The sequence below is a fragment of the Panicum virgatum genome, chromosome 6K (genome assembly GCF_016808335.1).
Source record: "Panicum virgatum strain AP13 chromosome 6K, P.virgatum_v5, whole genome shotgun sequence".
Classification (NCBI taxonomy): Eukaryota; Viridiplantae; Streptophyta; class Magnoliopsida; order Poales; family Poaceae; genus Panicum; species Panicum virgatum.
Window position 1 is genome coordinate 35,648,319 of NC_053141.1, and position 63,788 is coordinate 35,712,106.

At 49.2% G+C, this 63,788-nt stretch overlaps 5 protein-coding genes, 2 long non-coding RNA genes and 2 pseudogenes across 8 annotated transcripts in view; 6 read left to right on the forward strand and 3 right to left on the reverse strand.

Annotated features, from left to right (window-relative positions):
• The window catches only part of LOC120712360 (nucleobase-ascorbate transporter 6-like), a 4,455-nt gene extending 4,024 nt beyond the window's left edge, over nt 1-431 (forward strand). Inside the window, exons 14-15 of one of the 2 annotated variants that reach the window (XR_005690859.1) lie at nt 1-106; nt 171-431. The exon at nt 1-106 is cut by the window's left edge and continues 191 nt beyond it. Coding sequence is in view for 1 of the 2 variants with exons in the window: in XM_039998122.1 (XP_039854056.1) it covers nt 1-28 (28 nt within the window). In the remaining variant the exon portion in view is untranslated. The other variant, XM_039998122.1, reaches the window with a different exon arrangement.
• An 8,847-nt stretch (nt 432-9,278) lies between these two features.
• Nucleotides 9,279-10,609, forward strand: LOC120712361. Its single transcript, XM_039998124.1, has 3 exons — nt 9,279-9,777; nt 9,902-10,041; nt 10,121-10,609. Exons 1-3 carry the CDS (start codon nt 9,498-9,500, stop codon nt 10,229-10,231), a joined length of 531 nt encoding a protein of 176 aa, XP_039854058.1. The 5' UTR covers nt 9,279-9,497; the 3' UTR covers nt 10,232-10,609.
• Nucleotides 10,610-19,760: 9,151 nt separating this feature from the next.
• LOC120712363 lies at nt 19,761-21,075 on the forward strand. Its single transcript, XM_039998125.1, has 2 exons — nt 19,761-19,908; nt 20,109-21,075. The coding sequence occupies exon 2, from the start codon at nt 20,122-20,124 to the stop codon at nt 20,749-20,751; it is 630 nt and encodes a 209-aa protein (XP_039854059.1). The 5' UTR covers nt 19,761-19,908; nt 20,109-20,121; the 3' UTR covers nt 20,752-21,075.
• Nucleotides 21,076-25,447: 4,372 nt separating this feature from the next.
• LOC120639189 (probable flavin-containing monooxygenase 1) lies at nt 25,448-27,793 on the reverse strand. The gene is made up of 4 exons (XM_039915195.1): nt 27,341-27,793; nt 27,016-27,250; nt 26,520-26,698; nt 25,448-26,321 (listed from the first exon to the last, which is right to left on the reverse strand). The coding sequence occupies exons 1-4, from the start codon at nt 27,791-27,793 to the stop codon at nt 25,593-25,595; spliced, it is 1,596 nt and encodes a 531-aa protein (XP_039771129.1). The 3' UTR covers nt 25,448-25,592.
• An 11,717-nt stretch (nt 27,794-39,510) lies between these two features.
• Nucleotides 39,511-40,853, reverse strand: LOC120712364 (annotated as a pseudogene).
• Nucleotides 40,854-47,280: 6,427 nt separating this feature from the next.
• Nucleotides 47,281-47,914, forward strand: LOC120712366. Its single transcript, XR_005690861.1, has 2 exons — nt 47,281-47,386; nt 47,547-47,914. It is a non-coding gene; the product is annotated as an uncharacterized LOC120712366 (long non-coding RNA).
• LOC120712365 lies at nt 47,363-49,619 on the reverse strand. Its single transcript, XR_005690860.1, has 2 exons — nt 49,076-49,619; nt 47,363-47,748 (listed from the first exon to the last, which is right to left on the reverse strand). It is a non-coding gene; the product is annotated as an uncharacterized LOC120712365 (long non-coding RNA).
• A 210-nt stretch (nt 49,620-49,829) lies between these two features.
• On the forward strand, nt 49,830-51,820 carry LOC120639190 (annotated as a pseudogene).
• Nucleotides 51,821-55,535: 3,715 nt separating this feature from the next.
• LOC120639191 (xyloglucan galactosyltransferase XLT2-like) lies at nt 55,536-57,543 on the forward strand. The gene has a single exon (XM_039915196.1). The coding sequence runs from the start codon at nt 55,613-55,615 to the stop codon at nt 57,299-57,301; it is 1,689 nt and encodes a 562-aa protein (XP_039771130.1). The 5' UTR covers nt 55,536-55,612; the 3' UTR covers nt 57,302-57,543.
• Nucleotides 57,544-63,788: the final 6,245 nt, after the last annotated feature.

Below are 63,788 nucleotides of genomic sequence, written 5' to 3' on the forward strand. Positions count from 1 at the left end.
CCTCAACAAGTTCTTCCCGTCCGTGTGATCCTGATCCTGCTACTTGGGTGGCGGATAGAGGTTCATCGTTGTTCCTCACCGTAGCTCTCGGACCGGACCGGAGAAGAAACCATCAGCAAGTCTGGCGCGGCGCAGATGGTGCTGGGCTGGAACTGGACTGATGGCAGTGTACATTCAGGGATGAACTGCTGGATGTTCCATGGGAGCTTTTGGGTTTTGGCATGTCTCAGTGTTTGGTTGGTTCGAACGATAGATGTGCTGATAGTTGAGCCGTGATCTGTAGTAAGTGTAGTAATCAGTATAACCCTTTTAGTACTCTAGTAACTGTACCCTCCTTGCATTGGTCACGAGAGCACGACATTTTGGAAGAGATTCTGTGCAACTTTTGAACCTTTTTGCTAACTCCAAGGTAAATTTGCTTCGTGCATCCCTTTAATATTGATCTGGTGGCTCAGATCGAAGTTTGTATGATTTGCTCGAAGGGATTAGTTTGCACTTGATATGTTTTTAATTTTGAATCTTAAGGTGACTTGTTGTGGGGACGGAGCGAGTATATTGTAAAAGAAATTTGTAGCGGTCTGTTATCCGGACACATTTTAACTCTAAATCTCTTGGGCTGGCCCACATCATCGTGTGAATAGAACCAACGGGCCCAACGAGCCCCGCACCGCGCTCGCGGGCCCAGTTCCCACACAGGCCGCAGCGATCGGTGGCTGGCCCAGCAAGTTCCCTACCTGACAAACGTGCACAACATTGAGCACGCTGTTTTGACCGCAGTAATAACGGACTAACGGTAATAATATATTTTGTTTTTGACGGTAAAAAACATGGTACTTTGGTTGACTAGTCATTCTATCTTTTTTTGTGAAATTGACTAATCATTCTTGATTTAGTTAAGTATGCAAGGTTTGTGTTCTTCCTTCCACAGGGCCGGCTTAAAACTCGACCGAACGACCTAATCCGGACGCGAGATCAAGAAAAGTCTAACGAAAACAAAACCAAACGAAGTGACATAAAAACTACCCTGTGTCTGTGCCATCCACTCATGCTACACTGGTTCTTTTCTTTCTTTTTATTTTTATTGAGGGGAGGAAGGTGTAGGCTTTCGGTTCGGCTGCTCGGTCGGTCGTTGGGAAACAAACATTTGGAGGGGGCGGCATGTTGCGCGGACACGATCACACGAGTTGTTTGTTACGGGGCGGACAGATCAGCTTCGACACGTACGGATTCTAAGTTTCCAACCATCATGCGACCATTAAACAAGCAATGTGGCCCTCAAGAACAAACAATGTTTTGCAGAAAACAGATCAGATTTGATATAGGTTTAGGCACCTTCGGGGCAGCTCCAGGGACACGTGGACGCGCGGGGACAGGGGAACAGTGCAGGCGTGCCCTGACAGGGGTCCCCTCCCCCCTCCCTCTCCGTTCCGTTACAATAAGCCACACGAGTCCTACAAGCACAGTAAGCACGTTCCGTTTCCAGCGCGGCACATGAGTTCGATAAACAGACGCAGACGCGGACAAACACTCGTCATCGGGCATCCTACCAAAAGAGAAGGGGTTTCATAAAAAAAAAAAAAGAGAGAGAGAAGGGGTTGCAGCAGGCAAGCAGGTGCGGAGAAGGGTCGCCGACAAAGTGGCAGCTCTGTGGAAAACCCAGGTAAACTAATCGGATTCGTCAATGGGATAAGGTACGAGTTGGCCGGCCCGAGACCCTTGCTTGGTCGCAACACTTGCAGCTCGTGCTCGCCGGATCCCGGCCGCCCCTCCGGCCCCAACCCGCTGCCATGCCGGCCTGCCCCCCCTCCCGGCGGGGCACGCCACGAGGCCGTGGACGCCCGGCCGGGCTCCGTGTCCTCGCATGGGAGTTCGTGGGACAGGCAGGGGGGCCGACCAAGCACGACGAAGATTCTCCCGGCTGCTGGCTGCTGCGCCGTCTTCAGAGCTCGGAGCAGTTCAGGGTTCAGAGCATTTCTAATCGGCGGATCGGATCGACCAGTCAGCACGCCCGGTTTGTTTATCGCCGTATGGGGGCTCGATGCCGGTGTGCAGTAAACTGAAACATCCCTGCAGAGCATGGACATGGACTGTCTGCGAGCCATGGCCAAACCTGCTGCTGTGTGAATGGATGGTGCCCTTGCCGGCCGGTGAGCGTCAGGGGCGATGCCGTCTCTTGTCTGCTGCTCGTGTCATGCGTCCGTAATGGCATCCATGCTATGCTAGGCTTGTTCAGATCGAGTTCCTGCCATCATGTTCATCGCATTGCTGCCTGTTGTTTAGATCCTGGCTTTTTTTTACTCGACCTCTGTGCAGTAGTTGGGGGTTTTCATCTTCAGAAACAGATCCAGAACTACCAAAGTTGTTTGCTGTACCTTTTTTTTTTTTGCAGAATCCAAAACTATCAGAACGCGTGGAGCTTTCACCTCCAAAGTTTGTGAAAGGACTAATCTAGTAGGATCAGCTCAATGATCTAGCAACTAGCGTGGCCATTTCGCGGTCGATTGGAGCCCTGTCATCACTATCACGAAAATCGTGACAAGAAATCCAGTTTGCTTTCACTAAAGGAGACCAACAAATCGCGATAAGCCCCAATCATTCCCAACCTCTTTTTAACAAACACAATTCGTATCCTAGCTATCGCGTTAGGGTCTGATTGATTGTCCTCACCTTTCTGATCAATCGACGTCGCTTTAGGAGTTAGGACTCGTTATCGTCTAGAGCCAACGCATGGCTCCCCGTTAATCTCTCGGATGTCTATCTGCTGCCCTACAATGAGTGAGAATCCTGCAACTGGAAACCCTGTCGTCAACTGCAAATGTTCCTGAGGTTCGCGTCAAGTACATGGTCACGAGGAGGAGACGTTGACAGGCCCAAGGGATTGATGGCCACCACGCAAAATTCTTCTCCAACTCCATCTTGCATCCCTTCCCAAGTGTTCAAGTAGACATGCCCAAGCAATTGGGACTCTGACAGTGAATGAAAGAATGCGCGCGACAGCGGCAATGGCACACCAAGTTGTGTGTTGGGGGCTATTGGCTAATTGTGAAGAGGAAATGGCATCACACTACTAACCACAAGGCAACTGCTAGTTTGATTAGTGCTAATACTAGAATATATGATTCGCTTTCTTTTTCCATGCCACGTGTGGTGAGACAATTGCTAGTGTGTAGTCAATTTTAGATTTATTAGAGAACATATTTATATTTGGTTATGACTTCAAATCTTTAAAAGAAGCTTTTAGTAGCACAAAAGAAAGAGATAAATGTGACCCACCCAACCTGATGTTGGCGGCAGTGGCCTCTTGGCCTTTGCCAAGAACTAGACAAGTCATTTTGAATGGCTGTCCGGTCCGATAAAAAATAAATCTGAAATTTCTCGATGATATTGAGCGTAGTTTCTTCGGCATTGAACTAGCTAGTACGACTGCCAAATTCATTTTCCCATGCAAATTAAGGTTTCCCCTTCCTAGGATTTTTTTTAGGAAAGAACATACATTTCCGATATCTTGCATAAGCATTTTAAGCACTTAAACACACCTTCAAGATTTGCTAATCACCACCACAGTCACAGTTGATGGGGATTTTTTTGCCCTAATGAATTAAAAAAAACCGCGAGGAAAATGCTCAATGTGTTGAAGAATTAATGGCTTACAGTCCAACAGTTAAAAAGTGGCTAAAATGACCAACAATGAATTCAGAAGCAGTACTATCTTCATATAATCCCCGGATTAAACTAACCTTATGCGTCTCGATGCAGACGACCACCGTCAAAAGAGTGACGTACGGCCCCTCCCACGTGAAAACGCGAGCACAATTAACACGTAACGATGCAGATCCTCTGCACCACTACTTTCCACTCCACACTTCACTCCAGCCTGCAGTAACTAAACTAGATTAAAAACAGTGATCACAGAGAGGTTATCGGACAGCACGCCACCATCATAAACTAAAGCACGGTAGCCTCAGTGTGGCAGGGGCAGCAGAGAGCGAGTGATCCTGCTGCGTTGCATCGGTCACTGCAATGCGAAGACCGGGCGGCGATGCCCTGCCGCTGCCCGGATATTTGATCCGATCCGATCCGACCCGGCTGCGTGGGAACCCATGCACGGCAACGAGAACGCGGACGAGGCCTCCTCGACTCCCAAAGGGCATTACTGACACTGATGGAGGCGGCGACTTGATCCCCAGGGACACGCCTTGACAGAGATACACTAGTCTATTCGAGCTCATTTTGGTAGTGGCGTGGTGTCCGGTGCACGCGATCGTCGTTGCAAACCGCCGCTAATTTTTTTAAGTTTAATTTTTTCGAGAGACTTTGCAATAAGATTCGCGCACTAGTTTTTTTTTATAGCTGGTTACTTGGTTAGGCAATTAACCGTGTTGGACTAGCTAGCTAGTTAATTGGATATTTGCTATTTAGCTAGCCGTACGCTGACATGGATAACATATATAGTGTGCGGGTTGAACGAGTAGCCCCGTGCAAAATTATTTTTAATTTTTATATTATTCATTTGGGAATGGAGTGATAACATGATCCTCTTTTGCGGCAACGTTCCTGATGGCTTCTTCTCCGATGCTTCGGTTCCACGAGAATTTCTGTCGGTGTGAAGGGAATTTGTCCGACGAGCACCATGAAAAGTGTACGTGTATATATACGCAGCTATTGGATGCCGTTACTTCACGTGCTCCATGACAATGCCCTAAAAAGTTGATTTTGAAATTATCGAAGAGGATTAACATTGGAGGAAGCTTCATCACGTGAAAACGCATAGAAGCTAGATGGAATCGTATATATATGTGTCATCATGTAGAAAAAGATCACCAATTGCAAGTGCAAAGGCATCGGGAGGCAGATATTCACGCTCTTGATGAATAACGAGGGAATATATGTTTTTTAAAAAAAGAAAGACCCTTTATTCCATTAATTTTAGGAGTTTCTTAAGTGTGCAGCGTGCTCATTATTTGTTCTCTGCTCACTTGCTGTACTGATTCGTAAGAAGCCACGTGTTCCACGTCGTCACGTTTCTAACTGTACTAGCTACTAGTTTTGGGCGTGCCACTGCAACAAGGCTTATGTGTTAAAAAGATGATGTATATACGATTGAGCTAGTGATGCGATCAACTCCCTCGATGGCTATGCAATTGAAAACCCATGTGGTAGTGCTGGTGGTATAGTGCACGCCCAAAAGTGCACTTGTTGACCGCCCAACCTCACTTGAAAACACCAAAGAAACCTGCATGTCCTTTCTTTTGGACCAGCGCACAACCCACCCTTGCTGATAGACCACTATCCCCTCCACTCAAAAATGATGTACATCATTTGGCCTCTGCATTTTGAATATATTTATTTATTCAATTCCAATAAATTCTTGAATCCTGAAGTTATAAATGTATCATTTATGAGTAATCTTTTCAGCTATGCACTAAATATTTCGAAAACTATTGAGAGTCGGAGTTATTCAAAAGATCGAGGGAAACTTCCCAAAAAAATAAGCTCATGTAACCGAAGGGAGTAACCAAACTACCAAGCATGAGGCGAGAAAGCATGCATGTAGCGTAGTACCTCAGCTTCACTAACATTAGATCACCTCTTTTTTCTCGAACAATCATGGCTAATCATCCTGGCGCCGTTCAAAATACTCGCTGATTCGTAGCTAAATTTAGTCAAACCACCAGAAAGAGCCCATGGATCAAGGGCGATGATGGTTGTGACAATGATGATCTCGCGCTGTGCCGTAAGCAAAAAATTCCCTTTTGGGTCGTCATGTGTTAGGGCCTTTTTATCATCACTGACGGCATGCTTAATCCCATGCTAATTGGTGACATTATGAACCGCCACATGATTCGTGAATCCCTAGGTGTGCATGAGAGTGATGACATGAGCCCGTGCTTCTGGAATCGTGATCCCGGCGCACGGATCGGACGGCTGAGATCGACCCATCACATCCATCAACTCGCAAGTCAACTTTCCAGTGTGGCCCTGTTGACCGCAGCTGCAAGAATCAAGAAGAAGGTTAGTTTTGTCCGAATCAGTTCAGTACGGCACTCTTGTCTGCACTGCGCTAAATTTCAGTTTACAGATTTTTCCATCCGATTCAGTCTATCCGCACTCTAGGTACTCCAAATCCATACTCATATGAGGCTGTACAGCCTCTGTACTGTATCAATGTAGAGCATGGAGAAGCTGTATGCGCGCAGAGCTCGACACGTGCCGGTGGGGCCGGGGTATGCTGACCTTGCCACGTCATCACGTCAGTCACCAATTTGAGTCTGAGACGTCTGACAGGCACGTCTGGACGCCTCGCCGCTGCAAATGGAATCTTGCTAGCTTGGTCTGATCGCCGGCCTGCCAAGCACAGCTAATACACAATTTGAAGCAAGCATTCCTTTTTTCCATGAAAAAGGTAGCACAAGAAATGGAAAAGCAGTATCTTTGTCGATTATCTCCATTTGATGAGGAAGCTTGGGAGAAAGAGGAAGCGGAGGAATCTCAACCGGAAATCAGTTAATTTCCACACCTAAGGGAATTAATAATGAAAGCATATCTTGCATTTTAAAAAAGTAGGGAATCTGAATTTAAATAGAAAATTGGAAATTCTCGTGACAAACCCAAGAAGAAAGCAGGAGAAGAGGTAGACTAAAATAAGACAATCATGTTACACTAATTTGAGTTTCACTTTTCAGAATTTGAAATCATAATAAATCCTGAGGTTCTACTTTTCAACTTTGGGAAAGCTGCTTCATGTATGCCTTGCGCAAATCATTTACTCCCTCCGTTTCAAATTGTAAGACATTAAATTTACAATTGACCGCCCGCCCTTGGATTAAGTAATCACACTTTTGCAAATCCTCCTCTCACTCCCCCTGCGCCCTCCCTTGGATCTTGATCCGATGGTCCATATTAAAGTTTCCATAGTTTGGATACGAAAGTGGTTTGCATAGCATACGTTGCTTTTTATGTTTGACCAAATTTATATAATAGAATAATAACATTTATTATATAAACTAAGTACCATTAGATTATTTATTAGTTAAATATTCATAGTACATCAATTTGATATCATAAATCTTTATATTTTTCTCTATAATCTTGGTCAAATTTGAGATTATTTTGACTCTCCAAGATTCTTGGGATGTTTTATAATTTGGAACAGAGGGAGTACAAATTTACTAATTTTCCTATATCCTTTAGAGTTCCACGGCAAAAACCCATAACACCTTCTTTCAACTTTCTATAACAGTTTTTCTTCAACAGGACGATAGCTCACATATAAGATGTCCAAGTTGCATGGTGCCACATCAATATATCATCCGATTTTGTTGTTTCCCTAGCTTCTATCCTTGATGTCAAATAGGAGGATAACAGACTCAACACGTCTAGCCTTTATCTCCATGTGTCATTGCGATGTATGTATCATCTATGATTGTACTTCTGATGAACTTCTTGGCGCATTCTATGACGAATTGAAATCTCTTGCATGCACAACCACTCTACTGACATCTCTTGCATGCATAAGGACAATCCTTTTACGAAAACTTCAGCTGGTGGAAATGGATCATATCCTGAAAAATATGCGGACTAAATAATAACATCATATTTTGCCAACCTACATACGATCTCTCTTTCAGGCGCAAGCGCTTTGATCAAGTGTATAGGCATATAGCCATCCATTTTAAAAAGTAAAAAAAGTCTAAATTACTCCCCTCAACTGTAGTGAAAGTCTGGATAACTTCTTTAACTATCGTTGGGTTTATTTACCCCCTCAAATCATGTCATTTAGTTCAAATTACCCCTAATATAATTTTTCTTTTTCTTTTGTCCATAAATAGGTAGAGTTTTAAATTGAAATTTTACAAGATAATAGTACACACCATAATATATGTTAGAAAAAATATATTATAATTTTTTATCATTATTTTGGTAGGTTATGGTATTTAATAATAGATTAATCATTGGAGTTCAAAAGTATATAAAAACTAATGGGGGAAAATCATAATTTTTTTTCCTAAATATGTATTGTGATGTCCCCTGCCACCCTGCAAAATTTCAAATTAAAATTCATCTTGTGTATGAAGAAATAAAAAATCAATTGTGTTATGGAGTGAAATAAACTAAATGACATAGTTTATAGGGTAAATTGAACCAAGTTATAGTTTAGGGAGTCATCCAGACTTTTGTTATGACTGACGGGAGTAAATTTAACTTTTTTTCTTTTATTAAAAATTCTAAATCTTATCCCTTGAACTTATGAACAGTAAATGCTACATAATCTCTTGCGACTTATGCCCTGTTTAGATCTTTACCTGTAAACTCCGTAAACGCAAAAAAAAAACATCACATCGAATGTTTTGACACATGCATGAAGTAGTAAATGAAATCTATTTACAAAACTTTTTGCATGGATGGGCTGTAAATCGCGAGACGAATCTAATGAGTCGACTTAATCTATGATTTGCAACAGTGATGCTACAGTACCATCCGCTAATTATAGATTAATCATGAATTAATTAGCATCATTAGATTCGTCTCGCGATTTACAACTCATCTGTGTAAAAAAGTTTTGTAAATAGACTTCATTTAGTACTTCAAATTAGCAAAGTTCCTTTGCAAAATTTTTACACGTAAACAACTAAACACGGCCTTATATATGAATGTTCAAATTTGTCGTATATTTTTTTTCCGCTTGCAAGTTCTATGATGAAGTGATGTCCCTTGTTCCTACAGCCTCCTTGATCTCAATTTTTTTTCCCAGAAAACTTTATTAGTTGGTGCATATAAATATCTCAACAATACTCGGGACCTGCTCGACTGGCTACTAAAATATGGGTATGCGGGTAAGTTCTAGATCTCGACCCATTTTGTAAAGTTTTGGTTAAGTTCAAAAAAAAAAGTTTTGGTAAAGATGGTGGGATACTCCACAGTTCAAGAGCACTCCGTTACAGTGGGGCGGCCGCTGACGATTTTTTTTTTTTTGAAAAGTTGGCCGATGACGATTTCAGCCCCGTGCGTTCGCGACACATGGTGCGCCGATGTCACTCGTGCCTGCCGGGGTGAAAAAGGACAAAACGGGAAGTGTTCCAACTGCAGGCGGCCACTGTTACATCCCGGCCTGCCATTTTGCACCCTCCTCCAGTCCAGAGAGCAGACTCCGGTTGTACTCAACTCCATATCCTAAACAGGGCGTAACACGCTGACCCCGTCCGCTAATCACCTCGCAACGCGCCAGGGATTACGTACAAATACTGGATTAACCTATCGCTATTCGCTAATCGGCTAATCACCCCGTCCCCTCCCCCACCACCTCCCCTGTCGCCGTCGCCGCCGCCCGCCCGCCCGCGCGCGCCCATATAAGTCGAGCGCCCCCTCGCCCCCCGGCCACGTCGTCGCGAGAGAGCCCGAGTCCCCCAGCGCAAGCGGCGCCCGCGGCGACTACATCGCCTATTCGCGAGCAGCGACTCGATTCGAGCTGGTTGTACGGCCGGTGCCGGTTGCGGGGGATGGGCAACTGCCAGGCGGCGGAGGCGGCGGCCGTGGTGATCCAGCACCCCGGCGGCAAGGTGGAGCGGCTGCACGGGCAGGCCACGGCGGGCGAGGTGATGCGCGGCAACCCCGGGCACTACGTCGCGCTCGTGGTCCTCCGCGTCTCCGGCGTCGGCGGCGCCAAGGCCGATCCCGCCACCGGCGGCGGGGGAGCAGCCAGGATCACCAAGGTGAAGCTCCTCAAGCCCGAGGACGCGCTGCTGCTGGGCCAGGTCTACCGCCTCGTCACCTCGCAAGGTGCGTGCCCAATTCCCCCGCGTTCCTTTCCTCGCCCCCTCGGAGATCGACGAGCTCGTACACGATCCGTTCGTCACCCCCCCCCCCCCCCCCCCCCCAAACTGATGCTGTGTCGCGCGCGCAGAGGTGGCCAAGGCGATCCAGGCCCGGCGGCAGGACAAGGCGCGGCGGTGCGGGGAGGCGCCCGACGACCCGCGGCCCTCACCGGCGCCGGTGCCCGCCGCGGGCGGGCGCGCGCGGGGGCAGTCCGCCGCCGCCGACCAGGTGAGCGCTCGCTGACTCGCCGCGTTGTTTGTCCAGACTCCGAGGCAGGAATCGCTGACTCGCCGCGTTGTCTGCGCAGGAACGGAAGCGGGCGGAGAAGGCGGCGGACCGGCAGCACCGCGGCGGCGGCGGCGTGAGGGGGCGGCACTGGCGGCCGTCGCTGCAGAGCATCTCCGAGTCGGCGAGCTGACGCCGCGCACCGAGGCTGCTCCCCGGCCGCGGCGGGCGACTCCGAGTGGCAGCAGTAGTATAGAAGATGTTAGAATTGTAGATGCGATGTACATTGGGCGGGCGACAGACAGAGAGGAGCGGCGAGAGCGACGGCAGCAGGAGCTGCGTGCTCCCCGTGCACCTGTCTTCGGATCACAGCGATGGAAGAACGAACAGTGGAGGAACGGTAGCCTTGGAAAATTTCCCCTCCCGAATCTCCCAGAAATCGACCTTTTTTTTTTGAAAAACTGAAATCGACCTCTCAGCCGTGAGGTTTTGTGCGTTTCAAATGGTACCGTGTCCTGTAGGGATGGAAATGGGACGGTAATAGTAGAACAGATTCTGAGATATTCGAATTCGTATCCCTGCGAATTTAATCCGCTTCGATTTTAGGGGACGGAACGGGAAGGAAATAGGAAACAACCTGCTCACATGGATATCAGGAGGAGATCCGGATCCAGACGCATCACGCTAGCGATTTTGTATGGAAAGAAAGAAAAAACAACCTGCTGTGTCGCCTCCCTCTGCAGTGCAAGCGCAACAATGCTCAGCCCAGCCGGTGCCACGGCAGGCAGGCAGCAGGCGATCATCGCCGAGTTGCCCGTGCTCCCTGCTGACGCTGTCACCGATCGCTCAGGTGCGTGCTGCGTGCCATGGTCCATGGTGCTGGAGCCGCCAGGGAAATGATCGCTGGTGAGAGCAGTGAGCACCTCGTCTTGTGTCGCGCTCGCGCCGCTGCATGACGGGCGAGCAATGATGGTGAATGGGAGCGCCAAAAGGGCAGCAGTGGCCGCGCCATCGCCAATTGGCCACGGCCACGGCCTGGCGCGCGCCGCGCGCGTGCGCGTGATGCAAAGCCAAGGGAAGGGGCGCGGCAAAGGGCAACCAGCAGGAATCGGATGTGTAAATCATGGGTCCGGAAAAGCCTCCCTCGCCCGGCTTTCTCGGGCCTCGCCAGGCCAGCAAAGGTCCCCTGCCGGCTGGGTGCAGCGGCAGCAGCAGCGGCGATCGGGAAAAGGCGTGCGTGACGAGAGGATATCTGGGCTGGTACGGGGAGATTCACGGGGAGCAGGCCGCCAGTTGAGCACTCACAAAAACCCACTGCTACGGCCAAGATCCAAATCCTCTCAGCTCAGCTGCCTCTCGCTTTTCTGCTCTTGGCAGTCACATCACTCATTTCCTGCCGCCCTTCCCATTTTTCTTCAGAAACCGAGCTGCTGCTGCTCAAGTTGCCTTTGCATCTCGTCGCAGCAGCTCGGTGGGGTGGAACAATTACTCCCTCCGTCCCACAATCTAAGCATTTAGAGCACTTAAATTTTTTCCCACAATCTAAGCATTTGTGCTATCTTGTGGGTCCCACACATTGGAATCTCCCAACATTGTGCGAGAGAAAAAATCTCCCATCTCTCATCTGCTCTCCTTCCCCAACCGCACGAGCCCCCCCCCCCAGATCCCGATCCCCTTCGCCGCTCGGGTCTCCGAACCCTTCGCCGATTCCCAGTCACCAGGGCCTCCCCACCCTTCGCTGCTCCTTCATCGGCCTGGTCCCTCCCCCATGGAAGGGACTACTGAAGGAGAGCGCAGGCGCCGGCGAGCTGAGCGCCACTGGCGGCAGATTTTTGAGCGGCAGCGGTGGAGCGAAGCGTTGGCGCGGAGGAATAGGGCTGCGGCGCGACGGAGAGGAGGCCATGAAGCGGCCATGCGTCGTGCTATGGCGGCCTTGGCTTGGCTCCCTGACGAGGACGCGGAGGTGCCGTCGGCATCGGATCTGCAAGCGCCGTCTGCGGGATCTGCGGCGCCGTTGGTGGCCGGTGCCATGGCCGCGTCTCTGGTAGGTGATGCGGCAGCGGCGGCGGCCGCGACCACGAAGTTGAAGGCTGTTGTGTGGTGCGGGGGTGTAGGGGCGACAGCGGTGGGAGGTGCGTCGGCGGCGGCGTCTCCGGCTTCTATGGCATCGATGGGAGGCGCAACGGCGGCGTTCACAGGCCATGCGGCGCCAGCGTTCGCAGGGCGTGCTGGTGCCCACCCATCGACGACTGCTGCATTGATGATGGGAGGCGCAGCATCGCTCATGGAACGTCCTGCTGCTACTTCGACTGCGGGAGCTTGTCCGGCCTCGGATTGTGCCGGTGTCATTCCTGATGAGGCCATCCTCCCTGTGCACGAAGCCATGGAGTTCCATCTTGCAGGCCGCCACTGGCTTGACCTTGTGCCTAAAAAGAAGACCTCCAGCTACTATTGTGGTGGTCCTTCTTTTCAATTTGCCATGCATGCTCCGGAGAAGTAAAGCTTCATAAATTGCTTGTCTTTCTTTGTCCGTCAAATTCTTCCTTGTAATCACCATGTTTGCATGTTCAGATTGACTGCCTGTGAGATTATTTTGATTTCAAATTCATTATGTGATTACAACTGAAACTACTACATGTTGATATGTTATTCTAACCTTGTTCAACATGTTCTGGATCATTGGACCCATTGAGCATCTCTTCCTCCAAGGCATAGTTCAGGTCGAAGGTGGCTGTTTCATCGGTGGCATTGAATGCATCAGCTAGATGTAGAAAACAAAGAGAAATTAGAGGTGCAACATTTACATGAAGCCTCAAATCCTAAAGTTGCTACAACTAAAAAATTTCATTCATTGCATGTACCTTGATCGCCATTATCAGTGGATCCTTGGAGCTCCTCTTCGGCGAATCTGACATGAAAATCGACAGCATACACATCGGCGTCCTCATCTACGCAGTAGCAGTAAAAAGCAATGTAAGACAAAACCTGAATGCCATCATTAGTTCAAAAGTACTCTTAACCTTGCACATACTGTAGCTTCCACCTCTTCCTGAAAATCAATGTTTGATTCAAAGTTTGCTTCTGCTGCAGGTGCATTGAACCCATCCACTTCATCTACTGTATATGGAAGAGTGAGAAAACTCAGGTAAAACCCATAAGCAAAACATCCAAAGTGTATGTATGCACGAAAACTCTATGCTGTGATCCAACAAATTCTCTAACCTAATTCATATGCCACCATGTTGAGGTCAAAAGAAGGTGCTCCATAAGCATCTCCCATGGAGTGGCCTCTAGCAAGAGGTGGGTGGTCCTGGCCGTGAGGTAAACCTCCAAAAGGGTCATCTTCTTCAGCTGGAGGAAGGTTGAGGTCCACAGCCATGGAGTCGTGGATTTGCTGGAAGTGTAGAGTTCCACAGCCATGGTCTTGGCCGTGAGGTAAACCTCCAAAAGGGTCATCTTCTTCATCTTCAGCTGGCGGAAGGTTGAGGTCCACAGCCATGGAGTCGTGGATTTGCTGGAAGTGTAGAGTTGCTTTGGTGCTTCTGGATGTTGTGGTCCAAAGAGGGTCTTATGTACTGCTGCTGCTGTCAGTTGGCTTTTGGGTGGTTTGAACTTCCCGCTTGCATTTTGCCGCTCCCATGAAAACTATAGTGAGTGGTGGAATGTACTAGTACCTGTACTTTTTTATTTGGCCACTCATGATTGCATTTTGTACCTCACAAATCAGCTCAGGGGCATATGCGTCATTTTACCATACTGCTATGTTTTGCTTTTGAATGCTTCAAATGCTTAGATTGTGGGACAGAGGGAGTACCATCCTCCTCTTTCGCAACAACACTGTTCGCCTGCAACCTGAACAATGGGCACAGCGCAGGCGCAGTCTCGTCCGACCAGAAGCGGCCAAATGGCGTGGTTGTGCTGCCTGCTCCAGTGCTCCCGCTCCCGCGCACACCATGCCTGGTGTGCACTCTTCAGAAAATGCACAGGATATACATGATGCGTACGGCGTACCCACCAATAGTTAGCCCAATACACTGCACGTACTCCAGCTCCAGCTCCCAACTGCTCGTCTGCTCCAGAGACAAACAACTCGACCGCAGTCCGGCGGCCGGCGCACTCCAACGTCGCGGTCGGGAATAAGCCTTGTACATATGCAGATGCGATTATGCGTATAAACTAGGTCGGCACAAGACGCGTGTAGAGTACGTTGAAATATTCTTCCTTTGCAATACGTGTTGTATTTGTCCAGGGATATTTGGATATAGACGGTTTCAGAAAAAGAGCGTGATGTTCTGTCAGGCCTGACCGGTGGCCAATCAGGGAAATGCGTTTCCAACTTTCAATTATTGGATAACGGGGAGATGCTCTTTGAGTAAATTCTCAGCAACCATTTGGTGCCTCCGGAACCATTTTCCAGTGTTTTGGTATATGAAGGAAACAAGGATACCACGTTTGGTTGAAGAGCGAGGTAGAATGGAACGGATCCGTTCAATGAAATAGTTCCATCCTATGTTTGGTTGGAGGGTTGGAACTTTTGTGTTTGGTTGGAGGACAGGTATAGGATAGCTCACGGTCCATCGAGCTCCGTTACTTCTGGGTCCACCTGTCGATGAAATAGAGGCATCTTCTTCCTCGTCGCGGTCGCTGGCTGCGGCTACCTGCTGCAGGGCTTGCCTACTGCTGCTGCATACTCGCCCGGCCCCGCGCGCCCGCTGCTGCACGCGCCTGCAGCCTCGCCGTCGGCTCCGCGCGCCGCTGCGGCCGTGCGACCAGGCCCCTTCGTTGCTACGGCCGAGCGCTTGCTTACTGCGGCCGCGCGCTTGCTGCTTGCATGCTTGCTGCAGCCGAATCGAAGCACCGGCCACCAAATTGAAGTCATGAGCTAGCAAATCGAAGTCCTGTGCCGGTGAATCGAAGCTCCAGTGGCTAGCCATGGACAGCGCATGGAGCAAGAAAGACGGCGTGAGACGGCGTAAAAGTGGAGCGAGCTCGTTCGACCGATTTCACGGAACGAGCTCATCCCGAATCTATATGGAATATTTCTCATCTAGAGCCGCTCTGTTCTCTCGCTCTCCAACCAAACAAATAGAAATGGAGCTGCTCTGTTCCGTTCCAAGCCATCCCACCAACCAAACGCACCCAGGATTACAATCTCATTAGACAAATTCCTCTGGAGCCATCTGGAACAAATTATTCAACCATTAGCTTAAATTTTTGAGTCTTGGCTAAATTTTAGCCCACCCTATTAATACTTCTGTTTTGGATGAGCTAGTGCTAAAATTTAACACTCTAGTCTATTAGCACTTAGATCCACATGAAGCCTAAACATATGGGACACACGTATTACTACTTAGCCCACCCCATTAGTATGCGGACTTGCGGGACACACGCATACGGAGACTAAGGGGGTGTTTGGATACTAAGGGGGGTGTTTGGATGTGCTAAAATAGGTGTGCTAAAGTTTAGCTCTAGAAAAGCTAACAGGCTATGGATTCTAATAACTACTAATTAGCCACCGTACATGTAATTTGATAAACAATTAGCCTATACTCCTATATTATTCTACTATTTGATATGTTAATAAGTGGGCTAGGAGCAGATGACTAGTGGAGTACGCGAGCAAATCGGTAGTGAGTACAATGGATCGTGCGAACCGGCATGGGCCCTGTCAGAGCCTGGGCCCTGTCGTGAGTACAATGAAATATTCTTCCTTTGCAATACGAGTTGTATTTGTCCATGGATATCGGATAGACTGTTTTGTTGGGAAAGTGCTATCAACTTCTTCCAGAAAAAAAGCCCGATGTTCCGTCAGGCCTGATCGGTGGCCAATTAATGAGGTTTGATTTCCACCTTTCGACAGGGAAATGCGTTCCAGTTATTAGGCAACGGAGATGGTCTTTGAGTAAATTCTCAGCAAACATTTGGTGCCCCCGGAACCATTTTCTTTCCAGTGTTTTGGTACGAAGGAAACAAGGATACGACGAATTCAGTAGGATTACAATCTCATTAGACAAATTCCTCTAGAGCCATTTGGAACAAATAATTCAACCATTAGCTTTTTTTTGAGTCTTGGCTAAATTTTGGCCCACCTATTAGTACTTCCGTTTGGATGAGCTGGTGCTAAGTTTAGCACTTTCATCCATTAGCACTTAGATCCACATAGAGCCCGGTACATAGACTTGCGGGACACACGCATACGGGACTGAGGGGGTGTTCGAATGTGCTAAAGTTTAGCTCTAGATATGCTAATAGGGATAAACATGAGTTAATGAGAGCTAATCAAGGACTAATGCATTCTAATGACTAACCACTAAACCACCATATATGTAGTTTGATCAACAATTAGCCTATATTTAGTTCTACTATTTGACATGTAAATAAGTGGGCTACAATTTAGCTCAAATCCAAACATCCACTAAGATGGCTCGGCTTCACGTGTGGAGCAGACAGATAGTCAGTCCTACGTTGCGCGCGCGGCGAGGAGCAGATGACTAGGGAGCACGATGGATCGTGTGAACGCGCATGAGTCCTGTCAGAGCCTGACTCGGGAGCAATGCAAATCATTCCATACAAAAGCTAAGAATCCGAATACATGAATGAAAAAGGAAAAAGGTGCATCTCGTGACCAATCGAGCGGCACGCTCGTCTCGAAGTGATCACAAACCGTCGACTCAGGTCAGGTTCGAGTCGTACCAAAAAAAAATCCAATGACTGGTACTGTATGCAGTATTTGCAGAGCCGGACGACACCCCTGCAGACTGCCGCAGTGCACTGAACAATGGACATGTACACGTACAGCCCCAGTCTCGTCCATCCACAACACCCAGCAGCTAGCTCGCGGCCAATGGGCGGGTGCACGGCCGCCACCGCCCACCGGCAGCGCCGCAGCGGTTTGACTTGGTGTGCACCGTGCACGTACACGCGCCGCCGCCGCTCCTGCACGCAGCGTATTTGTTGATTGAACATCAGAACATGCGATATATATATATATATATATATTAGTTATTATATATACAAATGCTGAAGTGCTCCTTAGCTTGCATTGGTTATTAGCTGATACACTGCACGTAGCGTCACGTACTCCAGCTCCCCAACTGCTCTGGATCGGACAAACAACTCGCAGTCTGGCCGGCACAATTCAACGTCGCGGTCGGGGAAAAGGCATTCTATATGCTTATTATACTAGGAGCGACACTAAGGGTGCCAACGAGTGACTCTTAAAAAACACCTCTAACCTTCTTTAGTTTAAAATATTGTACTACTTTTTTAAAAAATTCTCTTTCTTTTTATTTGTATATATGTTTTTTTTTCTGCATTGCACCCTACATTCTTTCCTTGGTTTTCCTATGTTTTTCCTCCATGGGTCCATTTCGTATGATTTTGTAAACTCTATTTATATAAAAAGAAACTCTATACATTTATATAAAAAGAAGGTGCAAACTGAGCTCAGCTAGTTTCTTGTGGTGGAACCTGCCTATTTGGATTCGAGTCATTGACTCAATATGTGTGCTCGCACTTATTTTTGGGTTATTCAGGATTTAAATGAGGTTATTTTTAGTGGTAGGCAGTATGCTCGTCGACAGCGAAATATCTTTGGTGACTTCGTCAACCTTAAGGATCTGCCGGCTCAGTTTCTCGGAGGTGCTCATATAAGTAGGGTGTTGCCTTTGCTGGTATTCATAGGAGTGTGCTTGTATGTATATGATGTCTACATGTGTACTTCTGTACAAGAAAAAAAGGAAATCCATTGTTACTTTGTTATTATTCTGGAAAAAGTCCAATTTTCACTCTCGAACTATTGCAAAAGTTTGATTTTCAACCTTCAGCTACAAAAACCGGACAACATAGACCATCCAACTATCAAAACCGGGCAAATTTGGCCCTTAGGGTGGTTTTGAAGGTGGTTTTGCATTTTCTAAAAGTTAGATAAATCTAATTAGATCTAAAAAAATCAAAACTAATTCACTTTAAATCAGAAAAATATGAAACTAGTACCAAATTTTTTCTAAAAATGTAACATATCTATTATTGCTCCATTTGAATCTTAGTTATTAAAAATAATAGGCATAACTGCAAGCAACCAAATATTACGAACATAAAAAAATAGACCTGAATAGCTCACAAGTCATGTGACAATAGATAGGTTACATTTTTAGAAAACTTTTGATACCCATTTCATAACTTTTTGACTTAAAATGAAGTACTTATAATTTTTTTACTGTAAAATTGAATATTTTAATTCTCACAAAATGGAAAACCACCTTCAAAACCACCCCAGGGCCAAATTTGTCCGGTTTTAACAGTTGGATGGCATATATTGTTCGATTTCATAGTTGAAAGTTGAAAATCGAACTTTTGCGATAGTTGGAGGGTGTAAACCGGATATTTCCTTTATTTTTTTCTGCTTCAACAGAGACTGTTTCAATGCCAAAGTTCCAAACAATGCGTTGACAAGATGTTGGCTTAAACTAAACAGTATAGTTGTATCTACCGGAGAGAGGTGACCAGCCACAGCTGCCACTGAAAATAGTGTACCCCACTTGTCAGTTGTCACAGAGCATGAAGTTTTGGACACTGACCCTCTTTTATACAATTGATCAGCAAACCCATCTAACAAATTAAAATCGCAGTATGAGAAAAGAAAGTACACGCTAATATTTGCCGATAAAATCTTGATGACGAATTGAAGATATCATGCTAATCGAGCTGCATTTTGTTGTGGTAAAGCTAACATTTGTTTTGATTGCAGCAAGCAGGCTGCACTCAGACCCGATCAACTTCTAGATATCTTTCTCAGATTTTGTTCGTCGCTGTCCTGTCATGGTGTTAGGAAGAGATGTCGACATGCATAAAGGTGAAGCTTACGGTGACATGTGGCATCAAAGAGGCTGCTTTACATGTCGCTATGGATCAGTGGATTGGAAGCTTGATGATTGCCCTGGACATGACCATATGAAGTGACTTTGGGACAAGACAGCAATTTGCTGAGTCATGGCAACGATGATTATCATGAAGTGTTGCAGGTGACACAGATAAATGGAGAGAGGATTAGACAATTAATAAGCTTGTCCAATATCATTGTTTTGATAGTTGGCTGATTGCTCCATTTAGTGTGTAGTTAGGTTTTTTCAGAGAAAATGTGTAGTTAGTTTTTTTAATTATACAGTATAACTCAGACACTCACAAAGCACGCACATTTATCCCTATGAATGTACGTACGGAAACCTACCTATATGAACACATTTGAAGACTGAGCTGGTAAATTCTCGAGATTGACGAAACCACCACAGATGTCTCGCTGTCGATGCAAATGTCTTCTACCACTAAAAGCACAATGCCCTACGGGGAGTCGAACTCAAGACTTCAAGTGCTACCGAGACTCTTATAACCACTAGGCTACATGCCCTTTCGCAATTAGTGTAGTTTTTTTTAGAAACCGGGTCGATATTTCATTCATAATTTTTGATGAGCACATCCCAAAATTTAGAAAGACACCCTTGAAACAAAAAGAAAAAACATCCTAGTCCTTGTAAGCTCCACTGGGACCATTTGCCTGTTCCTTGGGCTACAACATATCTGGGCTTACAAGACATGATGGTGGATCCGGTCCATAAGTTCAAATGGCCACTTTATGGCCCATCTAGATGGGGCCTTTGAAAAGGCTTAAAAAAATCTAACGGTTACAAATTGGGATTAAGCTCCCGTGGGCCGCGACCCTTGCTGCCGCCTAGTACATCTACTCCACTCGTCTTAAAAAAAAAAAAAACAAATCTACTCCGCTCCCTTCTAGTGCGCACTGCGAGAACGAGAGAAGAACGCGCGGCCAGATTCCGGAGGAAGAACCTCACCGTCGATCGACGAAACCCCGAGGTGCGCCGCCGCTGGCACCGATTCACGACCTCTTCCTTTCCCATAGATCCCAATCAACACCTGCCCCCTACGCGTTTCTATCTGTTCGTCGCCGTCCAGGCACGCTGCACGCCAAGTGCTCGTGCGAATGCCCCAGTGGAGCAAGCGAGCAACGAACCCCCCAGTTGATAAATCGTTCGTTGATCCTTTTTGCTCGTCAGGTGCTCTTGATCGATGGCGACGATCCACATCAAGCCGCTGCACGGCGCCGACGGCTACCTCCGGTGGAAGGAGTCGGTGCTCCTGCGCCTCCACACCGTCGGCGTCGCCCACGTGCTCTCCGACGAGCCCCCGGCCGACGGCGCCCAGGAAGCCAAGAAGTGGGCGCGCGACGACGCGCTGTGCCGGGGCCACATCCTCGCGGCGCTCTCGGACCGCCTGCTCCCGGTCTACGTCCGGCACGGCACCGGCAGGGCGCTGTGGCGGGCCGTGGCGCGCACCTACGAGCCGGACTCTTTCTACTGGGAGCTTAAGTTCGAGGAGCTCGAGTTCCATAACGACGACGACGAGACCCTCCTGGAGCGCGTAGCGCGTGCGGAGGCCCTGGCAGTTGCCGCATCCAGTTCTCCCGTGGTCTCGGACGAATCGGTGGCTTACAAGGTGTGCACGAAGCTCCCGGACTTGGCTAAGGATGCCGTCATGCACGGTGACTGGAAGACCATGGATGGGGTCTGGGAGTCTGCGCAGGCCATGGAGAGAGTTCGCAACATTATGCAGGCAAGGCTGGTTAGGCAGGAAAGGGAGGACATGGTATGCCATGATCAGCAGCTGGAGCAGCGGCACGTCCGGAAGAAGCGCAGGTGATCAAGGCGTGCTGATGGCACCAACAATCTGTGAGCTTAGCTTGGATGTTCGGTCTGACCGCCTGAGAACAATCGGGGCTGTTATCTGAATCTTTGTAGTGTTCAATTAATTGGCTGCTTTAAAACTTTAGATGCCGAATTAGCTGAATCAACTCTTCTAAGTTCTGCAAGGATAATGTGTCAGTGCTAAGTGCTTGTAAGCTCGTTCTTCAGGGATGACGTTGTTTCGTGTGGATGGAGGTCGTGATTCCCACCAGACACAAATGTCCTAATCCTTGACTCTGACTCGTAAGAAAATGGAGCTCAATGAGTTGCTTTGTTCTCACTTTCTCAGTTCCCAAACTTTGTACTCTGGAGGCTGCTCTGTCAGTATACTGGTAGCTGTGCACGCTTGCTGTTTGTAATTGACAGTCACGCTTGCTTGCTTCTGTAGTTAACCTGGTGTTTTTTTTTGGTCCAACTAGTTAACCTAGAGTTACTTCCAGGCGCATACTCTGTTCTGCCAGCCGCTTCTCCAGCCAGCCAACAGTGTTTTTCTCTCACACCAAACTAGCAGTAGCCACTAGCCAGCTAGCAGTAATTTTCTCTCATAAAAAACCAGCACCAGCCGCAGCCAGCAGAACAGAGTTTTGTGTTTGGTAGATTTGCAGCAATGGAAGAGGAGGTCTGCTGGAACCGAGCAAAGGCCCAGGGCACATTTCCAAGAACTGCATGACTTGATCATGGCATGGTGATGGCAGTCTCAGGTCTACCTGTGATGATTATTTCTATGTCGTGCTTTATTGATTAGAAGTTGGTTTAACCGCTTAATTAAGGTTTCCCTTTATCTAAAAAAAATTCAGGCTTCCCAAGTTCTCCAAGGATATTTATTACCATGTTTTTAGAGAGTCAAAACTGCTTGCAACTTCTTCAAGGGCGTTCAGATGGTAAAGTGAATAATTGATTATATTCTTTTATTTTATCACCAAGGGTCAAAGGAGATAGGTGATTTGAATTTCTAGGATAAATTTATCCTTGACTAAAAAAAAAGAATACAATCTATATATTCTTTACCAACTGACAGGAAAAAAAGTAACTGGTGTCATTAACCACCAATTAAGACTAAAAACCCCATTAATAATCCGAGATGAAAACCCAGTCAACGAACCCCGAATCATGGCCTAAGAGCATCTCCAAAAGCTCTTATATCTATGGAAATCTAAAATCCTGATATAACTATTATGTAAAACGAAATAGCTAGCGAAAAAAAGATGAAATACAACAGCTTCTCCAAAATCCAAAAAGGGATGGCTAGCGCTCAGCGCTAGATAAAGATGGCCCAACGGCACCCTCTGGATAGAAAACAAGGTAGATAGAATTTCTGTTGAATGAGAGTTTTTTTCTTCCTTTTCTTTTTTCAGCTAACTCACCCAAGATATAAGAGCTCTCGGAGATGCTCTTAGGAGACCAACTGCTACAAACGCCCACGATCCGCCGAGGGGCGGCCCGGTCCGACCCCACGGGGGCGCGGGGTCGCTTCCATCAAGCCAGAGGGTGGCGCCCTCTAGTCAACGAGGGGCCCTCGTTGAGTTGTCCTGTCGAGTTGTCCTGTCGCACGGCGAGGAGAGTGGCCGCCCACGGCGCCAACTACTCCCATGTACGAATCATGACGGAGGCAGAGATCACGGACTAGTTAATTCCCTGAATGCCATAAAAAATTAAGACAATCCCCTCAATGCCATCAAAATTTAGGTCATCCCTTCATTGCCATTGAAATTGTACTTCAATCTCCTCAATGCCATTCCGTGAGTTTGCTGTTAGAACGACGGTTAAACAAGGACAAAAAGACATTAGTGCCCCAATGAGACATGGACGGCGGCGCCACTCCCGTGGTCCTGCGCGCGGTCGTTCTCTTGCCACTGTGTCTTTGTCAGCAATCATACACGTGCACGAATTTTCTTGGCGTGGTGCCACCGGCACATGGTAGACCGACCAACAGTGACAGGCCGGCGGGCGGTGACGGCGAGAGAGGAGATCGAAAGCTGCTACACAAGACGCACCGTGCTCATCCATGGCATGGTGGAGGAGCGGCGCGGCCCTGGGGACGTCGGCGTGGCAGCCCAACGGCAGGGACGGACGGGACCTGGCCTCCCGGGTGAGCTCGTCGGCCAGCGGCGCGTCGCTGGCCCGCAGGGGGTACGCCGTGCCGCGGAGGCCCTGCGCCCGCAGCGCCCGACCCGAGCACCGCGGCTGCGGCCACGCCCACTCCGCCAGCGCGCACGGTGGCGGCGCACCACGCCCACGCGGCGGCGAGTACGGCGGCCGCGCACAGCAGCAGCGGCGCCTGTGGCTCCCATGACCCAGCTGCTGGCACACTCGTCACCATGGCTCGGCTACTACTTGCTGATCGATCGACAAGTTAGGCTCGTGGTCGTGGCGGCTCTGCACTGGGAGGGAGTAAATCTTATAGAGAGGCGGCCACGGGCGCCTGCGTGTGGGCGCCGAGCAGGGGCACCGCCGGCCCCCTCACCCTCCCCCACCCAGGGCCCAGGGCGCCTCCCACGCGGGCACCGAGCAAGGGCGCCGCCGGCCCCCTCTCCCTCCCCCACCCCAGGGCCCAGGGCGCCTCCGTGCGGACGCTGAGCAGGGGCGCCGCTAGGGCCCCTACGCGCCGAGCAGGGGCGCCGCCGCGTGGGCACCTGCTCCGTTAGGCGGTTCGTGGGCTTGAGGATCTGTCAGGAGTTTGGGAGCCACGCGGGTGGTGGCAGAGGCGCTGGTCCGCCCTCGCGCGCCCTCCTGGCGGCGCGTCGCCGGCGCGCGTGGGGGAAGGGGTGGGCGGCGCGCGCCGGGGGTGGGGAGGGAGCTGAAGTGGGGTTGGGAGTTGGGATAGGGTTACAAACGGAACAAAAAAATTGGGCAGATCGGACTTCAACATTTGGTACAGTATTTTCACGGTTTTCCGCTTGGAAACTAATGGAAATGGCAATGAGGGGATTAAAGTAAAATTTCAATGGCAATGAAAGGATGACTTAAATTTTAACGGCATTGAGGGGATTGTCTTAAATTTTGATGGCATTCAGGGAATTAACTCAGGACGGAACGCAGCCCAACCACTCCCCGGGAGTGTGCCGGGAGAAGCACTGACTGAATGGGATGAAGACACGACCAGATGACCATATCCTGCAGGAAGTTGCGTCGCCTAGACGCCTACAGTTGACCGCCCATCCCTGGCCTCCCCGACCTGCATAGTGCCAGGGATGGGGGCGCACGACTACGCCGCCATCAGTGGGTCCTCCAAGGCCGACATGGAAAAAGGGGGTCAGATTCCATCCGACCCCCTCATCTTTTCCTTTTTTACATTTTGCTTCACTTTTGTAGCCGACCCTCTCCCTCTCTCTTGGACTATAAATGGGAGAGACCGTACCCAGGCAAGGGGGTTCGACCGATCAACCATTCAACCAACTCCACACACAAACATGCATACATAGAGACTTGGGAGCTCCCTCTCTCGACTCTTGCCCATTTGTAACCCTCTACCGCAAACTAAATAAAAAAACACGAGCAACTCGAACTGAACGTAGGGACATTCGGCCCGAATCAATATAAACTTTGTGTCTCTCCTTGCATTACCATCCGGACTGGTGACACGCACACATTAATCTACTCGGCGATACGGAACCCTGACACCAACCCCTATATAATTTCTAGGATAAATTTGTTGGATTGTGGGTCATGATCAATTTAACACCCCAATGTACGGTATGTGATACGTAGCTAGTAAAAAAAATACAGTAATGGATCCAAACAAATCTTATCTTTCTATATCAGCCGGATCTACCCGAACTGAAGGATCTTTCCATCCGTCGTGATCTTCCTCTTGCCTCCTGCACGCCGCCGCCTCTTCTTTCGTCTCTTCTCAACTTCATCCGCCGATCGTACCCAGCACGTGCACTACGATCACCAATGGCGTTGGCCCCCAGCATCACGCCGCTGAACGGCAACGTCAGCTACCTCCGGTGGAAGGAGTCGATGCTGCTGCTCCTCAACACCGCCGGCGTCGCCCACGTGCTCTCCGAGGACCCGCCGCCGCCGGGCGCCGCCTCTCCCAAGGCGGCCCGGAAATGGGCGCACGACGACGCCGTGTGCCGCGGCCACATCCTCGCGGCGCTCGCCGACGCCGTCTTCCCCGACTACGCCCGCCACGGCACCGGCAGGGCAGTGTGGCGGGCCGTGGCGCGCACCTACGACGTCGCCGCGCCCTCCGTCTCGTGGCGCAAGTTCACAGAGTTCGAGTTCAGCCCCGACGGCGGCGGCGGGGCGCCGTCGTTCCTGGAGCAGCTCACGCACGCGGAGGCGCTAGGCTTCGCCGGGCAACCCTCGCGCCGCGACCTCGTGGACCACGCGCTGGGCCGGAAGCTCCCGCCGGACGTGGCGAGCCGCGCCACGGTGGTCCTGGGCGACGGGAGCGTGGGCGTGAGCGTGGACAAGGCCTGGGAGGTCGCTCGGATCCGGGAGAGGAACCGCATCTCCGAGGAGGACGAGCTCAGCGTGCGGGCGGCGATGGCGGAGGATGAAGAGAAGGGCTGGGTCGGTGCAGGCACATCAGCAGGGTACGGTTCCAGGAACAGCAGGGCCTGATGATCATGGCATCCGAGCTGCTGCCTAGCTATTATTATTCTGCATTGCTGCTGCTAATGACATTGAGTAGTCTAAACATATGATCTACATATCTTCTTATGAAGCCGTGGTCGTGAAACAAAATCAAGACTGACAAATTTTGAACTAATGCGTGCGTTTTCATATGCATTCTTTATTTCAGCAGATAATTTTTTCCTCATCACGCTTGACTTCACGTCACCCAGTTCACTGGATGCCGGCGTAGTCGGTGGGCCCGTACGGCTGCAACCACTCGGCGGCGAGCCCCGCCCCCTTCTTCCTCCTCGGGCTGTACCCCATGTCCCGGCACAGCTGGTCGTGGTACCACGTCGTGACGGTGGCGATGCACGACTTGAGGAAGAAGCCGCCGCCGCCCCGCTTGGCCCACCGCCCCCACCGCTCCCACTCCGCCACGCTCCGCTCCATGTCCGCGACGCCGGGCAGGCGCACCGCGCCGTCGAGCAGGTGCGCCACCCACTTGGCCATCATCTCGTACGGGTAGATGCTCGCCGCGCTCTCCGCGTACCCGACCACAGCCATCTGCGGTATCCGCGGGTGCACGCACTGCCTGTAGAGAGGGAGCATGGTGTCTGACGGATCCCCCGACGCGACGAGCTCGCGGAACCGGGGCGACACGAACACGCCGCGCAGCAGCCGGTCGGCGTCGAAGCCGGTGGCGAGGATGACGACGTCGCCGCCGACGCGCTCGCCGGCGCCGTCCAGCACCAGACCGTCGGCGCAGAAGCTGAAGGAGTCGTCGCACCTCTTGATCTGAACGCTGCCTTCGTTCACCATGTCGTAGAATCCGTCGGGCAGGGTGCCTAGCCGCCAGCCCAGGATCGACTGCGAGAAGCTGCATTCCGGCACCGTCCCATGCTTCTTCAGCGGAACGTTCATCTTCAAGTATGCTTCGGCCAGCGTTGCTGTCAGCCATCTCTGCAAGCTCAAGATGCCGGCAATGGTTACAACTCATTCCGAGCCTAGCTAGGAATCTTGCAGAAATGTTGTAATCAGTGGTATCTCTGCTACTTTCTGACGGAACATAAAATGCTATGGCTCATCAACAACTGTAATCCATTATATATATTCCCCTTTTGGTCTGGTAATAATAATGAGATGGTGCTCAAGTCATACCAGTGGAGTCAGCATTGTGGCGAGAAGGAACAGAAGAAATCCTTCTCCTGGTTTGTGAACCATCAGTTCGGCCAGCCGAGTCATGGCAAGCTTCCCAAAACTGACGCCGCCCCAGATAAGCTTGGTATCCACCATCCACTGGGCGCTTCTGTAAATCATTGTGCATGGGTGCTTGGAACCTGATAGCCAATCCGCGATGCATATTAGTTGGTAAAGTTAAACTCATTTCTTAAGTATAAAGTTAACTATTTAAAAGTTGTGTAGGATAAAGTCATTTGTTAGTTCAAGAGATTCTAATTTTAGTCAATGTTCTTCGCTTATCCTCTTATTAGAGTCCCAGTCTACGGCTGCTACATTAGGTATGATAAGGAAAGGCCGTGGTACTCTTCAGCCGTTTTAAATTAAAATGCCGTGCTACTACTCCAATTTGTAGAAAGAAAGCAGGTGCAGTTTTAAATAAAAATAAAAAAGTCAACCGTGTGCTTGACGTGCTCACCGTTGGCTTCGGCGCACTGCGCGACGATATCAATTCCTGACTTGCCGGAGCCGACCACGTCGACACGCTTGCCGCTGATCAGCTCGTCGGCGTCCGCGTGCGTCATGCGCGAGTAGTCCATGGAGTGGAGCACTTGACCTTGGAACACTTCGGGGCCTCTTCCCTCTGGAAATTTGGGAACCTTGGGGACGCCGTACCTCCCGACGCAGAGGACGAGGAAATCGAACTCGTACGTCTGCCAAGACACGGGTGCTCAATTTAGCTAGAAATTTTAGTTGCTGGCTTGCTGCCAAATGGTATCTAAATTGGGTTCAGCCATATATACCTGGGTGCCCTCCGATCCGGCGTGCTGCACGGTGAGCCGCCACTCGCCGGAGCCGTCGCCGAACGCCTCGCCGTTCCCGGACCACCGCTCCCAGGCCGCCACCTCCAGCTCCGGCGGCCCGGCGTACTCGGCGGCGAGCACCCTGCTGCCGAACCTGACGCGCTCGAGGACGCCGAACCGCCTCGCGTACGCGGCCATGTACGCCGCGACGTGGTCGTGGCGCGGGAACTCGTCGGGCGCCGTCCCCGCCGGCCACGGGAAGTCGGAGAACCGGAACGTGCTCGCCGGCGTCTGCAGCCTCGTGGAGGACAGCGTCCGCGCCCACACGCCGCTGACGGCGGCGCTGGACTCGAAGACGACCGGCCGGAACCCCTTGGCCAGCGCGTGCTTGCACGCCGCCAGGCCGCTTGGGCCGGCTCCGACGATCGCCACGCGCTTCTTCTTCACGTCCATTTTCTAGCGGTACAATATGTGCTCGCTCTTTGTTTGGAACAAGGTTATATGGTAACGTTTTGTCATGTAACATGTATTTATAAAGCTCAGCAACATCGATTCTAAAGCACACACTCCTACCGGTAGGCATAAATTATACCTTTATAATTACTTATTCCTTACCTCGTTTGGCTCCACACCTAGCACTACAAGAGAATCTTGCATGCATAGTGCATGGAGTACTAAACGTCATTTGCAAAATATTTTCACAGATGGGTGCAACTTTGCGCAACGAAAACCTAATTAATTCATAATTGGCTACAGTAATACTGCAGTAATAATTCTCTAATCATGCGGTCAAATGCCTCATTAGATTCGTCTCTCGAAGTAGCGCAAGGGTTGTGACGTTAGTTTTATAAACTGTCTTTATTTAATACCCTCAATTAATAGTCAAAATTGCTATAGTACCATGTGTCTACAAAACCAAACAAAACAGGACTCGGGCGACCATGAATTATCGAAAGCCGCCACCGATACTTTGATCACCTACCGTTGAAAAAATATTAGTTGACACATCGGCCATCCTAAGCCGCCATGGATGCTTTGATGATGATTGACACACGATGGGCCGAATTTTTATATTATCCGATTATTTCACCTGGAGAATTGAAATGTCACTTACTAGAATAATTAGATGATAACGTTTCTACCGACATTAGACGATCTCACTATATATATAACCATATAACTATATACAAAATATGTTTTTGTACTTTCTCTAATCACAAATGTTTGAACAGTGCCATTAATCGACGAGAAGTAGCTTTGTTACTTTTTTTAATTGAAAGGGATTTATGCCAACGCGGTAATGGGCCGGGCTGTGAAACACTGCGGCAAAGGTACTGTAGTGACCTTATTTCCGCCTGTGCACCGAAGTCGGGTCACGCACACTGTCTGTGTCGGCATGTCGCACGTGCGGCGCAGGATTGCTCACGTGGTTTTCAAACAGTACCTTTACTGTTCCTGAGCGCCCCCCCCCAGGGGCGATACAGCTCTATAGCAATGTATTTGATTTTCTTTTTTTTTGCTGTTATATGACTTTAAGAATTTTACAGTGGTTAAACTTGCTGTGATATTCTACATACCTTTTCAACTCTGTTTCTTTAAATAACCGTGTTTTTACAAGATGAACTTGTATTGATTATTACCCACGAGCTATTTCTACGTTAATAGTGTAGCTACACCTAACTAATTACTGAATAAATTTTCAGTAATAACTACTATGCGCGATTACCGAATACTATTTTACTTAACGTGATTCAATAATTCAGTAACTCGGTTTAGTAATTTCTGGTCAGTTCGATCAGTAATTTGATGGCTAAGTGTAGAATAAACGCTACACCTAAAGTGCAGAATATTATTATAATTATAATTTACTAATTTCGTCTTTTATTTTTTTATCTGAACCGTGGACCGATATAGCAGGACATACTAGACGTCCAAGAACAGGTGAATTCTCAAGCAAGGAAGTTATTGTGTACGATGCAAAATGGTGAAGTTGATTTTAAATGTATAGGTTTGGATACACAACCATTTCAATTTTGGATTTCATTTTTGAATGGGTTTCTGATTTGATTCACTACACCTATGCAATGCTATCTTCCGCACAATATAAGGAACATGCACTTTTTAATTATTGCTTCGGGCTAACATCTTTGCTAGAGGCGTGCGCAGCGCGCCAAATCTGGTTAGTATATAGAATTATATGAATATTCTTTCAAACAATATTACACATATCATGCTAATAATTCATATAAATAAAATGTTGATTGGCTCCATTTCAAAATTGAGACGTACTGGAGGCTAAAACATTGAGAAATTTTCCTCACAAAAAAAACATTAAGCAATTTTTTATAATAAAAAATATTGAACAATTTATTACTGTGGACAGACTATTTGTCAGTTGGGCACGTAATAATGCAATAATTCCTGGAATCAGGTTCAGTCATTGGCGTTGACTTCGGGCCTCTTTGGAGGGCTTCAAAACCAGCTCCAAATCAATCCCGCTTCAGCCCCCTCCCAAAAAGGCATTTTTGGACCGGATTCAGGTTTGAAGCCATCCATGCGACTTCCACTGGCGAAAGTGCCCTTGGTGCCACGACGATGGAGAATGGCTCTACTTTCTCCACCCTACGCCGAGCCTTGACATCGGTGCCTTCTACCTCCGCCTCTCCTCCTCCTCCACCCCGGTGCTGGCGAACCTCACGCTTGTCTACCTCCCGGCCATTTGCAACACCGCACTAGGGCTCAACGGTTGTGCGCTCCCACTGGTCGTGCGCGCAGAAAAGGAGATGGAGGAGGAGGGGTGTCTTCAAGTGCCACGACAGCACTGGGGGAGGTGGGGTGGCGCGTGGAGCGCTACCGCGCGGGGTCGGTTGCGATGGCAGAGGTGGTGGTGCTCGTGGAGGGCGGCATGCAGATGATGGATAGGGCGAGGGCAACATCGAGGCGTGGGCTGGGCTGTGGGGGCACCATGCTAGAGGGTGTCCCGAAGGAGGCCAGGGACATTGGTTATGGGTGCCCACGTGCGTCCTGTGGCGATGAGGAGTGGGAAGTGGTCTCCGACGATGGCGAGCTGTGGAAGGAGGTGGAGGTGGAGATGGTGAGGTGGGCGATGGAGGATGAGGGCTGGATTGGTAGAATAGGCGCATCAAAGGATAGGAGGATAAAAAACAGAGAAAAGAATGGGAGAAAAAACGAAGAAAAAGGAAAAAATAATGGAGAAAAAAATAAAATAAAAAATTATATTATATACTAGAGAAAATCATCAAACCAAATAGCTAAGGGTATATTGGACATATGACATCTTCAATCCATTCATGAAAAATAGGTTGAAGCTGTTATATCAAATATTTTCCAAACAGCTTCAACTCTACTATTAGAGAAGCCACTCTATCAAAAAAGCTGAATCCGTGACTGTTTTTTGAAAGGGCCGGAGCCCTACCTACCAAATAGACCCATGCTAGCCTGTTAGTTCGGAGGCTTTTTTTGAAAGGGCCGGATCCCTACCAAATACCAAATAGACCCATGCTGGCCTGTTAGCTCGGAGGCCGGATCCCTACCAAATACCAAATAGACCCATGCTGGCCTGTTAGCTCGGAGGCTATCGATGAGGTGGAGGACCGTTGTTTGCTAAGGAGGAGGCAGCTGGAGCTCGAGCCTTGGTCCCTGAGGTGTGGGGTGTAGTGCGGTTTGGGAAGTGAAGTGATAGATAAACCAGCGCTTTTTTCTTTTTTATATTTAAAAAAAATCAAAATTTCAAAAATATATGTCCGTTTTGAAATATTTTAAAACTACCCACTGGTCGCTCCCCATAGGGCGACATGCCCTAAGTGTAATTTTTTCTTTAAATTTGCAACGAGGTCCCTAGCCAAAAAAAATGCAAGGGGGCATGTCGCCCCCCCCACGGGCAACAGGGGCCTGTCGCCCACCACAGGGGCGACAGGGTCCTCCCCCCTATATAAGCCCTGGCCGCCATTCCCTTGTCATTTGAGCCTAAAAATTCAAAAAAAAGAGAGAGGGGTGAGGAGAAGAAAAGCGGCGAAGCTCTGCCGAATTCCGCACTTGTGATCTACCGGTAACTTTCGTATGAATCCGTTGATATTGTATAATAATTTAATTTAATTAGCGGATTAGATAAATTAGATTTGGTGCTTTAGAACACTCGTTTAGTATTACAATTTGAGTACTATTACAGACTTGTTTTTAAATTAATTATGCATTAGAATAGAATTATGACAGTACCTTATTGATATTGCAGCATAAGACAATAGAATTATGACAGTACATATATTTTCACGCATCGATTTGGTATACGATATGTGCATTATTTAAATCATTGTTCGTCATTTGGCGCACCACACTATGGCACCAATGTCTTCGTCAGGATCAACCTACATTCCGTGGAGCAAGTGTGAAGTCACCGTACCTGAAGGAATTGATGTGCCAATGTGCTTCTGCGGTTCATTATGCAATTTCATGCAATCTAATGTTTTAGGAGATGACTACGGCATGAGGTTCTTTATGTGTGAGAACTACGAATATGATCCACCTAAGCGATACGGGAAAGACCGGGCCAAGGTAGCAGGACAACATACGCTATTTTTCTTTGTGACCTAACATTGAGTTATGATTCTAACTTTTGTTGGACAAAGTCTCCTCTGCCTCTTTGTGATTTTATGCAGTGGTTCGACACCGTGCAGTCGCAACAGGCAAATGACTTTGTGGAACAACAAGCAAGGTAGGCTGCAGAACGTTGGCGCCGAATGAAGCACGAGGAACAGCAAGAGGAGAAGCGCAAGAAAGAGCAAGAAGAGATCCGCAAGAGGATGGAAGAGGTGGATTGTAAGGCGGCGGCCAAACGTGAAGCTGACAGGGAGAGAAAGCGAGATAGGGCACGCCGTACGAATGAAGCCGGCCCCGAAGCAATTAGAAAGGACAAATATTCTCGGTGCACTCAGTAGAGTAGTACCATGTAATCCCGGTATTTTACATTCCATAAGGCATGGTAGGTTTAGATGCAACAAGAAATTACCTTGTCGCGTGCACATGCCACTGCAATTAGTTGTTTATGTTTTCAGTTGAGAGCTTGACTCTGTGTGTTATAACTTTTACCATTAATTTGCAGTTGTAGCCGGGAATCTATGAAATCTTTGAACTTGTCCTTAATATTTTCGGAGCTTTTCATGTCACTAGAATACTAAAAAGCACACATTTAATTAATATAACGATTAGAAATAAGAACTAAGAAATGCATTACATAATGTGAATCATCAAGTTTACATCATAATACAACGATAATGAAACACACATGACACATGCAGTGGCATGGCAGAACCCGTTGCAAACTACGGTAAACAGATTCTGGACTAACCTAACATGCCCTAGGTAATTTAAAAAAAACACAACAAACACAACGATGCAGCATGTCACTAGCACTAGGGTAGTCCTAGTAGCCATACCCCCACGTAGCAAACTGCGTTGAGCCTTCTCCGCAGTATCCACCCATTGCAGGTGGTGCAGGCGGTGGTGCCGGAGGCGCAGGGCCTTCTTCTTGTGACAAGGGCAGTTGCAGTAAGGAATAGTGCATGGTTCATCATGTGAACCGGCAGCATTGCTGGTATCATCATCTTCGTCGACTTTATTTCCCTCGCTCGCTTCCTCATAATGGTTCACTTTGCATTCCAGATCAAAGATCTTTATCTAGAGGTACTCGATGAACTCCTGAACAGAATCAATTGTTGCAGGATCGACCCACCTAGTAAAACCACAGTTTTCTGGAGCATCGGAAGACTGCAAAACAAATTTCATGCAAGGTGTCTCATTGAAGATAATGAAATGAAACAACCGAGTATTACCCATGCGTGTGGACATTTAAAGAAACGCCGACCGCCATCCATCCCGTCGGTGCACATCTGCACTAAGCAGTCATCACCATGTCTACCATGGTTCTCTACGGTTATCGTATTGTCGAAGAGGATTTTCATTGGTAAATTCACTCTTGTGCTGTGGCGGAAACTCAAACACTAGTTCCGGAAAGGAATCAGGTCCAAGAGGCCCCTCCCATATTATGGGGTCTCCCTTTCTTCCCCCTTTTCCTTTTCCAAAACCGTAGTAATTCTTCCCGCTAGACCCACCTCCAGACATTGGGTATACAATGAGCTTTTCCTCACCCTCTCTTTTTTTCTGGATTTTTGGAGGAATTTTTGGGATCAAATGAGGAGGGAATGGGGGTAGAATGCTTATATAGGAGTGGGAGGGCCGGTCGCCCGAGGGGGGGAGGGCCGGTCGCCCGAGGGGCCTGTCGCCCCCCATAGGGCGACCGGGGTATATATTTGAAATTTTTTGAAACCGACATATATTTTTCAATAGTATCTATAGAAACAAATGACAAGTAAACTACCACAATCATAAACATCGGATACAAATAAGCGGTCCACAGCTATCTCATTACAAATAAACATCAGAGATACAAACATCGGATATATCTAAGCACCCTTAGGGCGTCTGCCTGTTCCCATTGGTCCACCCACGACTGCATCTTGGTGAGCCAATCATCAGAGCACGGCAAGCCACTCCTTGACAACCTATAAAAGTGGACCACGAAGAATCGTTAGATTCGACACGAATGTATGAGCCAAGTTCAATTATAATTACCTGTGGTCCTGGGACTGACACGCTCCAACGCGGTGGGCACCGGAAACTCCTGGCGCTGCCCAAACTGTCTCCTGACTCTCTAGGGGCAATATGCCTCAACCGCGATGTCATAAACCAGGACGGCTGTTGTAAGCCACAGGCTCGCATTCGCGGAGCATTGTGAAGACAGGCCTGCTGGTGCACGGGTAGCCACAGCCTCTGGGCTGTAAGGCTCCCAGACAACGTCCTCGGGTGTCAGCATATCGAGCTCCGAAACAAACTCAGGATATGCGCATCTAACCTGCGCATGTGCCCAGGACCTCTGCATTCCGAATAAGTAAGATTAAAAGTGCGCTAATGCATCATGTAACAATGAATAACAAAATTAAATTTGTTGCGAACGTATCTGACGCCAGATCCAGATAGTTCCCATAGTGGGCCTGTCATCCTCCTCGTCGCCGTACATAGCCCCGGGGTAAGGCTCGTGGCTGACCATGGGCCGACCAAAGGCTAGCCTCTCGTACGACTAAAGCTGTAGCAGTAGTGGGCACCCTGCCAGGATAGCGTTCCCATGTGTCTTCATGCAGCCGTCGCAGAGTCCACGGTAAGTGGCTGCAAATACCGCCTCACCCCAGCTGTAGGCCGGTACGTCCTCGTCTCCATCCGCAATCTCCCGTGCATACGGAAGGAGAATCCTATCGACCGAGTTGCCATGAGTGTTGTTGAACATGATATAACCAAACAACCAAACTAGATACGCCTCCAGCGATCTGGTCGCACTGTACTCGTCGGCATCCGCAGCCAACAGGGCAGGCTGCATAAACAATTAAGATTAATGGTTTCAACTGACAATACAACATGTGAATTGTAACAATAAAATTTAAATATGCAATGAATACGTACTGTAAACTGTAGGAACCAGGTCTTCGAAGGACCTGCTGCTCGCGGGTGCGGGTTGATCGGACCTGCTTCTTCCACACGGTCAACCAGGGCAAAACGGGCCTCCAGGTCATCCTTCCACGAGGCCGCCACCACACGCGGACCTACAGCCTCCCCGACGATAGGGAGGCCGAGGAGGTAGGCCACGTCCTGTAGCGTAGGAGTCATCTCCCCACACGGGAGGTGGAACGTGTGTGTCTCCGGCCTCCATCTGTCAACGAGTGCCATTAGGAGGGATCGGTCGAGCTGAATAGGCCCATCCTCGACAAGACGGCCCAGAGTCAGTAGACCGGCCTCACGTAACCTGCAATAAGCAAAATTATCAAAACAAAGGAATACCGACGAATACATAAGTGAAAAACAATAATATTTCATTACGTACCTATCAGACCAATCGTGGTGTATAGATATCGCCTCCCCTGGTGGACGAGGACGTAGCACCTCTAGGCCTCGGTGCTCAACTGCTACAAAGTAAGACCTGTGGCTCGAGTCGGTAAGTGGGTCTAGCAAGGAGTACATCTCCATACCTGCATTCAAAAATATATGAGAACACATAGGTACATACATGTTCCATACAAACTGGACGCGTAATATTTATACATTACAGATAGGTTCGATACAAACTCCACGCACGATTACTACATATTACAGATAGGTTCGATACAAACTCCACGCACGATATTTATACACTACATATATGTTTCATACAAACTGGACACACGATTACTACATATTACAGATATGTTCAATACAATTGTGGATCATGACACCGAATGCCTTCCACGAGCAATTCTCGCCGATGGTCGTCTGAACGTAGGAGGTGCTCCATCTCTGGGATTTCTCGAAGGACCGACGTCAGCAGCATCGTGAAGTGCATTCTGAGAACACTTCTTGTAGTTGTGACCCAATGCTCCACATTGGCTGCAACACTTTTCTGCCTTGTTTGCTTCGGATTCGTCCATACCATTCCGAATACGACATGTCTGACGGCGGCCTTTGCCTTTCTTAGTGGCTGGATCAGGAATAAACATCTTATTCTCATTATCCTGAATGAAAGGCCCCACTATTCCAATCCCGTATACCTCATGTCTCCAGGTGGATACAGCTGCTTCCTTGCTGAAGTAAGGTGAAACAAATACTCCTGGCTGCAACTCAGACTCTGCACATGCCGCAATGAGATGCGAGCATGGCAAATGCAATAACTTAGACTTCATGCAGGTGCAGAAGGCTTTGCCATCTACTGTAATCAAACTCTCCTGTACCACCCTATCTCTACGGATACCACGACCAGTTCTATCCTTGCATAGAACCTCAAATCTATGCTCCATTGTACCTGTCGATATGACGCGGTGCAGTTTGGCCTTTTCAATCTTCTCTTGCATATATTGTGTCACTCTTGTGCAAAACTGAATTTGGGAGTTGCTGATGTTTATGCTTGCAGCTATGTAACGCTCTCTGAAATACCTCATGCACCCATACATGATGAACTCAACAATTCCCACAAGAGGAAAGGCACGACAAGAATGCATAATCATATTGAAACACTCCACATGGTTCGTTGTCTGAATACCATACCGTATTCTGTTAGTATCATAAAGGAACGACCATTTCTCCTTAGGTGCACCTCGAATCCAGTGTGAAAATGGCTTCTCCATTGAATCCCTAGCCTCTGCAGCCTGACTCGTGCCTGTTCTTGATGCCCTTACCTTCACTAGCTCTGCAGTCAACTGATCAAATATCTGTCATAATGCATTGAATTTTCTCTGTTGATTTTGGGTGCACAACCTCTTAAACATGTTCTTAAGATCCTTGTTCTTGAAGTGGTCATAGAAGTTTACACCCATATGCCTAATGCACCACCTGTTTTGGACATCGTGCCACAATGGAGGCATTGTCGCAGTTCCACGTTGTAATTTCAATATTGATTGCAGCAGACCTGCATGCCTATCACTAATAAGGCACACATCTGGACGTGCAGCAACAACATGAACCTTCACTCGTTCAAAGAACCAATACCAACTGTTTAAGTTCTCATTCTCAACAAATGCAAATGCGAGCGGAACTATTTGGTTGTTGCAATCTACCCCGATTGCGGTGAGTATCTGACCTTTATACCTTCCAGTCAGAAATGTGCCATCAATGCAGATCACCGGAAGACAACATTGAAATGCTCTAACACAAGCACCTATGCAAAAGAAGGCTCGTTGCATAATTCTTTGCCCCCTAGTCACGGCTGGTACGAGGTATGTGTCATAAAAGCTTCCAGGATTTCTAGCAGCAACCTGGGATAACATACGAGGTAGGTTATCATATGATGCCTCGTATGTGCCGAACCGCATCTCGAACACCCTTTGTTTAGCCCGCCATGACTTCAAATAACTAATGGTGTACTGGTAAGTCTGCTCAATGTGTCGAACAATCATTTTTGGCTCATAATTTAGTTTGTCCATAATCAACCCATATATTTGCTTTGTAACAAAGTCGCATGATTTATTGCGAGGCGAGGGAAGAACTTCTGACAGCAAACAAGTGTGCTCTGTCACAATAGAACATTTCCAGTTCGACTTCCATTTTCCCTTGAATGCGTGTACTCGCCATGGACATCCATCATTCACACACTTCACCTCATATTCTTTACTGCCAGACTTTACGACTCTAAATTCTTGTTTCAATGATATTGCTCATAGTCTCACAGCATCTTTTACGGCTTCAATGTTTAGATATGTTGCACCTTACACTACCTCATTCCCTCTGTACTCCCACTCCTGATTTCGTACGTCTTCTGCGACATGACTGCCAAAACCATGCTCCTTCCACTCTTTTGGCAATGAGTACTGCTCGTCATCAGATGAGCCCTCATATTCTTCCATCTCTATTGCGGTTTGGTCTTCTGCCTCCATCTCGTCCACAATGCTATGTATCATCTCTCCCTCATCAGCAAGGCCCTGTGATCCCATGTTTTGGTTCTCTGTCTCTTCTGACTCATCTTGCTCAACATAATTGGTCTCTCTTCGAATACTCGGAGTTGCTTGATCTGCACCATGTTGGATTTCATTTTGTGTCTTCTCCCAGATTTGAACAAGAATGGCCAGAGGCCACCCACGCTCTAGAGCTGATTGCATGTACTTCTGCCAGTCATCAGTGCTGTGTATCATCATCAATTCCCATAAATCACTTTCTACCTCCCAATTAACAAGAGACTGGACGGTGATCACATGTGTCAACGGATCAACACGGAACCCACGCTGCAGCCACTTACATATGGCACAAAAACTCCTTTCCAGAGGTTTATCTATGGCGCTAGATGTGCACTTAAAGGCAGAAAGATCTACTCCATTTGTCCCATACAAAATATTGTAGTCACCATAAAATACTTGAAATTGCATCTTGCTCGACATATCTGTATATCACAGAATACTTATCGAGTTATACTCTTTACGTCACTACCTTATTCAATAATCCGTAAAAACTAAGTATGGAATTCAACTACAACGTATAAGTATTCATAACTACGTGATGACACTCAAATTCTATACTGCATATGCCAAATTCTGTTCTAAATCGTAATTAATTTATAAACATATCTCTAATAGTACTGCAATTGTAATAATAAATGTGTAGTACTAATTTTCTAAACTAATTTACTACTACGTAACTAAAAACGAAAGTATCATTAAACTCCTACTTAAATGGTTCTACTATAGCACTAATTAAATTAAATTACTCTACAATACGAATGGAAAAATACATAAACTAAATGTACTAACCTGTAGATCACAAGTGCAGAATCCGGCAGGGCTTCGCCGCTTCCCTTCTCCTCACCCCTCTCTTTTTTTCTGGATTTTTGGTGGAATTTTTGGGCTCAAATGAGGAGGAAATGGGGGTAGAATGCTTATATACGGGAGGGAGCCCCGGTCGCCCAAGGGGGGGGGGGGACAGGCCCCCCTGCCGCGCCTGTGGGCGGGGCCCAGTGGTCGCCCGAGGGGGGCGACAGGCCCCCTTGCATTTTTTTGCCAGTGACCTCGTTGCAAATTTGAAGAAAAAAATTACAATTAGGGTCTGTTGCCCTATGGGGGGGCGACCGGGGTAGTTTTGAAATATTTCAAAACGGACATATATTTTTGAAATTTTATTTTTTTTAAATATAAAAAAGAAAAAAGCGCGATAAACCAACAATCACCCGAAGAAGCAGCCCAACTCCTCAACAACCAGCCCACGAACGCATCATCTTCTTCCTCATGAAATTCCTCAAATTGCGGTGCCATTTGCCCTCGCACCGTCCTCCAGTTCAGCCTCCGGCGACGGCCTCTGCCACTCGCCACCACGCACGGGCTTCGTTGTCGTACTCACAGTGATGCCCCACCCTTCCACCGCTCACCGGATGTTCTCCACCACCTGTGGCCGGCGGCACTACAGGTTTCTAGTTCTAGGTGACCGGAAGTGACGACGTGGCAGGAGTAAAGCCATGTTCTGTGGCGGTAGCTTGAGCTAGTTCGGGTCCTAGAACACGTTTCTTCAGAAGTAAACCAGATTTTTTTTTCTTTTGAAGATCCCTCGTGGTTTCGTGAGTATACGATGTCACTTTCATACAATCATACTGCCAGTTTGAGCTTGGATCGATTTCGCTTATTATGAATCAGCACAGCACAAACTGAGGTTCTATTTATAACAGTGATTTATTTGCCGCATTATCGCGTCAAATTTCATAATACAGGCAAAACAATAAGATAGTGATGATGACCTTCGCATTTTATCGTGCTAACAGAGAATGAATGCGTGTTTGAATGAGGATCACACAGGCGAGCGCCGACGATGGATCACTGGATGTCGGCGTAGTCGGTGGGCCCGTACGGCTGCAGCCAGTCGGCGACGAGCCCTACCCCCTTCTTCCTCCTCGGGCTGTCCCCCATGTCCCGGCACAGCTGGTCGTGGTACCACGTCGTCATGGTGGCGATGCACGACTTGAGGAAGAAGGCGGCGCTGCGCCGCCTGGCCCACCGCCCCCACCGCTCCCACTCCACGCTCCGCTCCATGTCCGCCACGCCGGGCAGGCGCACCGCGCCGTCGAGCAGGTGCGCCACCCACTTGGCCATCATCTCGTAGGGGTAGATGCTCGCCGCGCTCTCCGCATACCCGACCACCGCCATCTGCGGTATCCGCGGCTGCACGCACTGCCTGTAGAGAGGCAGCATGGTGTCGGAGGGCCGCCCGACGACGATCTCGCTGAACCGGGGCGACACGAACACGCCATTGAGGAGCCGGTCGGCGTCGAAGCCGGTGGCGAGGATGACCACGTCGGCGTCGACGCGCTCGCCGGCGCAGTCCAGGACCACGCCGTCGGCGCAGAAGCTGAAGGCGTCGCACCTCCGGAGCGCGATGCCGCCGTCGTCGACCATGTCGGAGAACCTGTCGGGAAGCACGCTGATCCGCCAGCCCAGCATCGCCGCCGAGAAGCTGTGGTCCGGCAGCGTCCCGTGCTCCCGCATCGGCATGAGCGCCTTGTAGTACGCCTCGGTCGCCATGGCTATCAGCCACCTGACGGGCGCGAGCACCGTGCAGGGCCAGCCCTTCTCCGGGCTTGCGAACCATCATCTCGGCCAGCCGGCTGGTCATCAGCTTCTCGAAGAACGCAGCCCAGGTTAGATTGGGATCCACCGCCCAGTTGGCATGTCTGTCCACCATGGTACACGGGTACTTGCTACCTGACAATCACCGGTGAACAAACATTTTCGTCATTGGATTGTGAACTTTGACAAAACACCCCCCAGATACGCCAAGCATCATTTCTCCGATGCCTTTCTACACACGCAATGGTGTCTCAGTCTCACCGTTGACTTGTGCGCACTGGGCGACGATGTCCACCCCTGACTTGCCGGAGCCGACCACGATGACACGCTTGCCCCTGATGAGCTCCTCGGCGTCCGCGTGCGCCATGCGCGAGTACTCCATGGAGCTCCTCGGCTCCGATGATCGCGACGCGTTTCTTCTTGACATCCATTTGTCAGTGCTTTCGTTCTTGGCAACGTATCTAGTGCAAACCAAGGACCTCGTGCAAACCCATACAAACCTACTAAACAAAGTTTCAAAAAATTCTGAAAAAAATCATGAATGTGCTTCTCAGCTTACCTCATCTATATATAAAATTTCATGGTCAAATTCGTCTTACTCTAAAAGTTACAAAAAAGACAAATTTTCTGACAACAATAATGGTTCAAATGCATCTCAAATTTGTCTTTTTTGTAACTTCTAGAGTAAGACGAATTTGACCATGAAATTATATATATATATATGATGTAATATTAGAAGCACATTTATGATTTTTTTCAGAATTTTTTGAAACTTTGTTTAGTAGGTTTGCACGGGTTTGCACGAGGTCCTTCGTTCTTTGTGTTGGAATGCTAATTAATCAAGCTTGCTAGGCATATATTTTTTTATATATAGCATTGCACAAATATAATATAAAATATGCTGTGCCTGTGGAACTTGAAGCAAAAGCAACCAATACGCCGTGACCACCTCAGCGGCAGCTTATTACAGTACCTGGTTTGATTTCTTTTAATGAGCCTTTACACCATGCAAACCGTTTACAAAGGGCAACTCAAACAAACACATGTATGGCTATCAGAGGTCACACCGTGATCGGATGACGCTCCAAAATAGTGGAATCAAACACACACTACCGAAACCTGTTATATGCCGAGTGCAATTTTTTTTTTGCCAAGTGCACAACCACGAGCACTCGGCAAACACACGTTTTTGCCGAGTGCAAAAAATAGCACACTCGGCAAAAAAAAAGAAGCATTTGCCGAGTGCCAAGGACTTGTCGATGTTGGGTGCTTGTGGATGTTCGACTCGGATTTGTGGACTAAATTTGAATATTATGTGATATTTTAGCTATACGTGCGATGTTTGTGATGGATGTACCATGAGAATATGTGATATTAACTGCATGTGATGTTTCTATATTCAGCTACTTAATGAACTAAGCTATTCAGCTTAGAATTTAATGGCCCACCACTTTTCAAAGTTTAGATATAAGTCTATGCTGCAGGTGGGAGATGAAAATTGATTCTATACAACACTAAGCTATGTTTCTATATTCCGTAACTTATATCAATCTTTTTTGTTCTCTCCTCTATAGTAGAACCATAGCACATACGTATCTCTCTCATATGGCCAAAATAGTATATAAATATATTCGTATGTAATCATATTAGCTAGTAGATTAGTGTCTAGATTATGATTATTAGAATGGAATTGAATTCCAAGGTTCCAAAGGGGGCCTAACTGTAATTCCAATATTTGTGGGTATGAACAAAAATCAAGTGTTGAAAGCGCTAAATACACATTTATTTTTGTTAATTAAAACCAGGTTCCGTGGCCTAGTAAAAAAACATTAATTTTTTGTTATCTCATCTCACAATAAGACTAAGCACAGATACATCTTGGCGGCGAGTAATAAGTTGGACAAAGACATACTAGTATGTGCTGGTTGGCAATAAAAAAACATAGTGGTGTTTAGCTTTTCCTTAAAAGAAGCTGGCCACTCATTCGCAGTACGTCCATCACACGCTTCAAAGGGACGTCACTGGCTAGATATTTTGGCCATTGAACTTTAGAGGGATGACTTGGAATTGCGTGTACTGGTAGTACCATATTAACGGAAATCAGTCGATTTTAGAGCAAAAATTTCCTTATATATGTTGAGGACAGAAACAACACTACTACTCTAATTTTGTTTTCACCAGCATCACTTCGAAATCATTTAAGAGAAAAAGTAAAGCACCTCCTATATAGATTTTATATTTCTAATGTAAGTTGAAGAATAGGGAGGAACACGATAAGTGAGGTACAACTTTACAAGAGCACCATACTTGGTACAGCGACACAAACTCGTCCAGATAAATGCATCCGGAGAAGTTGAAATTCGCAAGTCACCATATATATACACTTCTTGCTATCTCTGGTTATGTTGTTGCAAACAGGCATCTAGCTGATTACATTAGATGGCTCCAGCGGTAGCACTCCTTCGGTCGTGGATTCGACTCCCGGTGAGAGCGAATTTTAGAGCCAGCCCATCACGAGGAATTTAAATTTTGGTGTGCTGGACGCTCGGCCCCAACTCCTCCAATGACCGAAACACATTGTTCCATGAGAATAAAAATTTAAATTTATTCACTTGGATCCAATCTTAGGGGTGTTTGGGAGATCTCAACTCCAAGAACTCCACCAACACGTAATGTCAAACGCATCCGGCTCCAACAACCCCAACTTCAGAAAAAAAACCTAAAGTTGGGAGCCAACTCCATATTTTTCTTAGAGCTCCTCAAGGGGTGCTCCAAAAACATTTGTTATAGACATCTCATGGAGTTGGGGTGAAATTACCCACTATTGCCATTCTTTACATAACATACTGGCTGGGGAAAAAGGTACGCGTCCCTTCTTTCTCCCTACGTCACCCATTATCTTTTGATCCTTCTCTCCCCACACTGGCCAAACCCAGGCCGAAGTAGTGTCGCGGCGCCAGAGTTGCTGCTAGCGCGTGGTGGGTGGGGTGCGGTGTCACATCCGGTTTAAGAAAAAAATCGGATGCATCTCATATGTGCGACAGGATCAAGTTCACACACATATGATAGACTTATAAAGTGAAATATCATTACAATGCCATAACAAAAGAGAGTAAATAGTACTTTATTACAAGACCGACAGTCTTAAACATAATGAATGATAAACGACTCAGAGTAACAGCGGAACATCGTCTTCACAGGCATATGACTGGGAGACATACGCCTAGTACTCCTCGAAGTCTTCTGGGAACTCCGGGCAATTATCTTGGTCTGAACAGCGATATGCAAGGGTGAGTACTCTTATGGTTGGTACTCAACAAGTGGTGGGGAGAATTTATACTACATGCAAGGCTAAGTCAAGGATTGGCTGACATGGTTTGACTGCAATAAGCACTTTTAGTTAATCAAGTTTTAATGAGCAAGCATTAACTAAGTTCAAGTTTATACCATTAAACCCACTAGTATATAACTGAAGTAAAGAACTGAACAACATAAATAAACAACAATGATTTAAATCATCTTCAAGTTCAATTATCATGTGAGGGTCCAAGCCGAACACGACTGATATATCAGTTTTACACTCTGCAGAGGTTGTACACTTTACCCACACTTCGTGTTTCCCATGTTGTCCGGGTTTGTAAAGCCCTTAAACACTTCCTTTGGTGAGTGACTAGGGATTCACTACAAGGCCTTTACAAAGATTCCCTAACCGATGACAATCCACTAAGGTTTCAAGTCAAAGTGGTCATAACACTTCCTAATGAGGAGGTACCTTAGCCAAGGACCCTAAACAAAATCATTGCCTCAAGAGGACTGAGCTATACCCCAACGATGCATCTCCTCTTGCCCTTTCGGTAAGATTGTCAAAAGCTAGAGTCTCTAATTAATTAGCCAAGATCAGAGCCATGTAATATTGTGGTTGCACTGTTTTCCTGGGTGGTTCTCCATGTTCCAATTAAAGCATATGATCTTGTTATAACAACAGGTAAACCGGAACATGAAGTAAACAAGTATATCAATGTTTCCAAGGTGACAACCTTAATCTAGTAAGAGCAACTAGCATAGCTACAACAGTAAAGTAAACCCACGTTTGATCAAGGTAGGAAAAGTAAATAACTGGGCATATCCTTAAATTGGGACCCATCAGATTATAGACTCATGCATGGCATATAAAGTAAATGTGAATTAAATGATAAATTATGGGACAACAAGTATGATCAAGGGGTCCACTTGCCTTGCTCAAAGTGCTGCTGCTGCTCAGCGTTGTCAAAGCCTTGCTCTTGATAATCCTCGAAAGGTGCACCGTCTATCACATCACACACGTACATACAAGCAACCAAGTACAACAAATAAGAAACAGTACACCAATCAATATAAACAGTACAAAACAAGGCTACCAATCTACTGTACACACTACAACAATCGCGTGAGCGCAAGAATCAGCAAAAACGGAGTTAAAACGAGAAAGTTATGGCTAAAACGTGGCTCTAAGGGCTTATCTGCGATAAACTGGAAAGAAAAAGGGCTCTGGGTAAAGAAACTAGGGATCTAAATGTAATTAAACCTTAACCGCAGGGGCTATAAGGCTAAACTACAACTCAGGGAGGGTAGGTTCTATTTTACAAAAATGCAGGGGCTAAAATAGAAAAGAAAAGGACTATTTCATAATTACTTTTGACCTACGGTGGATTGCGGATTGATTCGCACTAAACCGAGGGGCTCCTTTGCAAATTTTCTTGGGTTGACCGGTATGGGTTGGGTTGACCTCGGGCGGATCTAATCTCGTCTGTCGGATCAAGATCTAATGGCTCAAGGCGTTTGGGGGTGGAGGCGGCGGCGCTGGGCGCCGGCGGTGAGGCTGTGCGGCGGCGAGTTCGCTAGCATTGGCCGAACTCGGCCCCGGCCTCGGTTTCGACTCGGGATTGGACTGGGAGGTAGAACGCGAGACCACGAACTCATCTAAGGGTTCAGTTGGGCGAAGTGGGGCGAAGGCGGCGGTGCAAAGGCGCCGGCGGCGAGGGACGCGGCGGCAGGCTCGCCGGCATTGGCCGAATATAGCCGTCCGGGTTCGGTTCGGGCTCGGGTTTGGATGAGAGGCGAGCGCGCAGCATGGCGAACTCGATTAGAGGCTTAGCGGGGCAAGGTTACCTAGCAAAAGGAACACACAGCGGCGGAGCGACTCGGCGGAGCTCCGATGAGCGATTCCGAGATCGACGGCAAGGAAGAAAAAGGGAAAAGGGGACGAAGAGAGTTTATACCACCACGCGAAGCTCCGGGCGGTGAGGTGGTCGAGGAATGGCGGCGGAACGAAGGCGCGGTGCATGACTCGGAGGTCGACGAAGGCTGCGGTGCGAGCTAGGGTTGATGGGAGCAGAGGCGGCGGCGACGGCTGGGATGACGGGTCAATGGGGCCGCGGGGTCCCTTTTATAGGGTCAAGGGCTGACCTAGGCGTGCGGGCGTCGATGCGGCCGGGGTCGAGCTCAGGCTCGAACCAGAGCCTGGCGTCGCGAGGAAGGCGGAGCTGACAGGCGAGGCTCGCCTGTCGGCGAGAGAGCGAGAGGGGGAAGAGGTGGATCGGGCCTGGTGCGCGAGTTGGGCCGGGGGAGGAGTTTTGGGCTGGCGGAATAGAAGAAAGGGAGAGAGAGGAAGAGACCTGCGGGCCGGGCTGAGAAGAAGAAAAGGAAAACTGGGCTGGGCTAGAAGGGAGAGAGAGAGGTTTTCCATTTTGCAATTGAAATAAACAAATTCAATTTAAATTCAAATTCAAGTTGAACAACAAGCATGAAAACAAATGCAAAGGCGGTATGAATGCTCAAGACCTATATAACCTTATATTTATTTTTATATCTAAGTAATCTATTTAATTTGCGATAAATGCTCTAAATTCAAGATAAATTAAATAAAAACTTATCGAAGCTATGATAAATCTAACAAAAATTATTTGGGTGCCTAAATTGAAAATGCGGGTGCTACAAACCTACCCCCTTAAAAGGAATCTCGTCCTCGAGATTCGGCTGGGTTAGCAAAGAGCTAGGGAAATTCTGCCTGTAACTCATCCTCTCGTTCCCAAGTTGCATCATCCTCTGCATGGTGACTCCACTGAACCTTACACATCCGTATCCTCTTACTCTGTGTCAAGATCTTGAACGAACCAATGTAGCTAGGTGACAGCTTCCCCTTGACCTTGAATCTGTGCAGACCTCTGATTGGTGACACTTTCATATACACATACTCTTCTTCTTCAAATGTCAGCTCTCTACATGGAGTGTCTGCATAGCTCTTGTCTAGACTGTTCCACTTTCAGATTCTCTCTGACAACCTACACTTGTTGTTCGGCCTCCTTGATGATCTCCGGGCCGAACGATTGGCTTTCTCCTGTCTCATTCCAATACAATGGAGTCCTGCACTTTCTACCACACAGTGCCTCGAACGGTGCGTGACTGGGAGTAGGAATTTCAAGGCTGAGGTTAGGTTAAAAAATTCTGCTCGCCGGCCAAAGAAGCTTCCTCTTCAAAAACGGAGTGGGCCTGGTTGAGTTTTTTTTTCTGGTCATGTTTTTAGCACTGAAACAACGGTCGTACTGAGTAAAAGACTCGAATTCTAGATAAACAAGTTAAAAAAATTAACCACATCTAATTAAGCTACCCTCACGCGGTGGTCGCCTAATATTGATTGCTTCGAATTCCAGAGCACTAGAAAGCCTGGGGCGCGGCGTTGCCCCGCCACCCTTGAGATACCAGTGGTGACCAATGTTTATACCAATATTGATGATGTGCGGGGTTCACGAGCTTCACAATTTTAGTCAGTTTAGATCATGGAATCTGTTAGCAAGTGTGAAAGAGAGAGAGCCTAACAAAGCAACGGCAGTATTCATAGTTGTCGCGCAAGTGGAAGAATGCAATGCGTCTGCATGTAAGTAAGCTGATTGTATACGTCTTCTTATACATAAGTTAATAGAACAGATAGTGATGGACTAAGTAAGAAAACAGATAGTTGCTTTTCCATTTTACATCAGAGAAATTCATAATGGAAACATTCATTTATGCTTTTTTTTTGGTGATATGCTCGCAAGTATCCTTCATCCTGAGAGCAGCAGGAGGGTGTGGAGCACTACCTGCCATGGCTATGCCGCACACTATGGAGGAGGACGAAGGGTGGCACCTTAACCAGCTCCAGCCTCCAGAAGCTTATCAGGTTGATACTTAAATACATATATCTGCAACAAATGATTCCATCCAATTTGCATTGCCTTCCCAGCAACTCCAGATTATTAACTATCCCAAAGAAGATTTGATTTTGATAATTCAGCATCAATGTTGTAAACAAAAGGATGCAGTATAGAAAAAAGAGATACTCGAGTGAACAAGAGATACTTCAGCATTTGTATAATTGCGATAAATTTATATTTAGATTTGCATTAAGAACTGATTTTAATGGGCAGTCGTAGAGATTAATGAGGGGATAGGCGATATGATATTATCAATTATGTTGGTGCTAGCTGTAACATAATGATGAAAAACACGTGCAGACAAATTGAATGAATCTCAACATGGAGCAATGGACTCTAATTGATCATTTAAATAAAGAACAAAGACGAAAGTATCGTCAGTGCCCAAAAGTCTTATCACCATAGATATGCCCGGGTACTTAGGTAGGAGCATAGGTCACGTGTGAAACAACAATCAGATTGGGAGCTGCTAGTACTGAGGCACTGCCCGTAAACCCCGTAAACACACAAAAAACGTCACATCGAATGTTTCGACACATGCATGGAGTACTAAATGAAGTCTATTTACAAAACTTTTTGGATTGATGGGCTGTAAATCGGGAGACGAATCTAATGAGCCTACTTAATTCATGATTTGCAACAATGATGCTACAGTAGCCATCCGCTAATTATTGATTAATCATGGATTAATTAGCATCATTAGATTAGTCTCGCGATTTACAACCCATCTGTGCAAAAAGTTTTATAAATAGACTTCATTTAGTACTTCAAATTAGTAAGATTCCATCGCAAAAAAAATTTCCGTTCGAACTAAACACGGCCTGAGACAATTTAGAACCACAAGCCAATTGCAGTGGGAACATTTACTGAATATCTATGTGCAAATTTACTAAAATGTGAAATCAAGAAACATGTACATATTCATAATCTGCTGAGGCACTTACTAATTTGATTCACAAAATGTCTTAAATAATTCAATATTTACATGATTAATTCATGAGTCTGTTTATAGTCATAGATATTCTATCGAATCAAAGAAATTAATTCATTTTTGTGACAGGTATATTAAGTTAATAGGAAATGATGGCTCCGTTTAAGATTTAAGCCGATCCACTAAAATTTTGATAGGAAAATACAGCTTGGTAGACAAATGATCCCCACATACTCCATGATCTGAGAACATTGAGGTGTGCATACGCAGATAGTAAATAAGGCAAGAATCATATCAGTGGAGCATAAGTAGTTGTCTGGGCGAAATTTTACTTGTGTAAATAGTATCAAAGAAATGAACCTTCGTGTTTTGCATAACCAATGGTATCCCACAAGGCTGAAGCATTCGAGCATTTTTACAAACACGTTGCAAGCAAACAAACCTGCTAGGGAGGAGAAGCGATCATGGGACTTGCACGTCGTAGCCAGCGGGTGGGAGAGGCAACGTCAGGGGCGGCTCTGGCAAGGTGACATAGGATGGGGAAGAAGTGAAGGATAGCGACCAGATGGATGCAGGATGCACATCCAAGACAGTGACCTTCGCTACCAAGAGGACGGAAGAGCTCACCGCCCACGCCGGCGGCTGGCCGTCGCCGTTGTTCGTCATCGTCATGCACGTCTGCGGCGGTCCCTTCCCGTCCGCACCCCGTCCTCGTGAGACCCGAGCCTAGCCTGAGCCCGCCGACAAACTCGGGACCGTTCGACGGTTCGAGTACAGCGGGATGGAGGCCGCGGCCGGATCGGCGCAGGGGGCGGTGTCGATGGTCACCTCCAGCGCCTGCGCCCTCCGCTCGGAGTTTTGATAGAAGGGGTGCTGCTGGTGCCGGCTGCCGCATCGTCGATGATATGCGAGTGGAGAGTGGAAGGGGCGATGGTGATTTTTATTTGATGGGAATTGGGAAGAGGAAGAGGAAATGTCAAGAGTGATCTGTTCGCGGTGGCTGTAGAAATGGATAGAGGTATCTGGATTGGGGAGCGGGCGGCTAGTGTTTATATAGTCAGTGCTGAACTCCGTCCGATCTGAATCGGACGGCAGCAAAAAATTTGATTATGTGGCCTAATGAGAGCTCAGGGAAAAACCCAGCTTTCGATTCTTAAAGGTAACACATGCTCTATAGCACTCCAACAGAGAGAACGAAAGCACCGGCAGATGGATGTCAAGAAGAAACGCGTCGCGATCATCGGAGCCAGCCCGAGCGGGCTGACGGCGTGCAAGCACGCGCTGGCCAAGGGCTTCCGGCCGGCGGTCTTCGAGGCCACCGACTCCGTCGGCGGCGTGTGGGCGCGGACGCTGGTGTCCACGAGGCTGCAGACGCCGGCGGCCGCGTTCCGGTTCTCCGACTTCCCCTGGCCGGCGGACGTGGCGGACGACGAGTTCCTGCGCCACGACCAGGTGGCGGCGTACATGGCCGCCTACGCGCGGCTGTTCGGCGTCCTCGCCTGCGTCAGGTTCGGCAGCAGGGTGCTCGGCGCCGAGTACGCCGGGCCGTCGGAGCGGGAGGTGGCGGCCTGGGAGCGGTGGTCCGGGAACGGCGAGGCGTTCGGCGACGGCTCCGGCGAGTGGCGGCTCACCGTGCAGCACGCCGGATCGGAGGCCCCGAAGTGTTCCAAGGTCAAGTGCTCCACTCCATGGACTACTCGCGCATGGCGCACGCGGACGCCGACGAGCTGATCAGGGGCAAGCGTGTCGTCGTGGTCGGCTCCGGCAAGTCAGGAATGGATATCGTCGCGCAGTGCGCCGAAGCCAATGGTACAAGATAACAAAATCAAGATGATACAATCAAACTCATGACTCATCATCTCTTTTGTTTCGCTAAATTTTGCCAAATTTCAAAATTCAATTCTGTCATGTCAGGTAGCGAGCACCCGTGCACTTTGGTTTACAGAGAGGCCAACTGGATGGTGGATCCCAATCTTACCTGGGCTGACGATTTCTTCGAGAAGCTGACGACCGGTCGGCTGGCCGAGCTGCTGGTTCACAAGCCCGGCGAGGGGTTGGCCTTGAGCCTTCTCGCCACGGCGCTGACCCCGCTGAGATGGCTGGTAGGGAAGGTGACCGAGGCGTACTACAAGATGCTCATGCCGATGCGGAAGCACGGGATGGTGCCGGGCCACGGCTTCTCGGCGGCGGCGCTGGGCTGGCGGGCCGGCGTGCTGCCGGACAGGTTCTACGACATGGTGGACCGAGGCAGCATCGTGCTCAGGAGGTGCGGCGGCTCATTCGGCGGCTTCTGCGCCGACGGCGTGGTTCTGGACGGCGGCGCCGGCGGCGAGCGCGTCGACGCCGACGTGGTCATCCTCGCCACCGGCTTCGACGCCGACCGGCTTCTGAGAGGCGTGTTCGTGTCGCCACGGTTCCGCGAGGTCGTCGTGGGGCGGCCCTCCGACGCCATGCTTCCTCTCTACAGGCACTGCGTGCACCCGCGGATACCGCAGATGGCGGTGGTCGGCTACGCCGAGTGCGGCGCGAGCATCTACCCTTACGAGATGATGGCCAAGTGGGTGGCGCACCTGCTCGACGGCGCGGTGCGCCTGCCCGGCGTGGCGGAGTGGGAGCGGTGGGCCAGGCGGCGCAGCGGCGCCTTCTTCCCCAAGTCGTGCATCGACGCCGTCACGACGTGGTACCACGACCAGCTGTGCCGGGACATGGGGTACAGCCCGAGGAGGAAGAAGGGGGCAGGATTCCTCGCCGAGTGGCTGCAGCCGTACGGGCCCACGGACTACGCCGGCATCCGGTGATCGAAGTCACCGGAGCTGGCTCAGGTGATGGACCGACCGATCAACACTCACCATCCAGAGCAGCCGTCTCAAATAATTCTCAACCCGTGCAGTTATGGCATTCCGAGGAGTTCTCTTCCTTTCATATTCCCCCGATCAATTTCGAACCATCATTTGGCGTAGGATCATGAGAAGAATTCCATGTTTGATAGCTCAACTTTTCTGTTTAATTAGTTTCACCCAGCAGCTTGACGAATGTTAGCATGTGGCAGAAAGAGACAATATGTAGTGGAGCGGCTGGACATGGGACCTTAGCAAAACAACTGACGAATACTTTTGTCGTCTCTCCACCACCCACTTATATCTCATCCACTTGCGACTTTGTAAAAGCACAATTATAGCCAAGTGACGTGGAACCTTACTATATATATATTTACTCTAAGCAATTAAGCAATAGTATGCCCCCATTTGCAGAGCTCCCAGAGCAGCTTCTAGGCTAAATCCAGAAGAAGCTCTACAAACTGTTTTTCAAGACACGAGTGATTCTGTGCTGATTTTGTGAAATGATTATGAAACGAACTAAGGAGCTGAGAGCTGAAAAAAATTAGCTTCTCCTAATTCACTTCTCGTACTGTATCTATTTACAGTAGTTAATTTTAGAAAATCATAGAGAATCGCTTTCAACTGGTGAATCACTTATCTCAGAGAATCAGCTCCTATACAAAAATCATAATCATGTGGATCTCTACCAAACTGACGCTATGATACACACATAAATAAAAGGTACCAAAACAATACAGTTAACATTCGATGGCTTTCACAAGTTTTCCACTTGACTAGTGTGATAGTGTCCATTTCACTTGCACGGCATTGTTTTTTATTTAGCTGTCATTGTGATGACAAAGCATGCACCGAAAATGGGGAGCACTAATAATAATATGTTAAGCTAAAGGGATCATGTTAGAAGGAAGAGATACCAAAAAAAAAGAAGTTATCTTTATGGTACTTACTCCATCATACAAAGAGTACAATTATAATGTTTTAAGTTTTTTGAGATGAATTACGGCAGAACCGTTAAAGGTGAGCTCGACTGATATGTTTATAATAGGTAACCATAAATGAGAATCAAGGAACACACGGGTGCAGAAGGGAGATGAGGGAACCACTCGAAAGCTGCGAACGGGAAGGAGACTGAACAAAACGTAACAGGGACTAAATATTACATGATCACCACACACTCCAATCCTCTAAACAAAGTTTATCCACAAGAGAGTGTACTCGGTGAAGATTTAGGGCATATTTGTTTAAGTTTTATGGCAGCTTCTCAGCGTGAAAAGTCAAAAACTTACACAAACAACAAACTTCTCGTGCAGCTTTTGAAAAGATGGAAGCCCAAAAAAGCTGAGTTTATATAGAAAGCAGAAAAACTCAATTTTATGAGCTTTTCGTGGTCTTTTGAGCTTAGGAAACTAAACGCATCTTCTAAAAACTAGTGTTGGATTTTCAGAACCAAAAAGTCAGCTGCAATTTTTTAGAAAAAGCTCAAAAAAACTCTAGCTCAAACAAACAGGCCCTTAGTTGTGCATGGGCACATGCATATGATCATTTAGTTTATTGCTTTCCTTCATTTCTACAATCCATACTCTATATCATCCTTTATCACATATTTTATTCATCCATTTCCAACTACTATCTCCTTTCTTCTCCCCTCCTCTAATTTTCTTTTCAGTATCTTTTAGTAATACAACTTTTTAATTAAATAATAATAGTGTCTTTCTTTTTTCTCCTTTTTCTTTTTTTTGTTTCCCTTTATTTCTTTTTTCTTTTTCTATTTTATCTTCACCTCATTTCCTCTCCTGGCGCCTTCCTCTCGTTTTCTCCTCTCCTGCCCTCTTCTCTTCTCCCGTTCCACTCAGTCTATCCCGACAGAAGCTTCGGGCAGCACGGGGGCGGCGGTGGCAGATCTAGGTGGTCGGATCCCTGCGCCGCCGCCCCCCCCCTCCCCCCTCCATCTAGTCTCCTCCCCTGCTCCCCATGGAGCTCCGATGGAGGGCCAGATAGTGCTCCGAGCCTCAATGCGCAAGGGTTGCGGCGCACAGGGCCTTCAGCGGGCAGGGGCCGCGGCGCATAGGGGCTCTGGTGAGGAAGGCCTCGGCGAGCAGTGGTCGTGGTGCGCAGGGGCTCGGCGAGTAGGGGCCATGGTGCGAGGAGCTGCTGCGGCGGCCAGATCCAGCGCCGGTGAGCCCTCTCCACCCTGATCCAGCGCTGGTGAGCCCTCTCCGCCCCGAGCCGGGTTGTGGAGCCGCTGCGGCAGATCCGGTGGTGGCAACCTCGAGCTCTCTCCGTTCGGCTCTCTCTCTCTCTGTCCACTCTGTCCGCCCCCACTGTCCGGGTCCTCCGCTGCCACGCTCGCCGTCGCCTCTCTCCCCGCTCGCCGTCGGTGGTTGGGATGGCACGCAGGTACGCGAGCCCGGGCCACGTCGTTGCGTAGCATTTCTCGCTACCTCCCCTCGATTTGGCGTATGGAGGCGCAAGCGGGATGAGCTCGGCTTCTGCCTTCTGCAGTGTTGTCTCTAGAGTGAAGCTAGAAAAGGAGAGAGGGAGAGTATACAAGCACCACTCGGCACATCGCAAGTAGTGATGCTAGTGCTTGAAAAAGCAGGAGCGGTGAACGTTCTTGCACCAATTCTCATTCACGATGAAAATATATTTCAGACTGTGGAGAGAGAGAATCGTGAAGCAAAGATGGAAGCCCTACAACAACAGAGCAAAAAGTTGTGGCATGCTGCCATCACGTGGGCCAGCAAGCGGCACACTGTAGGATTTCAGGAGCCACGCCCAATTCTTCTCCGTGGGATCCAAATTTTTTCATGCACCACTCCACACTGTGGAGGGCCTTGCGGTACCCCGGTGCAGCTCATTTTTTCCTGTAAAGTGCGGGAATCAGAACGAGGCGAAGGCGACTTCACCTTTCCGCTCCTCTGTTTTCTCGGCGCGACATCTCGTCTGGTCGGTTATGGCTTCGTCGTGGTAGCACAGTACCCCCAGCCCCGCCGGCTTTTGACGTCAGCAGGGCAAGGTCACTGATCGCCGCTTGGGGCGTCTCGGTCTGCAGCCATGACCCATGAGATTTCGTGCGACACTGGTTGCTCCTCCGTTGCAAACTTGCAAATCGCACCGGACATTCAACTTGTGACAGGGCAGCAATCCCATTCACTGATGGATGCAGAAGCTTGGCGGTAAAAGAAAGAAGATCTCGGCTCTGTTTGGTTTTGTAGCGCGTTAGTGAATAGTGACACTTTGACCGTTAATTACGGTGTCAAATAAAGCCAGTTTACAAAACCAATTCCAAAACCCCGCGCTAATGACCCTGAAGAATCTAATGAGGCATTTGACCGTGCGATTAGAGGATGGTACTGTAGCGTCACTGTAGCAAATCATCAATTAATTACCATCATTAGACTCGTCGCGAAAAATTGCACTCATCTCTGCAAAGATTTTGCAAATAGACTTCATTTAACACACCATGCATGCGAGATTCTTTTGTAGCGCTAGCTAGCGCTTTGAATGCAAACAAGGCCCTCACAGCACCACATGACATCAAAAAAACTGTTTGTATGACACGGTTAACCAAGCACGTTAGCAAGCTTGCATTTATATTACCACTCCGATTGGAGTGCCAAAACCCTGCACCTCCTGCCGGCTTTGATCATTGACTACTACTCCCTCCTTCCCTGTTTATAAGGCATACACGTATATCAAGATTCAAACCTTGTCATCTTTGACCAATAATTTGACTATTAAATTTTTATTTTTATAATGCAAATTTCATATGATTGGATTCATAATCAAATATATTTTACAATGATTATAAGTTTATAATCAAAAGTGATATAATATATGATAAATAAATGGTCAAAGTGTTGTTTAGAAGACCGTGTCATGTTCCACCATGCCTTATAAACGGGGAAGGAGGGAGTAGTAATCTTGCATCTATAATCTACTCTATCCACGGTCATCAGCTGACAGCAGCTACTGCTCACACACGTTGCTTCAGATCCATTCTTACGGGGCTGCTGCCTCCGTATGGCATCGTTGCATTGCATTCTTCTGCCTCCCCCTCAGAGTGGATCTGAGGCACTGTCTACACTCTGTACAATCCGTTTCTGCTGCCTCGCTCCTTTCACGCCCAAGGTCCCCCAATGCCCGAGTCACCGGAGCCCTCCTCGACGCCGGGATCTCCGCTCGATGCCGCCACTCCGTCCCCGGTGCCGGCGCTGCTGCGAGGGTCCTTGCTGCTCCTCGCCTTCCTCGTCCTCCAGCTCGTGCTCTTCTGGTCCCTCCTCGGCTCCCCCGCCAGCTCCCGCTTCCTCCCGGCGCCGGGCCGGAGGAACACCACCTGGCCCAACGGCGCGGTCGACGCCGGCGCGTGCGAGGCGGGGCTCGTCTACGTCTACGACCTCCCGCCGGAGTTCAACCACGACCTCGTCGACGACTGCGAGAGCCTGTGGCCCTGGTACTCGTTCTGCCCCTACCTAACCAACGGCGGCTTCGGCGAGGCGGCGGCCACGCTGCCCGTCTTCTTCAACGTCACGCGGAACGTGTCGTTGCACAGCTGGTACAACACCGACCAGTTCCAGCTCGAGGTCATCGTCCACCGCCGCCTCCTCTCCCACCGGTGCCGCACCACCGACCCGTCGCAGGCCTCTGCGTTCTACGTGCCCTTCTACGTCGGCCTCGACGTCGGCAGCCACCTGTGGGGGGACAACTCCACCGCCGCCGACCGCGACAGGGCGGGGTTGCGGCTGCTCCGGTGGCTCCAGAACCAGACGTCGTTCCAGAGGTCCGGCGGGTGGGACCACTTCATCACGCTGGGGCGCATCACGTGGGACTTCCGCCGGTACGGCGACGACGGGTGGGGCACCAACTTCGTGGTCCTGCCGGGGATGACCAACGTCACCCGCCTCGCCATCGAGGCCGACACGCTGGACCCCATGGACGTCGGCGTCCCGTACCCGACGGGCTTCCACCCCCGCGCCGCCGCCGACGTGCGCGCGTGGCAGCGGCACGTGCTCTCCCGCCGGCGCAGCAAGCTCTTCGGGTTCGCCGGCGCGCCGCGCTCCGGGTTCCGCGGCGACTTCAGGGGGGTGCTGCTGGAGGAGTGCGAGGACGCCGGGAGCGAGCGCTGCCGCGCCGTCGACTGCCGCGGCACGCGGTGCACCGACAACGGCGCGGCGGTGCTGGAGCTGTTCCTGGACTCGCGCTTCTGCCTGCAGCCGCGCGGGGACAGCTTCACGCGGCGGTCCATGTTCGACTGCATGGTGGCCGGCGCCGTGCCGGTGCTCTTCTGGCGGCGGACCGCGTACGACCAGTACCGGTGGTACCTGCCGCCGGGGCCGCGCGGCGACAGGGGGGAGTGGTCCGTGTTCATCGACCGGCGCGCGCTGCGCGCGGGCAACGTCAGCGTGCGCGACGTGCTGGAGGGGATCAGCGAGCGGCGGGCGCGGCGGATGCAGGAGCGCGTGGTGGAGATGATCCCGCGGCTCGTGTACGCGTCGCCGTCGTCCGACGGACTCGGCGACGGCATGGAGGACGCGCTGGATGTGGCGCTGGGCGGCGTGCTGGAGCGGATGCGACGGCGCCGGGGGAGCATCGTGCCGCGTGAAGGTCAATCGCACTTGCACCCGGAAGGCCCATTCGTCGCCCGGCGTGTCGACGTCGAATCGACGGCGGCGGCGCCTCATTCTGACGGCAAAAATGGATCAGCGGCGGCGAGCGGCCGGGGCGCCGCCGGCAAAAACCAAGACCCCCCAGCTTCGTCACACATAAAAACCGCCCTTCCCGAAGCATCGGCATCAATACGCAAGACCTTGCAGAAATCCCTGAACTAAAACCGAAGACCTTGAAGCGTCTACTAGTTTAAAAAATGGCTCGAAGCATCGATTGATTTCTGCTGCATCTCGGATCACGGAGAGCTGAACAAGCATGGGCCGGGCCGCCGGGGTCAAACAATCACAGACCGTTAAATCGAGAAAAGGGAGATGGTTCCTGATGACTTCCTGTCGAACACGGGAGCGCGTTGTTTACTGCTACCCAGGGTTTAAGATAATGGTCAGTAGCGTGTTGTTTACTGCTACACTGCCATGGTCGATGCGCCGGTGTTAATTGCAGTTGTCCAAAGGGGCTGGATTCGCTCTGCAGGATCTAGAAGGTGGGGTCATGGCCGGATTCAACGGCGATGAAAACTCGTATGAGCGCCAATGGTACAAGATATATGACTAGATCAAGTTGATACAATCAAACTCATGACTCATCATCTATTTTGTTTCGCTAAATTTTGCCAAATTTCACAATTCAACTGCGAATGAAATTGGCTCCGTGGATGTCATGTTCATGTCAGGTAACAAGCACCCGTGTACTTTGGTTGACAGAGAGGCCAACTGGATCCTGGCGCTATGGTCCTCTCACACACCTGAATTGTCGCGTGATCGTGTCCATTGACCTTTGCTCTAATTTCACTATCTATATTCTCCCTCTGTCGCGCCTGGAGGAAGTAGTAGCAAAACTCGATGCTACTTTGCTCTGGAGCTCGGCCTCTTGTAATTTTTTCTTTTCTCCTCTTAATAAAAAATGTGCTCAGGCACGGTCGCGAAAAAAAATACAGAGAACCGCTGAAGATTGCTTGGGAAGAACCTTTGGCGCTGGCTGCGCCACGGACAGCAAGCTGGGAGTCAACGCAGCCGGATCGTGTGGGAAGTTTATCAGTTTTCGGCGTTCTTCACAGTGAGGCTGACGTGGAGAGTGATCCTTTTGCAGCTTTAGCTGTCTATCCTTGAGGATTTTGTGGCGGGCGCGCCTTCGAACACGATCTGAACTAGATTGTATCGAATCATTTCTTTTGTATATTGAAACGGGGGAAACCCTTTTCTCTAAAAAAAATATTCTCCCTCTGTCCCAAGATAGATACATTTAGAATTTTCTTGAGTCAAAATTTTTAATTTTAACTACATATAGTAAAATAATCATAGAGGCTAATAATAATATAAAACTTAAAACATCTCCGACAGAGTAGCTATTTTTGGCTCTTAATTTGACTCTCTAAAAAGATTTTCTCTCCATACTGAGTGGCTTACTCCAACAGACTCTCTATTTTTCACTCTGCTCCAAATCCCAACACCTCCTTCAACTCTCCCCATCCACATACACTGACATGTGGGTCCCACATGTCATCCCCTTCCTTTCCCCTTCTTTACCCTCCCTAGCCTCCTATCTGTCTCTCCTCTCCGCTCCCCTCCGCATCCCGCTCACCATCTGCCTCTCCACGAGGATGGGCATCCGCGGCGTGGCCGCTGCCGCCTGGCTCAGCGACCTTGCCATGGCGGCCATGCTCGCTGCTTACATGGTCGCATACGAGCTCCGCCGTCCGGACACCAGCAACTGTGGCGGGTGGCAGGCTGGTCAAGGATCCTAGTTGGCGCTACTCTAGCTGGCGCTGCCCTGTGTTTGACACGAAAAATATGTAATACACGCGGGAAAGACGCGTGGAGTAAAATATTGCGGGTGTGCCAGTGTACTAAAGTAAATAAATAAGAGAAAAAAATAAAGAACAAATATTTCATTAATTTTTTTATCAACAAAATTATGAGTTCTCTTCTCGTAATGTGCGCCATAGCCGTGAGGGCCATTCGACTCAAGCAATGTTGTATCATGGTTCCTAGGGCTCTAGAAAGCTCCCAGTTAATTACTCCCGTGAATTAAATCCACGGAATACCTCCGATTAAGCTGCACGTGGTCGTCGTCTTCGTCTTCGTCTTCGCTTCACTTCTTCTATGCATAACATGTAGATGGATGATGATGATGCTGTAGGTTCAGGCGTTGGCGTGATTCACGGCCTCGTCGGTCCGTGGTGCCATCGGTAGCGCGGCTTGCTCAAGCTGCGCCCGCCTTGTCGTCGGGCCTAGTCGGTCATGGGCGATCTGGAAAATGTAATTGGTGATTAGCATATGCAGTGGCGGAACCAGGATTGAGTCGAACCCCGGGCCGAGTTTTAAGTATAGACGTCCACAAACTCACAGTTCAAAAGATACATGAAAATATAAACGGAAAGATAGATAACATACAAAAAGCGCCATCACGAAGTAATATATTTATTCTTCTTCAGCAATTGATCCAAGTCTTTTTTCAGTAATTGATCCAAATCCAGAGATAGAAACTACTGCAAAATGAAAAAAATTTGGGCCGAACCCCGGGCCATGGCCCGGGTGGCCCGGGGTGTGCATCCGCCCCTGAGCATATGCATGGAGAAGAGGAGCTCGGCGCAGGGACGTCGTATCGCAGCTTCGTGGTATTCGAACAAGTTGTGGACTTAGACTTGGTGGCCTCGCGCTCAAAATAATTTGAAGATGCAGTACTCGTGCCTGTGGAGGACTCGAATCGCTTTAGCTCAGCTAGGCGGTCCAGTGGACAGCTCTGGCATGCAGCCAAACGCCCGCAAGTACATGGCGAGATGGCCGAGACTGCGCCAGCGCGCCGGCAGCCGGCTTCGTCGTCGCAGGTTGATGCTAATAGCTGATGATATGGTAATCTCATCATTTTAGGCAGCACATGTACAGGCATGCAACTTGGACATGGTTGCATTTTGCTTGTCTTCGTAGTGCATTGCCCATGCACGTGTACTTGTTTGCTGCTCCTTGCAACTGATGACGTGAAGTAACTCTGTGTTTCCGGCAGTGGGAGTAGTGCAGGCGACGAGCGAGCCTTCTCCCTGCCTTGCTCTCTCTCTCAGCCTCTCGGTCTGTCCAGTGGCGAAGCCAGCCCAAAAATTGACCTAGGGCGGACTTCTGCGACTAAATTTTGGCTAACAATGACACCATACATGTTTTGAGCAAAATTTGTAAAACAACCAATAAGAAGAAGCAAGATGTTACCTTTTATCGATGATACATGTTGGAATGGAGAAACAAAGCACATAACCGGTTGAAATAGGGCAAGGAGCCGAGGCGGGGCGGACTGCACCCTACAGTGCAGGCGCCCGCGGCGGCGGCGCGCGCCGCGCGGGATCCACCGGCGGCCAGCGGGTGCCGACTGCCGAGGGGCGAGGGCCGAGGCGGTGGAGGCGGGCTGCAGTCCCCGCGGAGGTGGGCGGCGGCGCCGAGCGCGCGGGATCCGTCGGCGGCCGGCGCGGCCGACTGCCGAGGGCCGGAGGCGGTGGAGGGGGGGCAGGGCTCAGCGATGCAGGGGCAGGACGGCAGGTGGATGGAGTTCTGCTGGTGATGCCTGCGCCCGTTGGAAGACAGGAAGAGGAAGAAGACCCGTGCGCTGCTGGGCCGTAGTTGCAGGCAGCCCACCAGGGCACCAGGCCAGGCGGCCCACGAGGCCCACGCTCGCTGAGTCGCCCCCAATCCCAGTCTTGCCGACGCCGGAGTCTTCTCGCGTGCGAGGGCGCCGCCGCGCCGCCATTCGCTCTCGCCGTCTGCTCGCTGGAGTTCAGGATATGATGTGGAGCTCGCCCACAGGGACCTAGGGCGGCTGCCCTAGCTCGCCCTAGTGGTGGCTCCGCCACTGGGTCTGTCCACTTCTCCGAGTGTGTCCTTCCTCGTCTCCTTTTATAGGCCAAAGGCAAGGCGGTTGGTGGCTCTGATTAGCGCTGATGAAGGACGCTCCCGGCCAACGGTGTGAGCTGGCGGCAAAATCTCCGTGGATCGGCTTTCCTTGCAACATACCCATGCTATCTTTCCTTTTTGTTAGGTGGAGACCAATCACGGGTGAGGATTTTTCCATCTTCTGCCGGACAGAAATTGTTTGTTTCCATATACAAGAAGGAGCCAATACAAATTACAGATTACTTTCCGTTTGCTAGGAGGCTGTCCTGGCTGTCATGAGGGCCCTTTCATCTATTTCCGGACACCACCTCTATGGCAAGTATTTTTATGCACTCGCATGCACGTACGCTGGTGTAGGCATGTATTTGTCATCTACGTACAGGCTAGCCATGCATCATTCCTTTTATACTCTTTCTCATGACCACTAGTATTCATATATGGATGGGTGCACGGAGGTACGGCGCTCCCATGGAGGGTGTCGGATACGCGGCCGTATACGCCTGCGTCGGCCTGGAGTAGGGAGCACATGAATCCCATTAAGTACGTACGTGCTTGGCAACCTGGTCATCTCTGCAATTCAACACGCAAAGAGACCTGAACGTGTACAAATTTCATAGCACCCGTAGCATGCATGTGCTTGTACGTAACACTTTGCATGCTAGCTTCATGTTATTGGGCTAATTACGGGGAGCTAGCCGTGTAGATGTACAAAAATCCATCAAACACCCTGCAACCTCAACACCCTTCCCCCTCTCCTCTCCGGGGGTGAGGCCCAACGCGGCCGCATCCATGGCAAGCGAGGGAGGCCGGGAGCTGTTGTTGGTGGGAAAGGAGATGGACGCGGGAGGGCAGGACTCGCAATGGCGAGGGGAGGGGAGCAGGATATACCAAGGCTGTTGGATGAGAAATTTACCGGTCTTTTTCTTTTTTTTTAGCTATCTGATCTGGGATGCAGAGGCTGCTGGAGATATCTTAGGTTAGAACATCTCCAACAGATTAGCTAAACTTAGTTGACTAGGTAATAAACAAATAGAAAAAAAAAGAAAATCATCATCCAACAGACTAGCTAAACTCTTCCGCTAGCTATCATGCTAGCTATTCCCTCCCTCCTGCTAGGCTTTTTTGCAAAGGTGGGGCGGCTCGCCATCCGCTGACGCGAGGCGTCGAGCGGGCCCGCGAGGTGCGCGCCGGCCCTGCTCGCCTCTTACATGTGCTTCCGCGGCGGCGGGGATCGAGCAGCCCATGGCTGGCGGGGTTGAGCTCCGCTCCCCATGGTCGGGCCAGCGGGGCCGTCGAGCTCCCCATGGCTGGCGGGGTCGAGTTCCGCTCCCTATAGCCTAGCTGGCGGGCCGTTCGAGCTCCCCATGGCCAACGGCGGGAGGCGTGAGCTCCTCCGGGCGACCATGGCGGAGGCGGTGGCGCGGATCTCCTCCTCGACATGGCCATGGTGGAGGCGGTGGCGCGGAACTATGGAGGAGCAATCCGCACCCATGTTGCAGTGCTGCAGGCCCAGCACCAACGACGGAGCCGTACACCACAAACCTCGCATTGCTGTGGTGGTGTGCGAGCGCGTCCTACAAGAGGCTGCTGCTGCCGCTGCCGACGGCATGAGGCTCAATGAAATGAATAGCTAGTCTGTTGGATTCTACCACAATATAGAGGGTCAATCTTAGCGCTAAATGAATAGTTAAATGAAAATTTGGCTAGTCTATTTTAGAAAGTCTGTTATAGAGATGCTCTTAGTAGATTTATTATTGTGAAACCAATTATTATAAAATGTAACCTTTTTATTTAAAATAATTTATGCTAGAGATATTGTTGGTTAAAGGTGAAGAAAGTTTGACTTTGAAAAAACTAAACGTAGCAAAATTTTGAAACACTGGGAATATATAGTTAGTAAGGAACAAGAAGATGGAAAGGACAGTGAATAAGGTTTGCATGCATGTATGTTTCGGTTTCGGCGAGGAAAGATAAATGCGTGGTGAAGCTTCCACCTGGCGTATGCAACCGCAACACTAGAAACCAGGAGGGGATTGGAGTTGCCCTTATCTCCTCTCCTCTCGATCTATATATCATCTTCGTGCTCGCCTCCTCCGATCAGTTGCAAAGAAACGCCTCCTTCCGCCGCAGATCCAAGAACAATCATCGATCAGGTGCTTCGGTCGATGGCGCTGGTCCCCATCAAGCAGCTGGACGGCCCCGGCGGCTACCTGCGGTGGAAGGAGTCGGTGCTCCTCCGCCTCCACATCCTCGGCGTGGCCCGCGTGCTCTTCGAGGACCGCCCCGCCGGCGACGGCGCGGCGGCGCAGGCGGCGGCCAAGAAGTGGGCGCGCGACGACGCGGTGTGCCGCGGCCACGTCCTCGCCGCGCTCTCCGACCGCCTGCTCCCGGACTACGCCCGCTTCGCCGCCGCCGCGGACCTCTGGCGCGCACCTACGACGTCGAGACGCGCCGCGCCTGGCGGGACAGGTTCCACGCGTTCGAGTTCGACGAGGGCGACGCCCTCCTGGAGCAGATCGCGCACGCGGAGGCGCTCGGCGCCGCCGCGGGGCTCCCCGATGACCACGTGGCCGACGAGCTGTGCGGGAAGCACCCGGAGATCGTGGGCCACGCCGTCCTCGCGCGCTCCGACCCCGAGAACGGGGCGGGCATGGGCTTGGTCTGGGAAGTCGCCCGCCGTGCCGTGACGTCCGGCATCGAGCCGGAGCAGCTTTGGAAGACGCCGGCGATGAGCGACGACGACGATCATCAGGACGGCTTCTACATTGAAGGCCCG

Bases quoted from the DNA above. Each gene is read 5' to 3' on its own strand.
- LOC120639191 (XM_039915196.1), top strand. From the start codon at position 55,613: ATGCCCGAGTCACCGGAGCCCTCCTCGACGCCGGGATCTCCGCTCGAT.
- LOC120639189 (XM_039915195.1), bottom strand. From the start codon at position 27,793: ATGGACGTGAAGAAGAAGCGCGTGGCGATCGTCGGAGCCGGCCCAAGC. The intron at 27,251-27,340 runs GTATATATGGCT...GTGTCTTGGCAG, and splicing joins CCGGATCGGAGGGCACCCAG to ACGTACGAGTTCGATTTCCT. The intron at 26,322-26,519 runs GTATGACTTGAG...TTGAGCTTGCAG, and splicing joins CCACAATGCTGACTCCACTG to AGATGGCTGACAGCAACGCT.
- LOC120712363 (XM_039998125.1), top strand. From the start codon at position 20,122: ATGGCGACGATCCACATCAAGCCGCTGCACGGCGCCGACGGCTACCTC.
- LOC120712361 (XM_039998124.1), top strand. From the start codon at position 9,498: ATGGGCAACTGCCAGGCGGCGGAGGCGGCGGCCGTGGTGATCCAGCAC. The intron at 9,778-9,901 runs GTGCGTGCCCAA...TCGCGCGCGCAG, and splicing joins CCGCCTCGTCACCTCGCAAG to AGGTGGCCAAGGCGATCCAG. The intron at 10,042-10,120 runs GTGAGCGCTCGC...TTGTCTGCGCAG, and splicing joins AGTCCGCCGCCGCCGACCAG to GAACGGAAGCGGGCGGAGAA.